The following is a 61,968-nucleotide window of genomic DNA, read 5'->3' on the forward strand; positions in this document are numbered from 1 at the left end:
TTTCTCTCTTTTCCTTTTTTTTTCTTTTTTTTTTTTTGTCACAGGGGAGGTTCGGGTGGGCATATCGTTAATAACGGAATAGTGATTCATCATTTAATTATGATTTGACAAATGCTCGCGCCTTCCCCATTCTCTGCATCCTCCTCCCTTTCAATTCTCCGCTCTGCCAAACTGTCACGCACTCCCCCCGTGGGATTAATTCGAGCTGTCTGTCTTTGTGAGGCTGCCGGCGCTCTTGGGGCGGCGGGTGCACGACACTGTCAATGAACAGAGCGCCTGACACTTCCAGGGAGCCGCACACTGACGCACGATCCCCGCTCCCCTTGTTATTGTTTTCACCTTAACCCCCTCCTGCCTGTTTCGCTACCTGAGTGTATGTGTGTGCACCTTCTTTTCCTCCTCTGTCTTTTTCTCCTTTAGCTTTCTCTACCCCTGACTCTCTCCCTGTCTGTCTGTCTGTCTGTCTGTCTTTTTCCTGTCTGTCGCTCATCCTCTTTCCTTCCTCCCACCCACCCACCCTCAACCCTTAAAGAGAGAGAGGAACAACAGCATCAAGAGGAAATATCACACAAAAGAGGCATGTATGCCGTTCCAGTGGAAAGGCTACAGGACAGAATAGCAAAAAGTCAAATCAATTAAAAAATGTGATTGTATGAAAGTTAAAAAAAAAAAAAAAAAAAAAAAAAGAAGAAGAAGAAATGGTACAAATCGTGAGGCAAACATGGCTTGTGGAAATCAAAAACCCCACAGCTCATTTATTGGATATTTCTCATCCTGACAAGTGATTCTAATGGGTGGCCATTAAACAGGGCTTGTTTGAGTTGAACTGGTGCACTTGTGTAGCCAAATCTAGCAGGCCTTAGCCCCAGCTGGGGAGATAAGGTTTAATACCAGGCACAGGACCCAGCCTTATCTCCTCTACTGATAGAGAGAGCACAGAAGGGGAGGGGAGGGCAGACTAGGAGAGAAAACAAGAGGGACAAAAACAAGTGTCTTGCAGAGACCCTGGCTGGCTGCCTATGTAAGTGCGTCCTCCCGCCGTTGGCATAGAAACTAATCCACATTCACATTTAGCACCTGACTCTTTTTTTTTCCCCTCTTTTTTTTTCCACCTCTCCATCTCCACGGCCATGATGAAGAGGGAGCAGGGGGGAGGAGCGGGTGTCTGCTGGCTTTCTCCGGCTCATAATGAGACCCATAGGAGGGAGGAGAGGGGAGCAGCAGGAGAGAACGAGAGAGAGGGGGGGGCAGCAGCAGTTTGGCTGGCTGGCTGGTGGGCTGCATGACACCCCTGGCCTTGAGAATCCAGCTGTGTCTCGACAGGACACAAACATGCTCACGCACACCTAGATCCTCATTGTGACTGTTGTTTTACAACTTAGTCACACACCTGGAGGACAGCAGATAGTATTGAAGAGTTTATTGATCAGCTGAAGTAATCACACATAAGCTATCAGCTGGTAGTCATGAATTGGTTTGCATCACATTCATTCATTTAACACACAGTTGGTGTTGCTGTGGAAAAACTTTCTCTAAACTCAACATGTACTGTCACAGAAAGAACTTTGTTTTTCTTTTAGTCCATGGCAGTGCATTACTCCTGACGACCACTTATAACTTAACATAGTGTAGACTTATATGGGGAGGTCCACAGCCTGCCTCATATTTCAGATAAAAGGCAGTGCATACTCTGTACGGGCCACAGGTCCATCACAGGGTCATCGTTAAGTTAATATATTTTACTCATAAGTTCTTATTCTGCTATTAGATTCTGATCAGTGTGCTGGGGGTCCTTTGGAAAATATCTCCATATTCAAATCAATGCTACATCCTAGAGTTACATCAAGCCAAACATTTAATACGAAAATCAAAACTCCAAACAGAATAGGAACGTGCTGAACAGTCAAGTGCTGAATTTGGACATTTACAGTATTGTTTCTCTCTTTGTTATTTTGGCTTCTAGTTAACCTGCTAGTGTCCTGCTTCATTTGTGGATTCTCTTTGATTTTGTTGGACATTGTGGACTTTGCCCACTCTAGAAAGAGGTCATACATATATGTGTGTGTATATATAGATAGATAGATAGATAGATAGATAGATAGATAGATAGACAGATAGATAGACAGATAGATAGATAGATAGATAGATAGATAGATAGATAGATAGATAGATAGATAGATAGATAGATAGACAGATAGATAGACAGATAGATAGATAGATAGATAGATAGATAGATAGATAGATAGATAGATAGATAGATAGATAGACAGACAGATAGACAGATAGACAGATAGATAGACAGATAGATAGATAGATAGATAGATAGATAGACAGATAGATAGACAGATAGATAGATAGATAGATAGATAGATAGATAGATAGATAGATAGATAGATAGATAGATAGACAGATAGATAGATAGATAGATAGATAGATAGATAGATAGATAGATAGATAGATAGACAGACAGATAGACAGATAGACAGATAGATAGACAGATAGATAGATAGATAGATAGATAGATAGATAGATAGATAGATAGATAGATAGATAGATAGATAGATAGATAGACACACATGTACATGTAACCCTGATATCAGTTTTGACTCAGAAATGAACCTTTTGCATCCAGTGGACACCAACGCAGGATTCCAAACTCTAAATGGTAAATAGTCGTAGTAATAGCTTGAGGAGGTTGTGACAAGTAATTTTTGAAGTAATTTTCTACATAAGCCCTGCCTCTTGTAGACTCTCAGCTAGGCAGAGGTTTTACTTGTAATAAAAAACCTACTTACTTCTTGCAAGAACCTACAGGCTTAAGCCTTACATCAGCACAGGGGTTACTGAACATACCATGTCTATAACTGTGACGTTACAAGGAGCACAAACCTCACTGTTGTCCTCCCCAAATGATAGGTTGCGCTACCAGTTGAGCTACTGGTTGATGGTATTCTCTTTTATTTATTGGTTTGGAAGTGTCACAATAAAATATTCTACCAAGCTATACAAGGTAGTTAGGGTGGCCAGCAAAATAATAAGTCCTCGCTGCCCGCTGTATATGAGCATATGAGTAGTGGGGAAGCCCAGATGCATTGTGGGAAACCAGAACCACCCTCTACATCAGGACTTTGAACTGAGATTAGAGCCCAAAGACTGAGGACCAACAGACTAAAAAACTCATTTGTTCCTCGTGCCATAATATTCTTAAAAAGCCTCAGATAATTTTACTCTTTTTTTATGTTTTTTTTATTGAGAACTTATCTCTTGTAGTGTTTTTTATCCCCTTCATAAAATTCTATTTGATTTATCATTCAAGATTTATTATTAAGTTTTTTTTTTTTTTTTTTCAAAATTGTTTAAATTTTGTTTGCAGTTGTTGTTCGTGACTGGATATTATGGTGTGATGTTTTGAAAAACTTGTTTGTAAATCAAGTTTCCCATTGAGGACATTAAATTGCTGAAACTGAAACTGAACTAGAATGAAATGCATTAATGATAAGTTGTAGAGAAGCCTGTAGAGGCTGAAATACTCATGTAACTCCGACTTTAGTGTTTTGTCAATGTGTCAGCTGTTTTTTGCAACCTGTTTCATCCTCAGGTTAGCTTCTCTCATTCTAGAGAGTCTTGAAATCACCCATTACTTTGAGAGGTCCTAGTTTCCCTACATAACCTTTTCTGATTTTAAGACCAGACTTTTGGCTATCTTCGAGAAGCTCTTCATGCCTTAACTCATGCAAGGCTGTCTCAAACCTTTGCATCACATTATCTGATTAAACAAATGTATAAATGGGATAATTTGTAAAACATCTTGTGGAATCTGATCCTGGAATATAAATCTAAACCTGCCACAGTATTTATGACAAAACTGCTGTTGATCCCTGAAGGTGCAAACTTAACTTGATCAGCACTTTTATATTTCTAATTTATATCAGCAGAAAAGGCCATTAGTTATTTTAGCACTGTTAGCACAGTGTTTTTGTATTCCTTTAAACAAAGATGTCTTAGTGAGGAGATACGGTCAGGCAGCAGACACTCAGAAGCACAGATTCATTTCTCATTGTATGTAATCCACACAGACATGTAAAAATGCATTGTCACAGCTTGAATCCTCTTAGCAAGATGTTTGTTTTCTCCCTTAGATGCGAGTTACAATCTCACATTTGTTTTGTTTAGATTTTCTCCCCAAATGATGCGCTTTTACCTTCTTCTTTCGCTGTGACATCAGTCAATGAGCTTGAAAAAGGAAAAGACAAGAAAAAGCAGCTGAAGCTCCATCTCGCTTCTGTCCTCTACTCCACTGCACTTCTCTTTCATTTGTGTGTGTGTGTGTGTGTGTGTGTGGGTGCACTTGTACATCCACACAATAGTCTCTCAAGGCTTTTGGAGGATGCTGTGTAAGAGTGTGAGGTGCTTTCCCATGGCTGTCCTTCAACGTCCCACTTACCTCTCAGAAGAGCTCTCTGCTTCTGCACTGTCCATGTCAAAGCCATTGTCCCTAATTAGGGATTCAGAACCCAAGCCCATTCAATTAATGTGCAGCCACAAAGCACCACAGATCCACCCTGTACTTCACCCTTTCACCTCCTCCCTCAAGCCCTATAAAGCCTTTTCAACCCCTCGCGCAGCAGTAGCAGATTAGAGGAACTGACGGAGGTTCGGCGAAGGTTAGGCGAAGAATTAGCAGTAAGTACACCCATAATGTTTCATAAATTCATGTAACCAAACTATAGTTTGTAAAGAGACATTAACATCTGTGTAATAAGTGTAGGGAAAGATATCCAGCCATAATCCAAAAAGTTTCAGTCACTATAGAAAACCATTAACACTTTTAATGGTTTGCTAATCATAAACTAATGAGGGCATGCAAGGCCATGCTGGAATGCCATTTTTAGTCAAATTCAGTCTAAGCATCTGATGAAATTTTAGATGTATGTTGAGAATGAACATTAGTCACCTTCAAATAAAACACACCCCAAGCAGTTCTGATTGACCAACAAGATGCTGTAATATATAGCAGCTTATAATACTGTTTGCTCGGGGCTTTGATTCAAATAAACTTCTGCAACGGTGAATCTTCTTTTGTTTTCCTGAAGGTTGTCCTGGAGTAAACATCAACATGTATGTTTTGTTTATTTTGTCTTTTTTTCCAGGGTTTTCAGCAAGTTCCAGGATTTTGTTTGTGTTTCTTGACCTCTTTTTCTTCAATGTAATATAGCTGTTAAAGAAATTAACTCATATGTCAGCTTTTTCTTAAAGGGGTATACAATCCAACTGTAATCCATAATTTTACTATAAATTAGTACATATAAAAACACTATAATGTTAATTCACGACTTACTGTATTGCCATTTTAACACTCTGGGGACGCCGGTATCGTCAGCGATGCCATGGACCATGTTGTGTTTAATCGAGCATAGCTTTCAAACCATAAAAGATAGAAACTTACTTTTTCTTCCCTCTTAATTGGGAGACTCTGGGCTTTCAGACGGTAGTTCCGGCATCACTGTAGCTCATTCATAGGTGACACAGTCAAAATAGGTTTTCCAATCAGAGCCTTTGTCTCTGGCGCATGACACGTATTTGTCCAATCAGAGCCGATGATGCCTCCTTATTTTTGGAATAAAGTGTGATATTCTAATTTTGCCTATTTTTTTTTATTGTATTTTTTATTATAATACTCTTTATTTCAAGCAAAGGAGCCTCATTTACATAGCAGCTTATGATATTTAAATTCAAAATAAAAATAAAACAAGGTATAGGACATTATGGGCCATTGAAAGGTGGTGTTTATTAGCATTTAAGCTAAAAAATAGTCAAGCAAGGTTTATGTCTCTAATATACACTTGGTCCCCAGAGGGTTAAACTATCTTTGGATTCAACAGTGCTAACATGAAACATAATCTAAATTAGACTAAAAGCAAAGTACAGTCAGTTAAGCAGACATTTGGACCTGATATCATTACTCTGTGCATTTTTGTTTTTTATAATGTTGATGTATTGGAGCCTTTCTGAGTATTTTTGTTATAGTATCATCTGGTACAGGACTATAATATATCTAAAATACACTGCTTTTGCATCTGGGCTGAAATGCGTGTTTACTGAAAGTAGGGTTATGATTTAGCCAGGAATGGTATACATCGTTCACATCTCCAGAATCTTACTTTTCTAGTGGGGTAGCCGATAACATGTAGTTAGTTGGAAGGGAAAACAAAACACTATTTATTTGTTTCGTCCTACCCACAGAACACCTGGTAGCAAGGAGTTAATGAAATTATCCAAAGAATATTGTATATGCACATAATTTTTATTTATTTGTGATGTGGATTTAGTGACTTACTACACCGTCTCATGTCATGCAGGAGATATTTGTGGCCATGTTGTCCCAGAGTCTGTGAGAACACCTCCAACAGAGTGATCTTTATCTTTCCTCAGTGTGAAATGATTCAATTACTGGCACGTACCCAGACAGGAAATGAGGGGGATTTATGTATTAAGTATTTTGCAGGGGTAGAAGCCGTGAACAGGCTTCTTAATGAAGCAAGCCGGAGCTCATAATGAAGATATCTGAGAAATGGGGGAATTACTGTGACTTGACCCGAAGACCCTTAGTTAGTAATTACAAACCCAAAAACATATTCTCACAACTTGCAGATGTGTGCAAATTTCTCTGAATATATTTCTGAATGTTACTTATTCCAAATAGAAGACAATTTAAGAAAAACTGGATGGATGGATGGATGAATGGATGGATGGATGGATGAATGGATGAATGGATGAATGGATGGATGGATAGATGGAGAGATAAATGGATGGATGGATGTTATGACAGGCTGTATTTCTGGGAATAGTTCTGTTTGAAAAAAGAAAAAAGAAAAAACTCTAGGTCGGTAACCCTGGAGTGCTGAAAAATTTAGATGTTCCCCTGCTCCAATACACCTGATTCTAATCAAATGGATCCAACAATCTATCAAGTTCTGCACAGGGATCATTCATTCACTCATTCATTTGAGTCAGGTGTGTTGTACTAGCAGGACAATCCAAGGCTTCCCACCGCTGCTCTAGATCAAACATTTGGTGTTTGTTACTGTGGTATCACTGCAGCTCAAATGTACAAATCAAATCAAATCAAACTTTATTTATACAGCACTTTTCAAACAAAAAGTGCTGTATATGTCCTCCCTTTAGGAAGGATTATTCAGGAGTTTGATGGTGTTTCCTACCATTTATTTGCTGATGACATTCAACTGTACTGTTCTTTTAAGGCTTCGGAGATTCAGAAACTGAACTCTTTAATAAACTGTCTAGTGCAAATTAAACAATGGCTCGGCGCAAATTCCCTTCAACTTAATTCAGAAAAAACTGAGGTGTTGGCGATCGCCCCTGATGAAGCTATTCCAGGGATCAAACAGTATTTGAGTATTCACAGCTTGTCTTGTGAGTCAAGTCTCAGAAATCTTGGAGTAATTTTTGACAAGGAAATGTCATTACAGCATCACTCAAACCAGCTCACTCGAAATTGTTTCTTTCAGCTGAGGAAAATTTCTAAACTTAGAACAATGGTATCTAAAGGTGAGCTCGAGATGATTATCCACGCCTTTGTGTCTTCTCGTTTAGACTGTTGTAACGGTTTGTTTTCTTGTCTAAACAAAAAAGAGTTGTCTCGTCTGCAGCAGGTCCAAAATTCCGCTGCGCGGTTGCTGACTCGATGCAACCGAAGGGCTCATATCACGGCAATTCTGAAAACTCTCCATTGGCTCCCTGTCTCTTTTCGTGTGAATTTCAAAATCCTGGTGCTCACTTTTAGAGCCTTGCATGGCCAGGCCCCTTCCTACTTAAGAGACTTGTTGTGTCCATATACCCCCATGCGGAGGTTGAGATCGTTGGATCAAAACTTACTCATGGTCCCTCGTTCTCGTTTTAGGACCCGAGGAGACCGATCTTTTCAGGTTGTTGCGCCGAGGCTCTGGAATGATCTTCCACCCTCTGTACGTTCGCTTGAGTCTGTTGATGTGTTTAAGTGCAATCTTAAAACCTTGTTTCGGCAGGCATACCCAGCTGTGTAGATTAGGGGTGTTATGACCAGCAGTTTCTGTGTTTATTTTTATATACAGTGTTTTGTTGTATCTTTTTATATGTATTTTATTTTTGTATTTTGCTTTTTTGTGAAGCACTTTGTGACTTCTGTCTGTGAAAGGTGCTATATAAATAAAATTTACTTACTTACTTACTTACAAAAGCAGCTCAAAGTGTTTTACATAATAAACACAAATGAAAATATATAAAAACAGAAGATTGGTCATATCGGTGGATATGAATAGCTTAGTCTATGGCTGACTCAGGAGCTTTGGAGAGGAACGTGTCGAAAACATGCAGGGCAGAGGGGCCTGAAGACTGGATTTGAAAAACATTGGTCTAAGGAAATAAACATGTCTTCTCATTTTTTTTTATGTGATTATATAGTAATTTAAATATAGTCATACATATCATACATACATATATAAGTGTAAAATAATTACAAGGTCTGTATGTTATGAATCCATTGCTAAATAGATGTGATATCTGTGTTTCTTAATCCTGGTCCTCAAGTAGGCTATTACTGCCCTGCATGTTTTAGAGGCAACCTATTTTTACACACCTGAATTAAATGAGTGTCTCATTAGTGGGCTTGCAAAGAACTTGTTGAGGAGGTACTTTAACGCGAATCAGGTGTGTTGGAGTAGGAACATGTCTATGCAAGGTAGTGGTACTCAAGCATTAAGAAACACCTGTCTGCCTAAAAAGACATGTCAATCAATCCCTTTTTCCTCAAAAATGCCTATCTTTGAGGCAAATTATCCATGTATAACACTATCTTCCAATAGAGCAGCACACTGATCAGTTAATCTAATGATCACATTATGGTCAGTTGAAAATGTGCTTTACATTTCAAGCCAGCAACTTACTCGCAACCATCACTATTATTAAACCCAAATGTATCTACACTGGCTTTAACTTCTAACTATGATGAGTGAATTCTGGGTATCTGAGGTCTCATTAAAACCAGCAGGACTGTCGGTGAACAAATATAGGCTACATAAGTTGCAAAAACACAAAAGAAATCAGACAAACTGGACTGACAGTTCAGTTGACTTCTTTCATATGTTTTGCCATCACAAAACTGATATCACTGAATAAATCAGTTTTACAACAACTATATTTTAGAAAATGAATATAAAAAGACTATTATGTGAAGATTTGAATAACTCTGAGCTAAGTGATAAAAAAAAAGACCTTTCCAGAATTATTACAGAATTACACAAGTAAGCAAATGCTTAGAAATGCCAAAAGAAATCAAAAATTTTTATAAAATACTAAGAAACAATAGGTTGTTTTTCTCATACAAAAACTTATTCCGATGAAAATATATATTCTTCTCTGTTTGTCTGAATAAACAACATTATATTTCTTTTTTAAAAAGCTACCTTTTTTTAATGAGATACTTAACGTTCCACAAGAGGCTTTTACATGTTCTCACCTTATCATTTTAGATTGACAAACAACCACTTGCCAAGTTTCTCCATTACCAGAGCCTGTAGTTTGGGGACAGCGGATGCTCAGAACTGCATTCTCATTAACCTTTTTTAAGGTGTCATTTACAGTATAAGCATTTTCAACCCTTGCTGTGTTGTTCCAGTCATGGCTAAGTTAAGGTAAAAGCACAGGGCAACACTTTCATTCTCCCACAGAGGGATTATTCTTAATAATTTATAGTAGTGTGTAAAACAGCAGCCCTACTTATCATGGTGGATGTCCTTGTTCATTAACCCTTTTGGTGCTGGTATTTTAACAATTTAAAGCCTGACCCATGAAAAATGGATTTTTTTTTCTTTTTTTTTTTCTTCTTTTTTTTTTAATGAGGTCTATAATTGACCCTTAAACAAAATGTAACAAAATATTTAACCATTTTTGGGGGGGATGATATTTACCATTTATTACTATGTAATATGTTAATTATTATAGTGCAACGTTCTGCTTCCTGGAATCTATTAGGGAGTAGAAGACAAGTATCACATTGTGGTCAACAGGATTTTGTGCAAAGTTTTGACCATACAGTGATGCAAAATGTCTTGGAAACTTTGTGTACAAAACATGATAAGTTTTGCTACATAAGGTTAAAGGCATACTGTAAACTATTAAAAAAAACTGAATATGAACCAGAGTTTGTGTATTATGGCATGACAGGATTTCAGCCATATTACATTCCATAACTTTCCCTTTAGCTAGGTGTTTCGCACAGTTTAGCTTCCTGCTCCCAAGAATCGCTCTCTGCTTCATGGTAATAATGACAAGATCAGCACATTTAATAACATCCATTATTTAAAGGGGCTCTTTTATGCTATTTCTAGTATAACAGAGGTAGTCATCAGACATATGAGTTGTGTCGTTTTTTATCATCTAAACGTATGTTTGAGTTTTCCAGAACTCTCTCCATTCGGTTTCCATGGTGATGGAAACGATTAGAGTTTTTATACTTCGAAATTTTAGTGGCGTCCTTGGGGTGAGACTCAGTGATTGGTCATCTTCTTTAGATTGTGCATGTTCACGAAAAGAAAGCCACGCCAACCTTTACTGCTCAGTATAATGACCCCTAGCAGTTGACCAATCAGACACAGCTCGCAGGCAGGACATAGGGCGGAGCTTTCTCTGTTCGCTTGTTTCTGGTAGAGGCTCGTCTGAAAGGATCAATGAATGAAGAATGAAGGCATTTATTAAAATGCGGGATTATTTCTTGGCCTTCTGGACTTGCATTAAAAAAATAGAAAATGTCCATAATAGAGCCACTTTAACAAAGAAAGGGGTGAGAAGGTATACTCTATACCCGGTTGAATGTAGATAAAAATTGAACAAACTTTTTAATACCACTATATTCTTTCTGTGTATAGACAAAAGGATATTTGTTGAATAATGTGGTCCAGGTTACATACTGTCACCTAAATTCAACAGGAGGCATGTGTTGTTTCATTTTCTTTGTTTTGTTTTGTTTTTTTTAGTTCCCCTGAAAAAAGTATTGCAGCTGACATATTGGACTGAGCTTAGAAAGTTTTACATTTATATCTTAAAGAAATGTGAATGCCAGTACTCTAGAAGTGATCAACTCATAAACCAAATGATAAAATAGACTTAAAGTAAGAAATTCCACAAATATTAAAATCTCCCTGTTTTGCTTTGCTTTGTTTTGTTAAGTTTTACAGCGAATACAGCAAAAACAGAAAATGTTATCACTGCAGCTGTTATAATTTTACTTTTCAGGTTGTTTTTTTTAATCTATTCAACTAGTGAGCAATAATATCTTCTCTCTAAGTGGAATATATTTACACAAATGTCAAATAGTTGTTGTCATAGTATTGTTGCTGCAGCCGCTATTGCATGTGGCAACCAATTGCCCCATGGGCATGTCACGCAAACACAAAAATGCACAGCACAAAAGCTAGCACACATGCCCACACACACACATATACACACCTGTAAACATATACCATGTGCTGGTATGTCAGCAACTGTCTCCTCCTCTCATCACATCCACATGCACATCTCATCCTCCTCCCTCCCCACCCACAGAGCCTCCCCCGATGTTGTGGCCTGCCCGTGACAGTAATTGAGGGAAGCTGGCCGGAACAGTGTGAAGATGGGGGTGGAGGAGGAAAGGATAGGAGAGAGAGAGAGAGAGAGAGAGAGAGATGAAAAGAGGAAGGGAGGGGGTGAGCCATTCATCTGAGACCCATGGATGTGGAATGGCATATTACAGGTCTAATGTGTAATTAGATAGATAGGGAATAAGGTCAGTGTGCTCAGAGAGGGGGTAATTGCTGTTGGAACAGTGCCATCTAGTGGTGAAGTGAAGAACAGGACGCCTCATCCTCAGGTGGACAGTTTGTGGACTGAATGGGATCCAGTTAGATGTTAACAATGATTTATGACATATTCCTCATCATCTGCAAATGGTATTTCTGTGATTGTCTATTTCTAAAGCTGTGCAATGTTGCTGTCACATTTATTTCCAGAGAATGGGGAGTTTGTTTTCATCACGTGGTGTCTGTGTTGCCAGCCAGCTGATTTACATCTGGTACACTGGTTTGTTTTGGAAATTAATTCACTTTTATCTCAGCTGAGTATCCAAGAGATGAAGATGACAGATGTAGATTGTCATTGTCATTGTGTCATTCTTCTTTTTTTATGTATTTTATGTGGTAATGTTGCATCCCAAATAAGAAACCCAGGTAACATTTCTTGACATCAGGTGTTGTGGCATAACAACGTTCTCACTCTGTGCTTAGAAATGTGTCCAAATACATGATTGTATAGCCCCTTTTTATTTTTATTTGTACAGTAATTATGATGCCCCCCTGTTTGATGTTTTGCTTGTGTTGTTCCCACTCTCAGATGCAAGTCGTTTTGGAGAAAAGCATCTGCTATATGACTGAATAACAGAATAGAAATTAAGCTTTGCATATCTGTGGAACGCTAGAAAATGTTTTCCATGCATGCAGTAACATTATGTGTAACATTTATAACATGCTTCAAAAGCTCTTAAAATAATGCAAAATTAATTTTTCCCTTTTCCCCTCACTATTTGATGTGCTTTTGTGTATATTAAAAAGTTACTTATTAAGGAAATTAATCATTTACTGTCAAACACACGAACTGCTTTTGACGTTATGGAAAGAATACAGTTACTGTGAAATCAAAAGCAGGATTCCTGGTTATCCTGGTACCTAAACATCAAGGTGTTTAGGATATTCGCCTTTTAACATACAAATGTGAGCATGTGTGTGTGTTCATGCTGGCACACCCTTCCTTCGTTCTATTACATGGACCAGTGACTGCGCCATCTCTCCAGTTTCACCCCTCTGCTCTCCCAGACGTCTCAGATAGCCCAGAGGGATGGTGTTGATGTGGGAGGCAGAGGAGGGAAGAGGGTGGGTGACTACACACATTATCTCTCTGAGAGCAGCTCAGTCCACACAGCTGCAGCCTCGCTATTTCCCCTCTGCTGGCTTCAACGTCTAACATTTGGTTCCAGTAACGTTAGATTGCTCTTGTTGACAACCAACAACTGCATCCTTCTATGTGGCAAAAAATGAGAGAGAAGCTTCACATTAGATTGCAATGCATAACCTTACATAGTTTAATTTGTTTTCTATAGGTACTTGTTTGTTTGTTTGTTTGTTTTTTATTTGTTTTTGTTGTTTTTTTGTGGAGGGAGAAAGTGCTCTGAGCTTTTAGCAAAACGTTTGGGGGTTTTTTCATAATTTTGCTTATTTTGTATTATATTATTTTATTTTATAGTTTGCAACTAATCATTTGATGAAAAAATTTCATCTTCTCTTTTTCATAGTTACTCAATTTCATATCCTTCTTTACATCTTAATCGCGACTTTGTCTGCCTGGCCAGGTGAGGAAAAATATTGTGATTCCAATATACCCAGTTTTAAATTAGAGCCATTTCTGCCCCCTAGTGGCCACATGATAAAATCTCACCAAGTCCTCTTTGGTCGAGTGTTTTATACAGTGTATGGTGGTCCAAGGTTTGCTGATTGTAAAATAATGATCATGAAGATAAGTGTAATTTGAACTATAATGACAGCTGTGAGGGGATTACACACTAATCTAAGCACTTAACTCTTATCAAGAAGCAAAGGTCTCTAATTTAGAACATAAGTCGTTGCTTTATTGGCATGAAAGTAATGAGTCATGCAAATCTTTATAAGCAGTCGCCAACTTATCATGTGAGGTTATTCTGGTGTGGTAGGTTTCTCTTTCTGTTCATCTTAAATCAGGAAATTACGAGAATGGCCAAAACCATGAATACTAACTATTTGACCTTGAATAAAGCCACTAGTTTGACAAATACACACACTTGAAGGTTTTCTTGCATTTTCTTCATGTTTGGCGTATATTTTTTAATATATTTGGGGTGGTTTTAGTTTTTAATGTTAAAGGAATTATTTAATAACGGAGTTTGTCACACACATTGCCACTTCCGCCGTGTCTAATACTGTTTTTTGGCTTGTGTTGTCAAGATGACTAAACACCCACCAGCCACTCAGGAAGTCGGCTACGGCGATGAATGCCCAATGGGATCCTTTGTGGCCAGGTTACTTTATCTGAGCATAATTTACAGAATGATTAAAACTTCACCACTGACTCCCCAGACTTCGCAGTTCACAGTTCTGACGAAAGCAAGGCAACAACAAGCCACATGAAACAGTACAGAGAAAACTCCTCTGTTGAAGCTCACCCTTTTTCAAAACTGCTTTGTATCATTTTATATACACAAATATACGTGGGATATTGTTTTATATTGCTCATGACAAGAGGAAGAATGAATATTAACAGCAAAAGATCTGTAAATCTATGTGTATTTGCATTGCTATGAATTTTCTGTTAATTTCAGTTCGAATGACACTATTCAGACAGGCTATTTTTTTTTAGGGTATTTGGCCCAGCCACACAAAGCTGAGAACAGATCTTACTCTTTATGGCGTGAACTCATCAAGGGGCTGATCAAGCTGTAAGGACCTCAAAGCAATGCTAAACTGTAGGGGAATAAATCAAGTAAAATAAAAAGTACTGATTGGACAGCTGCCATCCGAACAAGAGGCATGTTTTTAACTTTGCCATGTCATGAAAAAGTGCAGGTAGCCACCCTTATCTCTTTTATGTCTTCTTGTGCCTACCAAGAGTATACCCAAGCCTTAAAATGGCCTTTAAATGCAAGACTGCTTAAATTACATACGGTGTAAAATGAATCATTCTAATTATCTTTGTGCAAGAAAAGAAATTTAATTTAAAAAATACAAATTGAGAAGTGCTTTTTTTTCCCCCCCTGTTAATCATACAATATAAGATGTGATCCAACTATAAAGATTTCATGAAGTCAGCATTGTTGTTTGTGCAAGCAAGCATATACTAAAGTTGGTGGCAGTAATCACAGTCATCATAAGGTGGACTGATGCCATCCCTGTTAATCATTTCCCAGGCATGGAAGTACCCAAATGCTGCCTTCATCATCTTCTCTGTTGTCGTGGAAAAACACACGACTGCAAGCTCTACCACAGTAAATTTCAATAGCTCCAGGAAGAATACAAAAGCTAAACTGTGCTTATTCTTAGCATGTGGCCCAAATCTGACCCCAGGCAAACACTTCATGTCAGAATATATTGGACTCTTTGTTACAGTAGTCAAACACTTAAACATTGTACCACCTTTTTGTTATTATTGAGCTGTTCCAACAGATACTCATTCGTTCCATTTGCCTAATTCATTATTGGTTTAGAAGACAAGTCATTTGTACGTGGGTGGTGGCTGCTGCATGCACATGTGACTGACAACAAGATTATGTCAGCGGAAGCAAATCCAGAGTGCTCTCAGTTATTTCCCTCCATCCCTCCCACCACGCTGTTCTTCATCTGGGGCCGAGTCCATGAAAATCTGCGGCCTTGCACACCCTGGCGCACACACAAACATGTTTTTATAGCATGTGTACTACGAAATGAGACTTGAAGGTGACACACACACACACACACTTAACTCACCAAAAGATACCAGCTGTGTTGCACATCTGACTGTTAGAGTGAAGACTATAGGTAGTGTGAATTTTAGAGGGCAACATCATAGGTAATATAGTCTGGTTTTGATTTGTTATGACCCAACTGTGAGACTTTGCAGAAAGAAATGAGTCACTTAATCTTCCAAAGTTATTGTGATGAAGCTAAAACTGAGATCATTACAGAAATATGAAACCTGTTCAGTTATAAGAGCATGATTCAGCATTACAGAGCATTTCATTGTGCTTTGACACTTGGCGCTGAGATAAAGCCACGACTGTACAATCATCTGTAGAGCGAGAGTGCAGGCATACAAATACCTCGGCATCACAGCTGGTTACAAATTCATTTTCAATGTCATTAACTTTTCTAAACATGAGAAACAATTCCATTTTCTCCGTCAGTGATATGAACACAAGGTCCACCAGTTAGTTTCAGTAGCACACTGCACAACGACTACAGTTGTTTAGCTTTACGCCCACGTAAACATCACATCCGTTAGACTAAAAAAACCTTGAGCCAATTAGGGACTTTTTATGCATTTAAGGATACATATTCATTTATGCTTCAGTAATCTTTGTCTGTGTGTGTATGTGTGTGTTTTATTTTAAGTTATTTTATACTGCAACGTAATTGCGGTAATTCCTTTTTTTGTTTTGTTGCTTGGCTGTAAAAAGTTACAAATAAGTTTGAATTTTTTAATTTGCATTTTGAATAATAATTGCTCGTTTAATAGATTTTAATTGTGTCCTTTTCATCTACAAGCAGCAAGACAATTCAGAGGCACTGCTACCTTGAAAAACATAGTAAAGTAGTTCATTTTTTAACAGTTCACACCATGTGTGATGGACATAAATAGAAAATGAGTCATTATCTGAAGGTCAAATGTAAAAATCTATGGAATTTTATTAAGAATTTTTGGCTTACCGTTGTTCCGGGTGGTTTTTGATCTTTGAAACTCACAATGTGACAGTTTCACTAACTCAGTGACTCCAGATATTCTTTTAAGGAACTTTTGGCTCTAGTGCTTTTTTTTTTAACATTACACTGACAGGAAGAAGGGTCAGGAAGAGCAAGACATGCAGCTAGGGACCCCAGGACAGACTCCGAACCTGACAAGTCTTCATATACACATGTATGACTTTAAGTATATTATTGGAGACAAGACTACTGGACTGATGAGATTAAAAGAATATTCCTAGGTGCAAATGAGGAAATAAAAAAAACAACAAATCTGAATTTTATGGCAAAAAAAAAAAAGAACTAGCTCAACAAACATCAAGCATGTAAGTGGATTAATCGTGCTTTGGACTGTTTGCAACAAGGATCTTAGAGTTACAGGAGAGGGTTGATTTGAGCTAATACAGCTCACGGGTATGTTTTGGATAAACATGTCTTCTAATATATATAATATAAAAAAGTAGGCTGTATTGACTATTAACACCCAGTTTATTCTGTTATTTTTTCCAAATGTCTTGTAAAGAACTTGTAAACATTCTAAATAAATGTGTCATATTTTCCAAATCTCCAAGATATATAGTATGTTATTTGGAGATCAGATGATCTTTAAATTCCCACAGCTATTTACAATGTTTAAACAATATACGAGTGAGGATGTGTGTGTGAATGGTTGTTTGTCTCTCTGTGTTGGCCCTGTGATGGACTGGCGACGTGTCCAGGGTGTAACCTGCCTCTCGCCCAATAATTGCTGAGATTGGCCTCAGCTTTCTGCAACCCTGAACTGGACTAAGCGGTAAAGAAAATGACCAACTCATAATAATTAGACATTCCCAATGTTGTATGTAACTGAGTAAAAGACTTGCTTGGCAGGAAGTTTTCCAGTTTTCCAGCTGTGAAAAGGGGACATTGTTTCAAAATATAGAAATACGTTTGACAATTTTTAGAAAAAAAAGTTTGATCAGAACTGCAACGTGATTCATAAAAATCTATAAATGTTACACATATAGCAAATTATGCCCTGCAATGGACTGGCGAGCTGTTCAGGGTGTACTCTGCCTTTTGCCCACAGACTGCTGAGTTAAGCTCCAGATTCCTCGTGACCCTTCATCAGACTAAGGAGTTAGGATAATAAATGAATGAATGTAGCAAATTATTCAACAAACAGTTTCTGGTCTGGATAGTTATTGTGCAAAGAACAAGATTAGTAAAGAATAACTTGAGACTAAACAAATATCAAAACTGAATGAATGGAGCAATTAAGTAACCTCAAGAATTTAACAATAGCTTCTCTTTGTGTTGCTGTTGTCTCCATGCCGAAGGAAGGTTGCCAGGCAGGTGAATTTCAAAACACATATAATGGCAGATGAAAGACTTTATGTGCAACACAGTATGTGGTGAATAGTGAGTAATTAACTAAAGTCACGGTTTAGGATGTCTTTGATGCAATGTGCAGGCAGCAAACAGTGAAGGAAGAGCTGGATCACAATGTATGGCTTTTCAGGACATATGATGAGTCAAACTGAAACATAACAGTTTAATTCAAGATCTAATCTCAGTTTGAAGAAATAATTAAGATTACTTCACAAGAATTTGGAAGACAAAATTAAACGAAGTAATAAGCTATTACAGAAGTAGGGCGTTTCCTCCGCACACCATGGTGAAATACCACATACTGGGTAGAGTTTCTATAAAAGGCTATAGATGTAAGGTTCCAATGTGCAAAACTATTCTCGTAACATGTGGATGCAAGGCTGTGGTGACATTAATACTCCTTAATATAATTTACATGTTATTTTAATTTCTGATGAAGTGTTTAATATAAAATCTGAAACATTTTTCTGCAACAAGCAAACATCTTTAGAAGATTATGCACAGAGATTGAAAAAAACACAACATGTTGCAGAGGTTTCCACCGATTTAAACAAAAATCTATATAAAGCTTTAATAACTTCTTAGCGAGCAGCTTCAGCGATCAAATGAGACGACAGTAAATAATAAATGGGGGAATTCAAACTGAACTGTCAGGAGGAGGTGATTTCATTCAAAAGGAATAAGGTAGGTATTCCCCTTCTCTGCAGCAGGGGACCGTGGTTTGGAACACACAGCTGTGGCTTTTCAGTGCAGTGTTTGGTTTAGTATGACGAATAAGAAATAAAGGACAAAAGCAGAGCAACTAAATCAGATAAGACTATATGCTGTAACATCAGTTTGAGAGGAGCATGAGTATGCAGGAGGGGGGTCTATGGGAATTCAGAATATAACTGATATAAAATTATTTTACCAATTTCTTGGCTAAATTGAGTAATGTGTGACACTTAGCAATACGGTTGTTTTTTTTTTTTTCTTCTAGCTTTATTTTAATATTCTGATCAAAAAGACATTTCAAGCACTAATAGCAAACCCTTAAAAATAAATAAGTAAATAAATAAAAAATGGATGCTATAAAAAAAATAAGTTGCATTTTTCCTCTTCATCTGATGAGGAAAAGCCTTTTTTTTTTTACTTTCTAGACTTAAAATTGAGCAAGTAAGACATAAGCAATAACTTCAGCAGTCATTTACAAAGCACTTTTTCGAACACCCGCAGACGAATACACACACACCAGAGGGGACTTCCAGCCCTACACGCACCTCCACCCACACTTAACCTCCATTGCTAAAGGCTGAACCTCCAGACAAACACACATTCCATACAGATCTGTTCACATATACACAGGTACACAAAATATTAAGATACACGGTGACACACATGACCTCAACCAGACTTCTGTGGCAACAACAGTCAATGGCCTAAAATAACTTTTGATTAATAATAGTACACAAATCAATATGCTGATGACGAGTTTATCTGCCTCTTGTCACTGCTTTCCCACTCACATCACTATTTCCACTTCTTTTTTTGTTTAAATTTATATTTTTAATGAGAATATAACAAACACATTTCTTTGACACAATCATCCTATTAAACAAATGCATTTAGCGGTTCTTCACATGATAAGGAGGAAGTAAAACCCTGCTTGTAAGCATTTTAACTAAGATTTCATTCAAATGTTGTTGTAATGTCGCTTAGACTGTGTCCTCCCACCGCGTAGGGCAAAAGAAAATCATGCATAACTAACCTTACAGGTAAACTTTTCTGTTTATGAATCGTCAGTTCCTGACAAGCCACTGTTGATAACTACCTCTTCAAATGGGTAAGAAAAGATTAGTAATGTCTGCAAAAAAAATCCATAAAAAGCTACTGGAGAGTTCTCAGCCTACAATACCCATTGTCCAAAATGCCACTAAGAGATAGCAGATAACAGGGAAAGTAGTGAAGTTGAGACACGTTTCACATTTAAACAATGATTGTCTTTCTTTGGATGTGTAGGCCGGTTCAGTACAGTATTGCTCGACCTCTCCCACACAAAAGGCACGTATGACATAGCATACCATAAATAATGGAGCGTTTCATTGCAAGAGTCCTTTATAAAGGGGGCTGTATGAGCGAAACTGTCAGTAGTTTTCCAATCTGGTACCTGAGAGAGGTAACCACGAATGGTGACATGCTCATGGCACATTAGCTGGCTCTGCCTGGACAAAGCCTTCCTGTGTTAAGACATTCGGAAACTGCTCAGGTTTAGTGTTTAGTACCAACTTTTACTCATCAGATATTACTTTTTTTGTGCCAAGATTAATTCCATATACCTTCCAATGATTCAAAGGTGTTTTTTATGCCTTGTGTTTTAGGGAGACAGAGTGAGAATTAAAATTTTCTGTGGTGTCCAAGATATTTTTGCTATGAAACACAGTAAAACTTATCCTGATTCTGATACTTACTGGATAATTTTACATTATACATACAGCCTGTGTGTTTGGAAAGATATTATTTGTGCCAGTCATTTCAGACAGACAGCAGAAAAAAATAGGCTTTGTGATGGAAATGTTAAGTGTTATGTGTGTTGTCCAAACAAAATGTGTTCCTTCAGAAAAAAAAATCAGACATGTAAATTTTTGCCATCACACTGAATAACTTTACAGACATTGTCATATGAATGATGTCTGACTGCCTGCACAGTGACAACAACTTCAAAATATCTTCAAATTATTTTGTGTCACCCTGAGATGCACATTAGCAATAGTTTAAGTCCAAGACACACCAGCAGCAGTCATTCAGAGAATTATATCAGGAACTCTGGCTGCCCACAACCATGCTGAATAATCACAAATCCTAAAACTGTTCACAATCACACACCTACGTTAGGATATTTAATATAAGAAGCTTGTTTTGACAGAGAATGAAACAGACAGGGGAACTATGAGTTAACATAAAAGTTGCCACACACACACTTCACATGCTGTGTGAAGTTAGCCTAAGTTAGCCACATGCAAGTCAGTACAGGTTTGAATAAACATGTTTATGCCACATGAGCGTGGAGTCTTTGCCTTCTCTGGTTTTATTAAAAAAAAAAAAAATTAAATTTCTAGGTTAACTATCTGCCTTTTAATTTCAGCAATCAAACTGAATTTAAAGAAATTATTATATGTTACAAAGTTGTTTTCTCTCTCTCTCTCTCTCTTTCACACACACACACACACACACACACACACACACACACACACATCTGCTAAACCTGTTGACTGTCTACAGAGTTATTTATTAGCATTAGTTTCTTTTGCATTTACAATTAGCATTGAAATTAAATTTTAGAAAATATACTTTGTGGGCACTGTTGGCTGAAAAGTATATGCTTGGAGCCTAATTAACCATATTACATTATCTTTACCATGGTTGGTGGGAATTATGAATTTTTCTTTAATTAAACAGTTAAAAGTTATGTCTGTACGCATGACGGTGCTATTAAAGAGATCTTGTTTACTACTGATATGGCTTCAATTCATTGCAACACTTGTTGCGTAAGCTTACAAGTTTACACACAACCAGATTGTCGAGAAGTACCAGGGGTATATGAAAATGAAACAATTATTTGGAACAATTCTAAATAAATAAATCAGTAAACAAGTACTCTTTCAAATTTCATTGTGACTATATGCAGAGTAGCCAGTTACCAAATAATGCAAATCCAAAGTACAAATACTAGGCCTATGGTTGTTCACTGCATTTAACATGTAAAGAATGAGGTATTGTTTCATATGATACATATTACTCTCCAAAATCAATAAAATCTCATCTTAAAGCATCAAAAAATTGCTTTTCTATATCAGTCTAATCTGTCCATCTGTTTATTTTCAACATTTTATTTAATCCAGCAGGGTTGCTGGAAGGTTTGAGACTATTCCTGCTGATTCAAGCAAGAGGCTGAGTACATCCTGAACAGGTCTTTTAATGTGCCCCATAATAATTCACCATGAACCTAGTTTGACCTGTCATTTCTCAGTTGTCATCTTATCCTGATAAGTAACCAAGTAATGAATTAGTATTCATTTCCTGGAAGTATTAGTGAGTATCAAGATATTTGTTAAGATAAAATGTGCTTGTTTGCACTATGGCATCTTAAAGTACTGATTCAACCTCTTCAAGAAGACTGCATGTTGGAGGAAATAGCTACTTTAATGCATTGCAATCGGCATTTTTGAATGAAAACAAGAACAACCAATAAAACAGTTTAATTCCGACGGTTTTGATCACGTGTCTCAGTAAACACATCGGCACAGCAGAAGTAAAACCCGTCAGAGATCAAGTTCAACACCAATTCACGGCTGTCAAACCTAACAGCTCTTGCGCATGCGCAGGAGTCTGCCACTGCAGCACCAGACGATGACGCCACCCATTCATTACTACAGACAAGCCCAGACACACACCGACATACAGACACACACCGACTGACTACTGGACAAACGCAGTAAACTGAGCCTGCTCAGGCAACCGGCGTCCCGGGGACAAAGAGACGAGTTGAGGAACAAAACCGCGACAAGCTGTGAGTTTTTAACACACACTTGCGTTTTTGTATCTTCATTTCTAGCTGCTGTCGTTCCTCAAATAGCCTACCAACCATCACCAGGCTACCTGTCAAAACCTGCTGTCACGGATGTTGTCGCCGCAGATTTGTGGACGTGACAATGACTCTGGAGGATGATCTGACAACAGCTGCGGCGCAGGGAAACACGGCACATGTGGGGGCTCTACTGCAGGCAGGAGCCGAGGTTAACGGGGTGAATTGTTTTGGAAGAACCGCACTTCAGGTCAGTACCACGCGAACTAAGCTACATTACCCGAAAAAAAAAAATGTTGAAACTTAAATCTGCCGCATAAACGGAGTTAACAAGTGGCAAAGAAAACCCCGAGCTCCCCACGGGGCAGTGGGATTTCAACCGGGCTGTTTTGAAAACGCGTCCCACTGTTCCGTGAGTTGTGGTCAGCTCAGAAAGGTTGTGTATTAAAAATAAATAAATTAATTTTTTTTAAAAAGGCTCAACCGGAGTTGTTTACGTTGAAGAAACCAACAGAGTTGCATTCCTTTCATATTAATGTCATATCTGCGGCTGCATTGAATTAAAACGAAACTAAGTCTCGGCTATACGTAGCCTTCAGACGGCTTCATGAACACTTGTCTTATGTTGAATGTTTAGACTTTGATAAGGCAGTGCGTCACACTGCGATTGTTTTATTATTATTAGGCCCATTATAATTAGGCAATTATTAGACTAAAGCGTCATGTTACCTTTTTAAATATAATATCCAAAGAAGAAATAGTCATTTTAGTGTAGTCATATAGCCTACTTCCTAATTCCAAGACAAATATCTGTTTCACGCGAGACCTATCCCATTCTTTATCTAAAAATAGATTTTTAGACTTTTAGTCTGTATAATCAGACTCCCGTTTGATTATACAAATATTTTAACAGGTTTTAATGATGCCTTTATGCTTTCTTTTAGCTGATGATAAATAGTCAGAACGCCCCTAAATTATTATTATTATTTAACTCAATTTTGTTTAGCTGAAAATGTGCTTTTATGAAACTGCAACGAAATTACTCATGAGTCTACTGGATGAGTGGAATATGTGTTAAAGTGTATCAAAGTGTTGCTTTCAGTGCTCATTGGAGCTGAAGCAAATTGCCTAAATTCGAGTGCAGGGTCGGCCTCCAGTCCACGCAGGAAAATGCCCTCGTTTTTTTTTTTCTTTTCTTCCGTAAGTGCGCATATATATATATATATATATATATATATATATATATATATATATATATATATATATATATATATATATATATATGATAAATAGGATTATTTCCGTGTTTATAGGCCTTGCAAATAAATAAAATTGTAGGCTACATGTTGTTTAAATCTATTTTTAAAGCTGTCGGTAATGTTCTCATGAAGGTGATGATGATGGGGAGCTCACCGGTGGCTCAGGTGCTGCTGGAACACGGAGCGGATCCCAACGTGGCGGACAGAAGCACCGGGACCACCCCGCTGCACGACGCGGCCAGGCTGGGTTTTGTGGACACGGTGCGGTTGCTGTTGCAAGCCCGAGCGAACCCGCTGGCCAGGGACAAAGCAAACTTTCTGCCCATTGATCTGGCCAGACAGAACGGCCACACAGATGTCATCGCTTTGCTGGAGACTGTGTAAAACGTGGCCTGCTCTCAGACGCTGATACGTTTCTTTTTTTATTTAATGGTTCTGAATGCGGACTGCAAAGAGGCCTGAAGGGGCCTCCAGCCTAAATTATTCATTGACTGTTTGACTGTATGTTTTTTTTATATTTATTTGTTCTCTAATGCATTATGTATTTTTTATTTAACAAACAGGGGGTTTGACTGTTGCAGACAAATGACAAAATTATGCAACAGGATATTTTTATTGTAAAGGTGTATTTCATTACACTATTTGCTTCCATTGTATGAATAATCTTATATTCCCGGTGCTGTACAGATTTTCTGTAATATTTGTATAATAGCCTATTTTTTAAATATATTGTATGATTTAGTTGAAATCAATGTTATGAGATTAGGATTTGTCTTTTTTTTTTTTTTTCATACTCAACATCTAACCAAAAATACACGATAAGCCATGTAAAATGCTTTGCACACATTTGCGTTTAACTGATGCACAATTACGTAACCTTAGATGACAGATCATCTAACTTACTGTTTGCGTAAGTGACATTCAGATTTTAGATACTATGCACTTTAGAAAAATAAGTGCCTTTTTTTTTGTCGGAGCTTTGTGTGTTATGAACAGCTTGAAAGGAAATATGCCACGATAAATCAACAGATTGTTGGTTAAATAGCTGTTTATAAAATTAACAAAGAAAATGAGTAAATACTATTTGAATTTTTAACTTTGAATGCTGTATTATGAAGGATTCATTCATGCCAACGCCCACCAGGAACACGCTATCCTGGGGCTATAAATTAAACTTCAGTTAGACGAATGAACTCTCTTGTTTTCTTATTTCGCATATTTTTATTGTTTCAACAGATGCAGGTCAGATACAGCTGTTCCTTGTACTTGAAAATGCACAGCAGATCTTAGGCTGGTGTCAAGTTAATCCTGGTTCTGCGTTGCAACAAGTGGCTTCAGCTTTTACGCAACAAGATGAGGGCTGATGCTGTCCGTGGTTTTCAGTGGAAAATGGAAACCTTGTTTTGTTTTTTTTTTATAGAGAAATATCACACTGCATTTGTCAGTAAACTCAAACATGCCACATGCTTGGTTTTAAGTCTCCTGATGAATAGTTGAAAATGCTTTGAATTAGCTCAAAGATAATTGATGTTATAAACGGTAAAACACACGTTTTAGGCTTTATTTCTGTAAAAGTATTAAAATAAAAACATCCACCATACCTACCTAGTAAGTCATGTGTCAAATTGTTTAGGCCAGTTTATTTAATTCTAACTCACAACTATTCAGTTTATCAGACTAAAACCATTGAAATTTTTATTTTCAGTGAACATTTTCCATGTTGTGAAGATGTTTAGGTTTTACCAGTTTACAATTCCTTGTGTGCTGTGATTTGCTATCCATAAGAAATTTTAAAACATACAGCTATTTATGCAAAATATTAAAAACAAAATAAACAAAAAAAAAATTCAAGTGTTTAATATGCAAGCATCAACTTCAACATGGCTTACAATCCAACCAATCAAATTTCTGCATTTCTTTATTTAAACAATTAATGATGCATGCATAGCACGTTTTTATTGTGGGAGAACAGGTGACAAAGAGGAAGAAGTCAAAATATATTGCAGACATGCAGTGCTCTGAAGTTTGAGTCCAGCGAATGCAGATAGGAACAATAAAATTATTGTAGTATGTCGATCTTACACAAGTAAAGGTGCGGTGTGCTTACAAAAATGACTGTTTTCATGCTCTGTGACAAACTGATATATGAAACATTGACCACTGTTAACGTCAGTAAATACTGGCAGCATGTTTCTCAAAAATACATCAAATGGTCTCAATAGGGTGATAACTAGAAAAATGCACTGCAGAAGCTCTGATCTGACTCATGATTTATGTAACTGTAGTGGAGAACAAATGAAATGTTTTTTCAGAAAATACTTTTAAGAAAAAGTATTTTCTGAAAAAACATTAAGGACACAAAGCAGTCAAATGTTTCCAGTATTATAACACATCCCTTTTAAAAATAAATGCAGGATAGTAGCTTCTACCAACGTACTAAACATATGTAATAACTAAGGCAGTAATAAAGCATTTATAAAGCGTTTTTATGACTTGAGTGAGCAAAAATAACATCACTGACAGATATTTTTGAAATGTTTACAACATAAATCCACAAGACACCGAAAGTAACCTTAAGACTTGATCTTTTTAGAAAAAGAAATGAGACAAGATGACGGTAAGAACACATTCCAGAAAAGTGCAGTAACCCATGAACCAGTAAAAACAGGGGTATACATGTGTATTTAAAGTCAAGACAAAACACTGACACCAACTGAATACACAGCATGTGCATTATTTTTGTGAGGCACTTTCTTGTGAGTCACTGACGATGAATTTACAGGCAGAGTGGAGCCTGTTGACTGTGAACCGGTGCAGATGATACCAGGTGTTCTTATCCTTTTCCGCTTCATTGGTTTTCTTTACACTCAGTATTTTGGCAGCATCACTGAAGACTGTGCCATTGACTGCAGCAGAGAGGAAAAACAAAGACATATTCAGCCTTAAAGGTTAAACAAATTAAAATATATTTAGTGATGTGAAAGTTGCAAGGTAACTGCTTTATGTTCCTCAGGAAGTTCATGTTCTAAACAAGTAGAGAAAAACAGGGGAAGTAATGAATACGAGCTGCTGTTGATGCTACCAAACTTCAATTCGAATCAAATAAGCGAGTAAATATTAGGGAGTTTATTCTACATGTGATTATTTCAGGGATTTTAAAGCTTCTTTCCAACGGTTGTAAATAATGTAGTCAGTCTAAGGAAACTTTTATCTTGTCACTGCTTTAGTGATGCAAGGTGGTCAAACCCCCACCGCCCACCAAAACATCTCAAGTGTTTCTAATGGCTTACTTTCAAGGTCCTGATTGTCTGAGCCCAGTCCATTTGACTAATCTGGGGTATTGTCGTAAGCAGGATGCTGCTTGCTTTGTTAGCATTCTCTTTCATTGTCTTCAACACGTTGTCAACGCACACCTGAAACAAGGAGGAAAACAACAAATTGACAGTCTTGTAAATAACACTTCTTTGTAGAGCCCACTTAATTAGACTGAATAAATTGTGATTGAGTATATTTCTTATTTTCAAAGAAATGAACACATGTGAACCAAAGGCAAGAAGGTAAAGATCTTATTTGTGGGCTTTCCATCACCTTTAATGGACACTCGGGAGTTTTAAGGCAACTTGGATAGTTCTTCCTCTGTGTTAAGCTTTTTGTAGGTTGTTTTTGTGGTGTGAAAAGGCATGCTGTACAGTTTGAGAATTACTAACATTTGCACTTACATAACATTTGCATAGTTAAATATTACTAATTTAAGGCGAGTCTTGGAGGGGGAACTGAAATTAAAGTTTCATTTTGAGTTTAATCAGTCACAACAATACCTTTAGGTAACTCACACCAAGTATCTTTTTTAACAACAATCATGCATCAGCAGTTTTTCAATATACTGACATCCACCTACATACTTGACTCATTACTGATTGAGCAATTTTAACTGCACCAAAACACATATTACTCATGAATGACTTCATGACAGGCAAAGGGAAGTTGGTTTGAAAATCCAGAGCAACACAGTTCAGCAAACAACATGGCTTAACATTAACGGTTACCTGCTTCATACAAATTAAAACACACTATTTTACATCAAAAACCTGATTGTTAGCGATCTATTAGTCGTCCTGCTTTGAAGGGCCTGGATTGTTTACCAATCACAGACCACATTCATGACTCGTTAATCCAATCAGGCTGTTATCCTGTTATGAATGATGCATGAACAACCAGCAGGATTTGGATTTAAAGCAGAATCTTTGGAAATAAATAAAAATAGTAAAAAAAAAAAACAAAAAAAAAAAAAACATTATTTAAAAAAACTAAAATTCCTAAAGTTGGTTGGAATAATTTCTCTGGATCTGCTACAATCAGGAGAATATTATTACTATTATTATTCAACAGGAGTTTGTAAAAAGAAAAAAGTAGACATGTAGGTTTGAACAGAATTCAGTTATTAAACTGAGAAGTTTATACTCTGATAGAAAGTGTTTAAGATTGTCCACGGAAATAATTCTTTTATATATAGTCTATGCTACTAATGTAGACAGAAACTGACCCAAAACTAGAAGATTAAAACTGAAAAAGCCAACATTCATGAATTAGTTTCAGAAGTTTTAACATTTCAAGGCAACTTGACAGAACGGAATTGTCTACAACACAAATGACCATAATTAAACATATTCATCTGGGCTGAAAACTTCAGTGTCAGGTTATTAACTCATAATATAAACATTTTACCAACATACTTTTCTAACTGAATTTAAACAAGGTCAAAAAGGCCTCTTCATGTGGCATATTGTTCATATTGTGCAGCAACAACCAAATTGATACATTTAATTTCTTTTCTGTCAATAGCACAGATGAAAAACCAAACATAAAAATGTGAAACATTTTAACTTGTGTCATACTTGACAGATTTTATGAAAATCCAAATGTTCTCGATGATGAGCTACATCATTCTACATACTCAGCTAAGCCACTATAACTCATTGTTATATCTGTCCCGTCTTCATGTTTATCTCCTGTAACCTTCATTAACCCGGCCTGCTAGTCTTTTGTTTTCATGTCAGATTCAGTGTTTTTCTGTGGTATTTTCAGGATGGGGACAGCAGCGCTGATGACTCAGTGTGACTCAACCTCCTCTCGGAGAGCTTCCACCGGAGGCTGGCAAGCAAGCCGACTGGGGGCGCGTGGTGGTGGTGGGGGAGGAATGAGCAGGGAGACGCCAGGAGGGAGTGAATGAGGAGAGAGGGGGCGGAAGGATGTGGCAAGCAATCTGCAACAGGAGGGGGAAGAGGTCAGCTGCAGGAACTCGGAAGTGGAGTTGTAAGTTGGGCTGGATCAGTGACAAAAACGGAAAAAAAAAAAAAACCCAAAAAAAAAAAAACCAAGACAACGCGTGCGCGTGCACACGCAGACACACACACACACACACACACACACACAGACAGATACAGACAGACAGAATCACTGAAATATGCAGAGCCCAACAGAGAGTAGATTAACTAGAAGCCATAAGACGCTGCAGAAACTATGTGGATAAAAACCTCCGAGGAGACGTCTTGATAATAGACAAATATTTTCTTTGACATATTTTTCTTAACAATGATGTGTTGAACTTCACCAAGTCAGAAGTTTCTAAATTTGACCGCAAACTATGTAGACTTTCTATTGTTAAAGAAGTAGATGCATTCAAATGTGCACATGTGACTGTTATTATCTGTTCTTGGTCCTATCAAGTGTGTTGATGAACTAGCTTCCTGATTAGCTATTAGATGGCAACAAGTCAAAGTGAATAATAGGATCATTGTTCGAATGGTAAAATGTAAATAAAACTTGTTTTAGCTTATGATAACTTTTAGTTGAAACCACCTATTAACATAAGATTAATAATAATAAAGAAAGGGGTGGAAAAAAATCAAAATCCCAGCTTTGTATCATTGCAGAAAACATACTAAGTCAACAAAGCATTTAAATATACCTTTTTTTCCAGAATTTGTCTGGATCTGACACAGAAAGCAACAAACTTTGATGAACTGTGTCGTGTGTACCCTGCATCCTGCCTTCTAATTGCTGGAATACGCTCCAGCTTCCCCGTGACTCTAAACTGGACGACACGGGGGGGTGCCCAAAGTCGGTCCTCGAGGGTCGCTGTGCTGCAGTGGTTCGATGTATCCCTGTTCCAGCACACCTGGCTTCCATGAGATGGATCCAACAAGTTTTGCACAATGAGTGATTAGTTTGAGTTTGATGTGTTGGAACATGGATACATGGAAAACCTGCAAGATTGTGGCCCTCGAGGACCGGAGATGGGAGAACGGAGATGGAGATATAGAAAGAAAAAAAAAATGGGTGAATGGATGTGTTGACAAAACCATGGAAGTAAACAACCAGAAGTGTTATTTTATCAACATTATAAAAACACCCTCTGATAACCCAAAGTGATCTGAAGTGTTTTTGGTGTCTGCTGTGCCGTGGAGCAAAGGTCAGCTGGATTCATCTGCACCGTTCTTTGCAGATGACTCAGACAAAAGGAATGAAGGAAAGTCAAACGACTCAAAACAACTGTTAAAACCTCCCGCTTTCCACTCACCACCTCCTCGTGCTCCTTCCAACAGTCATAGTCTGTCGCCATGGCAATGCTGGCGTAGCATAAACCCGCCTCTTTCGCGAGGACCACCTCTGGCACGGTGGTCATATTGATGACATCAGCACCCCATTGGCGGAACATCAGGCTCTCTGCCCGCGAGGAAAAGCGAGGTCCCTCAATAGTCAGCATAGTTCCTCGGGTATGACACTTGATCCCCAGAGTCCGCGCCACCTCCACCAATACCTGTCAAAGAATAAAATGTTAGGAACAGTTTTCATTCAGAGAAAAAACAGAGGAACTAAGAGTTATAAAAGGCAATTCAGCTTGAAATAAATGATACATATGCTGACAATGTCTAACTTTCTATTCTGTGAAGTGTATGGTATTGGTTTTAATTTAAGCTGAATTTATTTTTTAGTTTGACATTTTCCAACAGCGATAACTGAGTCAAGGCGATGTTGTGTAAACTAAATCATCTACACAGACTGACCCCCTTTCATTTTTTTTTTTTTAAACTACTTTACATGACCTAAAAAGATTAAGTGTGACACTATTTGTAACCAAAATATTGATTACTTGGAATCATTTTGTGGTGCAACTGGCTGTAATTACATAAGTGACATTCAGAGATTAAACCAACATTATTTTTTATTATTTTTCCTCACAGTGGTCTGTGAGTCTTGACTTTTTATGGACATTTTCAGGCACCTATAAATACAAAGTAGGACTGGCAGGTGTGTAATTTCCTATAAGATTGACATTCTCAAACCCAAGAAGAAAGATAGGAACAAATATGCGTTTAAAAACACATTTGTGATTTACATGGAGGACTTTGGTTTAAAAAAAAACAAAACTTCTCAAGTACAACTTTAAGAACAATTTTAAGAATATTCATAATAAGATATTGATAAATGAAGTCCAATGTCATTTTATAGTTCAATTGTTTTTCAGGAGTTTTAGGTGATTCAGAAATCCGGATGCATTTTGTCTGATATGTTAAAGTGAAACAGTTTAACCGCTGCTTTGGTTAAAAAAACTAAAGAACTAAAATTACACTATCTATATGTATTGTAAATGTTTTTGGACTGACCTCTCTAGTTCTGGTGCAGAAAGGCTCAGCCATGGGGATGTGACACACACCTGGGGGACTGGTTGACTGTCCATCAAACAGTGTTTGAGCTCTCTTTGTAGTCCTGATGAGGAGAAACAGATTAGCTAAAACCAAGTCTGCGTGAAATAAATCATTCTTATAAATCTAACTAAAGTCAAAGATCACAATGAAAAAAAAATCTAAATAAAAAGAATTGGAGGGGAAAAACACTATCAACACAAACACTAATGATGTTAAGAACCAAAATAATCATTTGTGAAATACTTATAAGCGATATCTGACAGAAATCTTTGCAATCATGCACAGTTTGTATCTTTAAATTAATAAACAGAATTCTTTCACAGCTCCCTAAGACACTAGAAACATGATGGGAATATCAGCAGCCTCTTGTGTTTCACCCCAACAATTAGCCTCTGGTGTTCAGCTATGCTGAGTCAGTGGTAAAGCAACAGGGATAGCGCCATGGCAACATGGCAAAGTGCCAGCCTGTCTCCACCTAACTCATCATGCAGACAAGTCACCCTCACACAAAAGAGTGATTTACTTGTCTAACTAAGCTGAAGACAAAGGTTTCGGTTTCCCTGTAACCTCTCAGCAACATTTAGGTGTATGAGAGCTTGATTCCATAAAAGGTATACAGTATGAATAAAATGTTTGGATACAGTCATTTTTTCTCACTTTGCTACACTGTCAAAAACTACCAAGAGAATCAAATTACATTTCAGATTAGAGCTTTTTGCTTATGAAATGTAAAACTGTGACATTCACACTGTAAATAGAGATAATAATAAAAAATTCCAAACTCAGTATGTCCAAAATCAAGACTTTTAATTAACTTTACTGAAAGCACTGCTTCAGTTTACACCTTGTTTTACCAGGGATCTCAGACTCAACAAAATTATTTCAGACATCCAAAATATGAATGCCTTGATGCCCAACCCCACCTCTTACTCAGAACCTTAGCACTAGAAGATTAAAGCTGGTTTAAAGGCAACTTTCAGCAATCTCTGCCCTGCTTAAAGCCAAAAACTGCTCACGTGGGATAAACTATGAGCTGAGAACAATGCTTGATTATACCATAGAAATTGAGTTATCTTGGGCTGGCATGTTATTATCAATACCATTTCTAAATCACTGCTGCAGGGGAAGACTCTCACTCTGTAATTGTCAAATATTTTAATCATTCCTGTGCATTGCATATACTGCAGAACAGTTCCAAAAGTAACAAGAACTTCCTTTTCTGTTTGTGGAAAAACAGAAAGGTGCAAAAAGAAAGAAATTAAGCTATTTTGTTAAACGTGACAATATCAAATCAAACTTTATTTGTATCGCACTTTTTGTACTTAAAAACAATACAAAGTGCTTTACATAATAAAACAATTTACATAAAAATAGATAAAACACACACATCCATCCATAGTCCCCTTACACCCACCCACAACCACCCTCACCCATGCCTCATTAGACCCTATAACAGTTAAAAGAAGACGAATAACGAATAGTCATGTGGCACTTAAAATCAAGTTAGGTTATTATCTTTAACTTGCAAATCCAGTTCTTAAAAAGATATAATGGCATGCCTGACTTATTCTATGGAAAGTTATAGTTTTTGTTGAACAAATGTATGCAATGAAGGGATGGTTGCATTCTAATCACACAGAAAAATCTAAAAATGTCTGAAGAAAATTGAAAATGAAAAAAAAAAACAAAAAACAAATGATAACTGGTTTGTACACAAGTGAAGGCGGAAAGAAAAGGATGTCTCAAACTTGCTGTCACATGTCGTGGGACAAGTCTGAGCAAGTCCCAACAAGCAACTTCCTCATTTCGCATTAATAAGTCTTGATACTGATAGTTCATCTGGTTTATCACAGGCAACAAAGCAAATGCAATGTGGAAAGACAGGGTACTAAATATACCAGTTCAACTGTATGCCAACGTGTGGGTAATAAGGCGTCATCTTTCAATAAGTATATTGCTACCCAGTCCTGTTTGTGCACTTAGCTAACACAGACAACAATACTCCCACAGGGTCATTCTCTATGTATGCTACACAAGATTTGCCTTGCAGTCAGAAACTGCTGAGAAAGTACTCTAGCCTATGAAACAAAGATATCATTATGTTTACCAGCAAGTGGACTAATGGAGGATTCACCCAGAGTAATGTGACATTTTAAGGCCAAAAAACTGTGTGTTTAAGAGTTGTTGTTAGTAGAAAGTTTAAAATAATTTAAGCTTGCCAAAACAGCAGCAGTGGTAGAAAATATCTGTCGCCATGAGGAATAAACCTGTTTGTCCTTATAAACTCTAGATTATCCAAGGCTGAGCAGCAAATGGCTTGTACAAAATTCATGACCAGTATATGCACGTGGCTTGATGTTGTTCCTATCAGCTAACCGCTAGCTGCTCTAATTCTGCCTTGAGAGCAGCCACAATCTACCTGGCTGGGTCGGGAACAGGCTAGAATGGACAATAACTGCGTTCAGCAGCTTGGTTGCTAACCCTTGCCCAGGTGGATGGCAGTTAGCCTTAGCAGCTTGCTGCTAGCAGTCTGCTTCCTCAGCCTTGGAAGGGGCAGCGAGCTGCTGCTGTCCAACATCCGCCATCTCTTTATCGTGATCTGCATGTTCTAGTTTTGTTTTGGGCTTAGTTCCTATTTTGTTTCTGGTCTTATTCCCCATGTCTGTCCCTTCCATGTTCTAGTTAGCTTTCATTTTCTCCTCTCCGTAACACCTGATTGTCTTTTGCCATGTCTCGACTGTTGCTCATTTTTAATTTGTTCCCAACTTATAAATATTTGTGGTTTATTTTACCAATTCCAGATCCTCATAATCATGTCCCAGTTGTCCTTACATTTGCTTTTATTTATTTATTTATTTTTTTTGGCTTTTATTCAGTTCATAAAAAATACCTTACATATCTGACATTCTTAGTTTGTTCTAACTTAACATTTTATTTATTTTTATTACACACTAATAACTGTACAGTTTCATCCTCTAATCATGGGAGGTGTCTGCAGTGAAGAAGTATCCACTTTTTATGGCTGGTGAAGAGCTAGTTTAGAGGATGTCACCAGGAAATCTGGGAACTAGGGTTATGTTTAAGGTGATAATGTATTTCAACCTGCCAATAGTCTTAGAAACATGAAAAACCCTGCCATGGGCCTTTTATGTGTTTGGTCGGCAGTTTCAGTGGCTGCAACTTATTTCTGACCTCAACGCTATTTCCACCTCATCTGTGAAAGAGCAACGGCTGTCCCTTACGGCCCACTGCTTCCTGCTTCAACACATCTCATATTTCATCAAAACCACTCAGTTGTGGTATGGTGATATATTACACCAATCACTGTAACACGGTCTGGTCTCAAGACCTTCAAAGTATCTCTTAAAGTTCAGGTTCTGATGCTAACAGAATTTTTAAAAAAAAATTTTTTTGACTGAACACAGTTTGGGTTAGTTTACATTGTGACCATTATTATTACAAAAAGGAAAAACATTTAATCTATATAAAATTAAACATGGACATGAATAAATGACTGATACTTCGAATCTGGTTCATATTTGGTCTAATAATTTGAAATCAATTGTGCAGGTATAATAACATTAAAACCTGTACAACACACTGTTGTTAACAGTTAGGTCTACTAAATAACTATTCAGCTGAGTTTACATTATAATTGCCATACAAAATGGTCAACATAATAGTTGAACATTGTAGTTTTAAACCAAAAAAATCAAATGTATGACAGCTGAAATCTGAGATTCGCACAATTCAGGAAAAGGTGATTCCCCAAAATGAAACATTAGACAAACATGAGGAAACCCCGGTGTCTACATAAATATCTCTGTCGCAGTGTCTTTTTCTACTAAGTGTTGTTCTAAGTGGTGTTCTCATTTTACTGAAGCCCTTAGAAAATCGAGACACCTCAGAGCCATAGAAGACAATGGCCAGAGAATAAAAGCTATTTTTCTTACAGGATAAACTTTTCTTTTCTTACAAATTGCATCAAACAAGATCAACAAAATCCTTCCTTTTTCTCAGAAGGTAATGCGGATACCATGAGTGAGAAATACGGGAAGATATATTATCTGCTGTAGACCAAACAAAGAACAGTTGCAAACACTGACCTTTAACATGAAATAGACATTTGAAAGAGACTTTTAACAAAACCATCCACATCAATTCATGGCCATGCTTTCTTAAAACAACAGAGTGCACTGTATTTATTTTAATCACAAATCCTTCTTATCTTTTGAGACTGAATCTCAAAAAGTCCCAATTAATTCCCTGAAAGATAACCCTTATATTCTGTCTAATGAACTCTTACTTATCTTATTAACAGTACATGCTATTCTGGCACAAAGTCCATAGAAATTGAATCGGATGTGATGAGTCAGGGGTACAACTATTTTAAAACATTCACAAGGAAGTTCATGAAGCTGTCGCAAAACACATTCATTGATTCACATCCTGGGTGAAGACTGGGTTTCTTGTGTGACACAAAGTTCAGGTTGTGGCATTTTGTGAAACAATCACAAAAATGAGCATCTACTGGTTTTAAAATAGCACTGTGTAACTTTGTGACGTCACAAATACGCATTTCTGACTCATTTTGAAAGCACAGTCACTTATGTTATGTACAGTCCTGGAACACTGCGCTTCACAACTTTTGCTTCCCAGACGCACTGCATTTCAGCTCAGTTCTGCTTTAAAGGTAGAGTATGTAAGATTTTCAATATTTTCAAAATAAATTAACTATAAAAAATAACTACAATCATAATTAGATAGTTTTTTAAACATGTAGATTTCAGTCTGTCCATATTTGATGCTTTATTAAGTTACAAGTTTAATTAATGACAAAGACCCTTCTTGAATATTTTCTGACCAGTAAAAAAAAAAAAAAAGTATTTTTCCACCAGTAGGGTGAGTATAAGCCCATTCATTGCAGAGCGGCTCTGAGCTACAGCTCACAAGCGATTCCTTCTCTTTGGAGCTGGCAAGGAGGAGGGGTGAGGGGTGAGTTTTGCTCATTACTGCCAACCTGTGGTCGTTTGTGGAGGTAGCAGTTTTGTGGTTTTGCTCACGACCTGGTGTTTGCCACCTGGTGGTTGAAAGAATCGCCTTGAAATCTTACATACTCTGCCTTTAAGCACCAAGTATAGAGCTAGCAGCTGGTTACCAACCTGGCCATTTTGATTGTACTCTGTGGCAGATTCAAAGAAATGCATGTCAAATTATGTCAGAGAAAGACATAATTAGAAGAAGTAAGGAAAAGAAGATACGGGAAAGTAAAAGCAAGAGATAAAACAAGACACACTAACTGTGTAGAGAGAGCTCAGCGTCCGAGTAGGATGCCAAATGGATGCCGGATCAGAGATCATTAGGTTAGTTCAGAAGTACCTCTTCAAAAGCCTAAAATGTCTGCATTAGGAGGCTGGATAGATTAAATGGCGAAGTTAAAGACATGACCATGAGCCATGTCACCTGAGTTTCTCTGTAATACAGTTAAAACAGGAGAAGGCAACTCCAGTCAAGGAGGGCCGTGGTCCGGCAGATGTTAGGAGTTTCCCTGCTGCAACACACCTGATTCAAATCAATGGGTAATTAGCAGACCTGGCAGAGTCTGATGTCAAGTTATTCACTAGTCTGCTTATTAAGTGTATCAGGTGTGTTACAGCAGGAAAACTCCTAACATCTGCAGGACTGTGGCCCTCGAGTAACACAGTTAACCACCAATGAAATAAAACTTCCCTCGCTGTATGTTTTAAGTTGTTTATGTCTGCATTCACACTCTCTTTGGTTTGGTTTAGGCGCATGAGCCATATGGCCATGGTCAGAAATTAAAAGCAACCAGATTGGTTTTAGGAAAACATCAAAGATTTTCATACCTCAGAAACTCTTACCATATCTGCGATAACTGTGGAAATCTGTTTTTTCTGATTACTGATTGATGAGTTACACATGTTACAGACAATAAACCTTCAGTGTCTCTATGAAAGATTCTGTTGACTGGAAACTATAGAGTTGTGATGGAGCGGTAACCAACTAACCTGTCAATAAACTGATCAATGATGACAATATCTCCAGGCTGAATCTCTTCCCTGAGAGAGCCACAAGCTGTGGTGGCCAGCACATGTGTACAGCCTTCTTCTCTCAGAGCCCAGATGTTAGCCTGGTAGTTTACACTGGATGGCATTATTGTATGTTGTCTCCCATGCCTGTGAAAGACAAAACTCTTTAAATTTGATTAAAATTTAAACAATGCACAGTGCTGTTGTATTTAGCAGGTGCATGGGTTTTCCACTAGGTGGTGCCAATGAGTCATATATATCTAACTACAATCTCTTACCTTGCAAGGAGAACACATTCCACATTTTTAATCTTTCCCAGTATCAGGGCATCTGATGGCTGTTCAACAAGAGCAGAATAATTATCTTGTGAAGCACTAATCTACTGGATAAACTCCTACAAGAGCCCTTTTTTTTTTAAAACAACTCACCTTTCCATATGGTGTATCAACATAACGCTCTGTTCTTCCCTCCAAGATATCTGGGTCATCCAGACCTGAACCTCCAATTATTCCAATCTAGTAAAAATACATTGCAAGAAAAAATTGTGGTCATTGTATAACAGAATTTTTTTTAACTCTTTCCAACAGTACTTTAAAAGCTCAAATTTACTGGTGGTGAAAGGCAGTCTTAAGATAACATCAGCAAATATTACTTTTAAAAAGTAATCTTTCCCTTTATCCAAATGCACATAAGACTAAATTTGTAATATTAGGTGGCATAAACAACAACACAACAGAGCTGTGGGATAAGGACATTACACAAAGGCAATTCTGTACCCTTGAAACCTTATTATAGTTGTTATTATCAGAGGCAGCTTCTGCCTTTTTGTGGACTCTTTTTAGTTCATAAAACTCTTATCATTTTAAGATCCTGTTTCACCGTAGGAGTTGCTTTCCCAAGAATAAATCCATTTTAATGTAGCTGCATAATAATTTGGTCTAGACAATATAAGTGTAAACTGATATATAGGAATGTTAAAAAAAAGACCCCCAATCACAAAGATAGCCTGTGAAACTTGTATAATGTTGTCAACGTAAACAAAAGTTGGCAACACCAGTTTCTAAAAACTAAAAACGAAGCCAGCTCTTATTCAAGCCAATCATTGATGGAGGAATTGCAGTGTGGTTTTGCCCCTCTTGGCCAATGGGTTACTTTGACTCCTATTTGTAATACAAGTATAAATAGAGGTAAGGCCCTTAAAAGTCTGTTGTACTTTTGTAACTCTCTACGATTCTGCAGAGCTGTTTGGTACCTGTGAGAGCTTGAAAGCTCCAAAACAGAAACTGAAGCATCTATCCACAGGATCTCTCAAGGAGTTTACATTGTTGGTCCTCGAGGACCACTGTCTTGCAGGTTTTTGATGCAGACTATCCCCATTTCACACACCTGACTTCGATTATAACGATCCAACAGTCAATGAAGTTCTGCACAATGACTGATCAACTTGAATCTGGTATTTTGAAAGAGAAATATCTGGAAAATTTGCAGGATTATGGGCCTTGAGGACTGGAGCTGGACAACCCTGCTTTAAACACTCAACAACGCAAGGGTCATTTTCAAACTGTGCCATACCTTTTCATTAAGGACAAAACAATTACTGACATCTAGTGGTAAAGACTGACATAGTAAGTTGTAAGTGGTGGCTATCAGTGACCGAAACTATTTCCATATTAAAACATGTTTTCATTTGCAAGGATTCAATGGTCTCATTGTACTACAGGCAACTACTTAAAAAATGTTTACTGGCTTTTTCTATGTATGTTTTAGTGTCTTGTGTGTCACAGATTTTACTTTAGCACCTTTTAAAGAAAGTTGGTATTTCAGCATTAAAACTCAAAAGGCCCTCAGTCCACACTAAACTATTTCTCCACACACAGTGTGTTATAACATTAAATGTCAATGTCTGAAAAGGGTAGAGTTAAAATTTATCCTAATTAGTATATATTCTCTTTATTTAATCAACATTTGACATATATCATCTTAGAATTAGGCATTTTGATCTAGTTTCCATGGTATACCGTAACCTAGTTGTGCCACCATTTTTGACTATGGTGTCCCTGAATGGACAAACAACTGCACAAAACTTTTAAAAGTCAGGTTATCTGAAGTTCCTTTTCTGATCTGCTTTTGCATAGTATGCACTTTATCTTTTAACTGGACAGTTTTTAATAGTTTACATTTCCTTTAATATTATCTCATATATTTTGTTTAATTTTATTGTTTCTGAATTGAATCTCTCTCCATATATTCAATAATGTGATGTTCACTTTTGTACAAAATGCGCTTAAAAAAGGTTTTAGAGTGTAAATGTATTATGTCTGTGACCTTAGGTTATTTCAATGCATGTTTTCAACTAACTTTCTATGTCATCTTCAAGACACTTGGATACTTTTAATTGAAACCCTAACTTCTTCGGTTTTACTTGACAGTCTGCTGGCAGCTATCAGGGGGAGGCAGTACTGTCAAGCCACATGTTTCAAAATGACTTCTCTTCAAATAAATACTGTTATGGCAAACGAATACAGACATCTCCCCTCTAACACTGTAACATTTGCTTGTAGTGTTAAATCCCAGCTATTTGCACTAAACAGTGAAGATTAGTAAAGCTATGCTAATACAATGCTAACTCCGAGGAACCTTTTCCTGCACTTCCGTTTGCGACGGCAGCATAATGTCACCTAATTAGCTTAATTCTGTTTCAGCGGTGAATTTAAAACACACAAGGTGACAGTGAATAGGTTATTACCTTCATTGGCACTGTGGACGACATCGCGTTTTTGTGCTTACTAGTAAAAGTGTGGATTTGACGAAGTTGCAGGAAGATGCCCTACCCTGAACAGCATCCGTCAGCAACATGGGATGAGTATATTTCACTTCCTGTTCGGTCATTTTCAAAATAAAAGTAATGCAACACGAGACAAGATTGCACATCCAGTTTAAGATTAATACTATCGTCTATTAAACACTTAATGCACAAACCATCGCCTCCCCTCGTGTACATACTGCATGAGTTTAGTGATCAGCGTGTAACACTCTTATTAGGTTTCACTACTTTCAATATTGATTACCTTATAAATACCACTAAATCTGCTTACTTCATAACAGATTTGATATTTTACTAGACCACATATATTTGACTTTTTTGTCCATGTGATGTAAAATTTAAAAAGGCAAAAGCTAAATTAAATGCACACTCCCAACTCACTGGAGTTTTTTCTTGAACAAAACTTTATACAAAAGCACTGAAAACAGCAGGCCATGAGTAAAAGTCCACTTGTAACAATAACTGTGTTGAGAATAGCGTCAAATTTTAAGAAAAAAATTAACATCATCCCTGAGGATACCCTTGCAGATATACAATTATTTCCCAGAATATGAACTAATATTTGCAACAGATGTGTGTCTTCTGATTTTACGGTTCTGTGCAGTTTGTACTGGCATCTTTAGCACAGTACGGAAATTTGAAAATGGTGATTAACAATTTGTGACATTTCATCTAGATCAATAATGCAATCTTCGCTTGTCACATACATTAGTAACCCATGAAATGTCACAATAAAAAAAAAAAAAATAAATAAAAACATGGGTGCAGTTTAAACAGAACTGTGTATTAATAATGTCCTTTAAGGTCTAATGATCTTCAACATACTGTTTTATCTAAAATAGTCTTGGCAGGTTTTCACAACAAAGGATCCATTAAAACTTCTGTGACTTAGTCTGGAGGGAGGTGGTTAACTTGCTCATCCTTTACGTTGTTGATGACGTTCTCAGTTTCTGTGATATTGTACTGGCTGTCATTGGCTAAAGAATCATTGTCGCTATCAATTGTAATGACAGCAGGTGAGCTTCCCTCTTTGCGCTCGACACTCCTGTGACGTTTGCTTTTCTTCTTGTGTTTCTTCTTTTTTTTATGGTGACGTTTGCTTCGCTCATGTGCTTTTTCCTCTCCGATGAGCTCCACGCTGCTGCTGGCCTTTCTTGACCTCTCTCTGGATTTTTTACGGTGTTTCTCTTTACTTTTTTTCTTATGTTTTGTTACCGGCATGGAGTCACCCTCTCTGTTCGGGCTTGAGTGTACTATTTTGGATGACTCCTCCAAATGTCTTGTTTTGTATTTTCTTTTCCCACCAGGCTTGTCATGATGAGATTCCCTTCTTGTTGATGGGGAGCAACTACTGGAATAAGTCCTTGATCCAGAACGCCTCCTGTCTCGTCTCCGCGAGTCTCTGCTGCGGCTCCTGGAGCGAGATCGCAAGTACTTGTGGCTGCTGTAATAGTAGGACTGCCTCTGTGTGTAATGTGTAACACTGCCATTTTTCTCTCGCCTATAATGACTATATGACTGATAGCTATGATCACTGTCCCTTCGTTCATAACTCCGGTCACGCTTTGAGAACTCTCTGCCTCTGGAGTAAGAATAACCTCTCTCAGTGGAATGAGAGCTGACACTGCTGTGAGACATTACTGGGCTTCTGTGGTCTTCACTTTTTGACTTATTTTTCTTCCTCCGGTGGTCTCTGTCCTTTGACTTGTGCTTGGCCTGAAATTTATCTATACTGCTTGTCTTGCTGGATGACTTGTGGCTGCTGGATAATGAAGAGCACTGTTCTCTTAAATTCAACTCATCGTGACGATGATCCGTTTCTGCGTTTTCTGATCGTCCAGACCGACTGGAACTGCTGCTCTGTGAAGCTGCAGGGCTGCTACTGATGAAACGGATGTGTTGAGGTTGACGAGGAAATTCTTTTGTGTCTTCACTGGAAGATTGATCAGAATCAGAGGAGAGCTGAACTAGCTCTGGAGTCCTCTCTGCAGTCGGCTTAACAAATCCTACAATCACGCAGTCATCGTTGTCAGAAATGGTGCATTCCTTATTTTTCCTGTCAATCTGACTCATTTCTGTTTGGTTATTTAAACTCATTTGCTGCGGAGAAGAACCAAGTTCTTGCCTTTCTTCCTCTGAACTGCTATCTGAGTCTAAGTCCAGGACTGACAGATGCTCTACCCTGCTCTGCTCTGCCGTAGTAGAATATGACGGCCCCGGTGTCTCGTCATCCCAAACAGAGTGGCTCAGAGCAGAAGTGGAGTCTCCGGGAGGGTCCAACTCAGCTGAGTTTTCCTCATCTTCTGAAATAGCAATTACAGATGAGTTTGAACTGCTGTCTTCATTTGAGGAAGGGGCGGGGCAGTCATAAACAGCATGCTGGTCATAAGCCTCCATATTGAAAGGTGATTTTGCAAAACTGATGAACTCATGCAGAAAATGCTCTGTTCGACCCTGGAGGAACGGCCTGAGCTCTTCCTGAATAGCTCCATCTTCCATATCATAGCGTGTAATGCGTGACATGATGATGTGTTGAACTATGTTGACCAGAGAGCCATGAGCTCCATAAAGCACAACAAGTTCTCTTTTCAGCCATGGGACCAGTCTATGGAGACAAGCAGGATTCCTTCGATAGAACTCAGCAGATGTGTCACGGGAGCGGCCGCCGTCCCGAACATTTCTAATTCTCACTCCCCGACGGTACAGCTCTCTTCTAAAGTTAATCATCTCTTGCTCTCTAACATTAGCCACTGCTCTGCCTTCACTTGCAGCTCTTCTTTTGGCCGCCAACCTCATCATCATGCGCCGAATATAGCGATCTTGCCTCTGCTGGGTAGCATTTGTCGATCCTTCAAACATTACCCCATTGTCTGGAGGTGGAGAGGTTCTTCCACGCATCTGTCGATGGATTCCAGTAAGGGTTGTGCGGTATCTAAACCGCACTCCCTCAAAATACCCAAAAGAGGAATTTTCCACATGCTGCTTTAGTTCATACTTCTGAAAGTCTTCATCTGATTTTATACTGTGATAGATTGAATTAAATGGCTGTTTGCATAGTGGACACTCAGCTTTGTTCTTGGACCATTCAAGAATACAGCGGAAACAGAACTTGTGCAGGCAGCGGTTCACATAAGAAATATTGTGGAATATGTCCAGACAGATAGGACACTTGGAGTCTGGGGACACCTCTGCAGACATTGCCTCTGAGTTTTTTCTTTTACCACTCCTCTGGCTCTGCTGCAGGGCAATCTTGATGGCTGACATGATCTGACAAGGAGAAAAAAATTAAGTAAAATTCATTTTTACTAGGAATCTCCCACATCTACTGTAAAGACATACAGCAGTTTTGAGTCATTTTCCAACATTTCTCCTGTGTTTTTTGAAGAGCTACAAGGGAGAACAAGGAAATGTAAACATTTGCTTTGATCTTCTTGCAGAGAATTATGTTTTTTTCCCCTCAAAATAATTTCTGGTTTTAGACTGTACCACTTTTATTACTGTGTATCCTGTATTCATTTAATCCTGTATCTATGATCTCAATAGCAAAAATACCGGTATTTCCTTTTCATTCCTGGCAAATTGACCAAAGAGAAAACTTGATAAGTTAATTCATCGCAAAAATTCATGATGAATACATGCACTTACATCTAAGACTATAACTGGTGTAGCTATAAAACAAGCCCATTTCACAGGTATTGATTATGGCCTAGCAGTCTCTTGTCATTTCTAAAACGCATGTAAAATCACTTGCCTGAAACTGTTTCCCTATAAGAAATAATGCTTACCAGTCAAGTTTATCTTATTACACGTATCTCCTCAAATGTGGATAACAGCTTTCCATAATCTGAGAACACAGACGCAGGTTTGTGGTAATAACAGCATAATAATGTTGCTATAATGAAGATACAAAGAATAGAAACGTCCCAAAACAGTAGTCATCACAAAGTGCAACACTGAACAGTACTGTATATGCAAATATGGCTGTCAGACATACATAACCGTGTGCGATTATAAACGCCACAGATTTAAATATTACATTAAAACATGTATTTCCAATCTAAACATAAAACTTAAAATATAGAAATAGATATCTAAGTCAATATCCATAGATGCCTTTTAGTGACACGTTCACTGTTTAGTTGGTCTCCAGTGTAAGCTAATAAAAGTAGCTTCTGTTTCCAATAAAGACAGAAATACTATTAATTCGGTGCTTGCCACATATATAGCAGAAGATAAAATATATGTGCTTACTATCCTGCCGTATGTATATTATTGATCGCTAACTTATGACCGTAAATAGCAGTTTAAAGCAAAACAACTAGTTAAAAATGGCTAACTAGCGTTAGGTAGCTAGCAAGCAAAGTTGGCTAGCATGCTGGAGCTAAAGTTTAGCCAGGAAAAGTCGGGGCCACCTGGACACAAGCGAAAAGTTGTTAAGCGTCTACCTGTGACTTCCTTGAACACGAATGTTGCTGACAAACGTTCACATCACCCCTTCTTCTAAAATCCCACTCGACTTTGTGTCCATTTCCGTCAAAAACATCGACTTCCTCTGTACATTTCATAACGTACGCTGGTGCCTTTAAATAACTACTAACATTTTCCGCCTATGATTCCGCCCTTCAGAATAAGACTTGTAACGAAAAATACAAAACTTTCGCCCTGGGAATTTATTAAAAACAATTCATTTTCCTGTTAACATTAATCCACATTGAATTTTTTAGTATCACATACTCTAGTCCCCATAAAGCAACTACAACCCAACAAATCAAAAGGCTCCGTTTACATATTGTTACATTAATTAGTATGCATAATCTTCATTGCCATTTCAAAGATGAAGATTATGAATCTGGTTTAACGTTTGGAGCACTTCTGCAAAAAGACAACTTGAGTAAGCAATCTAAAATAATTATAAAAAGCTTTTTATTAAAAAAAAAAAAAAAAAAACAGACAAAAAAACTTTGACTTAAAAATAAAGACTCTTACTCATAATGGACTTTGTAATGTTTTAATGGAATATACAGTTTTTACAACAGAAACTTGAAAAAACAAATTGAAATATTTCAACTTCAGTGATGACCATGGGCTTCTGGGAGATCTGGAACAACCTCGCCCGTCTCCAGAATGGTGTCTCCCTAAGCACGATGAGAGAGGGGAAAAAAACTTCTCAGAGCAAGGTTAATGAGGGAGCACCATTAATAAAATCTCAACTTCAACAGTTATTAAACAAAACCAGTTATTATAGTGATTATATGAAAATTAATAGGTAAAATGTTAGAATTATAATTCAAATTAAATTTAAACTTTATTTATATAGCACTTCCCATACAGGAGCATTTCAAAGTATTGTTTAACATGAAAACAATTTCGCACACACACACCCTGCCCAAACATACAACCCCATATTTCTCTTGACCTAAAAAAACCCCCCAAACTATTAATAAAAATCAATACATGAATCATACTTACTGGGAACAGCTTGGGTTTCAGCTCCACAATGCCATATGGTCTTTGCTGTGGGGTAAAACAGTTTTTACTGGCCAATACAATTTCAGGTGATGAATTTTCCAATTCTAAACTAAAGCGACATAAGCTGAGAAATACATTGTATACGTTTGTCAAATATAGGAAAATAAACAGAAAACATCAACTAAAGTCTATGCCAGGGGTGTCAGAATCCAGTCCTCGAGGGCCGGAATCCGGCAGGTTTTTGTTGTTTCCCTCCACCAACACAGCTGATTCAAATCAATGGATCCAGCAGCTTCTTGTCAACCTGTTTGAGTGTCGGTGAGGTGTGTGTTGGAGCACAGAGACAACAAAAACCTGCAGGATACCGGCCCTCCAGGACTGCAGTTTGACACCCCTGCTCTATGCTGTCTATCCTTTCTCATGTCTCTGCATCTTTGTGGGTTATCCAACAGGGCCAAAAAACCAAAACAAACTAAATATGCAACAAGAAACTTCAATGAAAATCTTTGGGTTTTTTTTGCTACCAACATATACATAAAGTCTTTTATATGCTAACAGAAAGACAACGAGGAATTTGTGTTATGGGTGAGCATTATCACTGAAGAATAATGTTCCCAACTATCAATCTAACAGTTTTGAAATGATGGACATGGATGTGAATTCTAACTCATGCATAACAAACCATATATTTGTGAGTTGGAATAATCCGAAACAAGATTACTTTGACATTAGCCACACATTATTTACTGATGGAAAAAAACAATCAAGTCAAAGTCTCAAGATTGTTTGAAAGGGGAGTAAAGAGAAGGTGGGCAGTCACACGGAAATATCTTTTTCTCAAATAAAAAATTAATTAATTTTAACATATGGTGAAAAGAATATACTTTCTATGGTATTACTCAGTGACAGAAGTAATAAAATAGTGTCCAAACTGGAATAATATATCACAAATACTGCTAAACATGTCTGGAAACTTACAGAAACATGATATTTCACATAGTAGTGAGCGATCCAGGCAGGTATCAGCAGTCGCGTTAATGTGAACACCCCACCTCTGTATGCTTTGTAGGTCTGCAAGGAAAAAAAAAAGAAACACACACTGAATCACAATAATCTAATAGCTTCAAAACATTGACAGAAGATAACCATTTGTGCAAATATTACTCAAAACAACTTTGAGTTGAAAAGGGTATTATTTAGTTTTCTAGAAGTAACATTTTGAATTATTGGACAATTAAAAAAAAAAAAAAAAATCATGGGTCTCATATGCTTATTGTCATGAAACCATTAATACTCCTAATTATTCTATTGAAGTCATGTATCTTACTATGTTTATATAGGGATTGTCAAATATCAAAAGATATTTTTTCCCAAAAATAACAAATAAGAGTTTCTCCATTTACAGTAGTGTGATATTTTGCAAGCAGGAAAACAATATTCACTACATCAGACACTTTGTTGTCAACATTATTAATGTAGTACAGGACACAGTTAACAGTAAAAGCATGGAAGTTAGCTAATTTTAGACATAGCCAGTTGCTGATGTCGTTATAAATTTGATTTGAGACGGGGCAAGTAAAAAAAAAAAAAAAAAAAAAAAAAAAAAAAAAAAGAGGAGTTATAATGACAAAAATGACAGCCTGCCAGGTCAAATTTAAGTCGATTATTAAGAAAAACCGCCACTGGATATATTTTATGACAAATTTTAAAATGAGTCTCCTTGTCCTTAGATTAAACTGGCCATTTAATGCATTTAGAATAAGCTTTTTCTTAGTTTTGCTGCATAGCTGTGGCTAATGGAGAAGCGACACTCACGTAAAGCCTCCACAGGCTTTTCGGCTCCAGAAAGCCAGCCCAAAACTTAGCAACGGGGCCTGGAGGTTTAGCTTGGACCACGGGCTCCCTCGGACTAAGCTCCTGGTCCTTCAGCCACTGCCTCCGGAGTTTTACTAGCTGCTCGAAACGGAGCTTCTCGTCTGGTGTGTAGCCAGACATAGCTTATTTCTTGACGCTCAACCTCAGCAGATCTACAATGACACCATGGAGGACACTTCCCTTTGCAGGCCAAGTGCACCAACGAAGAAGGGAAAAAGGGGAAAACGTGATCCGTTTGAACAGTTCGACAATTTATAGTGCGCCATCTACTGGTCAACAGTTGACATTTATTTATTTATTTATTTATTTATTTATTTATTTATTTATTTATTTATTTATTTATTTATTTATTTCAACTAAATTTATACGTATTTACATTTAGTAAGTTATCGGATAACAAGTAATTTAATAAATACAGCCTTTGCTTTGAAAGGATTACCGGAAGTAATATTTTCCGACGAGCACTCGGACAAACAGCTGTCGTGTGTCCTGTCAGTTTTAACAATATGTCTTTAATTAGCTAACGTTAGTTAATTTGTGGGCTTGAGGCTCGACTATATATTACTAAACGGATATTTGGCATCTTAACATTTCATTAAGGGTGTTTACAGGTAAGGCTTCACAAGATCGCGTGAATTTTTTGTTACTATTATCTTGGCGTTAACACTAGCCGAGCTAAACTAAACTTTATTAACCTTGCTCACAACAGGTTTATGGTAAGGATCCTAAACTGATAGTTATAAAGGTTAGTAATAAGTAATAAACTAACCTTTACAATTATTAGGGACGTAAGATACAAACTGATGTTTGACTGACCAAAGTGTCATATACAGGAGTAGTTAGCCTTATTAGCTGTCCAATGAGCTAGTTTTAATAGCATTCAGAGTTAAGGACAAGTTATTTGGTGACTTTTTAAATTACTCTCTATGAACTAGTTTGTATGTATGTATGTATGTATGTATGTATGTATGTATGTATGTATATATATATATATACATATATATATATATATATATATATATATATATATATATATATATATATATATATATATATGAGAGAGAGAGAGAGAGTAGTAGTGGTAGTTGTTGGAGATGTAGTGAGGATTTTAAATAGAAGACTTAATGCTGTCCAAAGGATTTTCATAGTTTGTATAGTTTGAGTACACAGATCACATCATGAACATGTACATATTTAAGTAGATATATTATTTTAAAAGCTTTTTTACATAGAATAAAGTTAACCTCACTGCCTAAGCACTGTCTTGATGATCATTTTTTAAAACATGATAATCGAAAAATGTAAAGAAAGACAGATACAGCACAACAGATTAAAAAAAAACAAAAAAAAAACACCCTTTTTTTTAAAAATACAAAACAGTCTGAGAGACTTCTAAAAAATAAAAAATAAAACGCTAAATCAGATGTCAAGGTCATATGTCTTGCGTACAAACCACATTACCATTATAATTTATTATTACTATTAGATTATGTTTTGGTGTTTGTTTATGTTTTGGACATTTGTGCTTTTGCTGCTGATGTTGATGATTCCATTCATTTTTTTCAGGACTATCCCAGATTTTGGATGGAGTCAGCACCCAAGATTTCATCGTTTTATGCAGTCACACCAAGGAACCTGAGGTTTCAGGATTTAGGTCGTCGTGCACATTGGTGCAAGAAAAATGGTCAAGTATTTCTGTAGTAACGCAGAAATCAAGAGTACATGGGACCATGTTGTGTCTGCTTTCTGGCAGAGATACCCTAACCCATTCAGGTACAAAGATGCTTATTTTAATACTTTTAGTGGTTGTCAAAAGTCTGCACAGTCTAAAAGTAATATGAATTATTTCTAGGCCGATTAGAACCTTGGATCAATTGTTATACTATAAAATATAGTTAAATGTCCAGATAAAAAGAATCCTCCTGATTTTTAGGTTACACTGAACCTGCTCTGGTATCATGCTGAGGCTAACAGTTGTGTTTATAGTAATGTATAGTGTTGTACTGATAATTACAATAACTACTTTAGCAAAACCTGAAATACTGATTTCTGTAATGATTTATTTTGAATTAGGTGGCAAGTATGGTCTTGTTTATCTTTTGCTTATGTATTTATTTTAATTTCTTTCACTATCTATTAAATGCAGCAGTTTTTTGTAGTCATGATTACAGACCCTCTCCACTTCCCTGTACTTATAATCTGTAGAAAAAGGCAGAAGTGAGAAAGAACATCAGAGAAGTAAAACTAAGTAAATCTTGGCCAAGTGGTTTATTTGTTTAATTTCTTTAGGAATGCTGATTTGCAAAATGAGAAAGTTGAGTGTTACAGGGTTTGGGCTGATGTGTAAAGCGATTTCAGGATACGTGTGTTTCTTATTTAATAAATTATTTCCCTGTGGATCTCAGCTGAAGCACACACGACATTGTCTGAAACAGATCTGAAAACAAACTGTTTAGCTAACCTGCATCTGTGTGTCTACTAGCACCCATGTTCTCACAGAGGACGTTGTGTACCGAGAGGTGACGTCGGACCACCGGCTCCTCTCCAGACGCCTCCTGATGAAGACCAACCGGTTGCCTCGCTGGGCAGAGCGGTTCTTTCCTGCTGGCATGTCACGCTCCGTTTACATCATCGAAGACTCCATCGTGGACCCCGTCAACAGGAGCTTGACCACCTACACCTGGAATCTGAACCACACAACACTCATGGTGAGGGCTCACGTTCTCTCAGCCCTACTGTGTTTCATCCAGTTCCAACTGCATTACAATTAAACATGAAGTCTGTGTATGATTAATTATCTGCAGGGGTTTAATTTATTTGACTTTGTGGAATATTTTAATCGAAAGATCCTTCTCCATGATCCTTCTCCATGACAAGTGAAAATGTTCCCTCAGGCCAGCTATTGAAGTTGTCATCTTGCTGTAGTTATATAGGAAAGAAAAGAATCGGTTTGCTTCTGCTTTTATCATGATTTATCCTTGTATTTGTGCTTGATATTCTATGCTGCGCTGACAGACGGAGCTCAGGGCCATCCAAGCATAGTGCGGTCAGGTGGAGCATTGAAGCATTTATTCATGGAAGTATTAAGTCAGCCTGATCTTCAAAGGAAGCAAATGCTTCAGGGCTGCTCAAATGGAATAATCCTCCAGGGAAGGAGGACCTTGAAGCCCATGACTTACATGTCATGCAGTTTTTAGGTGTTGTGAAATTCAAACGCTGGCTGCTGAAGGCTGCATATTGCTTTAGGATGGATTGTGAGTCTGTTTTCAGTCTGCAGTTTGAAACACAATGCAGACAAGCCAACAATGCCAATGAGAGGGAAGGGGATGGTAGATACATTTAGGGCAGTTTTATCAAGCAGTAATCAGCAATAAATCCTGAGAATAAGCATTTTTTATTTCTTTGTAGAATAATGGCTCTGGTTTTAATGCAATCGTGGCCACATGAATCTAGTAGCCAAATTATTAAGTTAAATTTAATCTGATCCGGAAACAAAAAACAAAACAGTGGAGTAATTTAACCTTTAATGCAGGAGTTGGTTGACATTAAACATTTAAAACTCTTTTTGTCCATATGAGAGTTTGGATGCCTACTTGGGTAAGAATTGTCTCAAATTGTATCTTTATACCACCAAGAGAGACCAAATCTGCATTAAATACTGTACTTTCCTGAAAAAATATCCGTTCCACTTGAAAGTGCTTTACTACCACCTGCTATAATTTTTCTTTCTGTGATTAGTCTGTCGAAGAGCGTTGTGTTTTCCAAGATTCAGCGGAGCAGCCAGGAACTACACAACTGAAACGGGAGGCGTGGATATCCTCAAGCATATACGGCTTTTCCAAACCTATTCAGGTACACTTATCCTCTGAACTGTTGCAAGAAAATGTACTTTAACCAGTTTTCAAGGGTGGGATATGCATTACGGTAGCTTGATAAGGATCTTTATTTTATTCTTTTTTTATTTTAAATTTTGAGAGTCAAATGTAAGTGAATCAGCAAAGGGTTGAGGCTATTTTTTGGATGGCCAAGTCGTCAGTCACCTTTGAAAACACCACATGCTCTTCTGAATATGACCAGCAGGGCTCACTTGTGAGCGCTGTAGAAGCAGTTTGATTGCCATGACACGAACATGGACCTGATTGCAGAACACATTGCAATTAAAATATTGCTTTTCATATAATTTTTAATTTGGATGTTGTATTTCATGGATAGTATTTGGGACAGACCAGATAGAGAATGTGAGAAGTGACTGTAACCATCTTTTTTTTTTATTAGGCCCGAGCACCTTGGCGGTGCGAAGGCCTATTGTAATTGCAGCGTTTATTATTATTATTATTATTATTATTATTATTATTATTATTCTCCTAATAAATGAATTGCTTTTTTGGAGGCCTGAACATGCTCAAAAACTCACCAAATTTTGCGTACCCCCCCAAGGGAATGCGAAAAATTTGATATTTTGAGGTGCTCCAGAATGTTTGAGCGAAACTGAATGAGAGCACCACCTATTTTAGGTGCCCCGCCACTGCATGTCGTTAATCTTTATGAAAATTCATACACATGATCTACATGCAAGGGCGAACAAAAAATCCTCTTAATGTCATGGTGAAATGTCGACAGGAAGGCGGCCATTTTAGGTCAAAGTCAATATTTTGGCGTTTTAGCACCTCGCATTTTAACGAACTCGTCCTAGAGCTTTTATCCCACTGAGCCACAAATTGCTCAGGATGTTCAGGAGGCATGTGTGATTAAATGTTGTGTTATTTCTTCTAATAGGAGACTTAGTTTACGAGGGGCGGGGCCTCAAAGTTTGATGTCTCGCCAGGAAAAATTTAACGGATATAACTCCCACATAAAGCAACATTTCTGCACCAAATTTGCTAGATATGATGGCAGTCCCCTCCTACAGAGTTCTATATGTCAATATTTTGATTATGAAATAGCCACGCCCCCTGGAGGTCAAAAGTGTTGTTTTTTGCTCACACACCCATAACTGTGGCTTGGTAGACACCACATGGCCCAAATTCACTCAGGCATCACAAAACATGTTGGTGAAGAGATCTGGTAAAGGACGTTGCTCTACGCTGCACGGCGTGCCCGTGACGCCATGGCGAAGTTCCATGCGGCGGCGTGACATCATAAATCACTATAAAATTGTCAATTTTGATCTGATCACCCTAAAACTTATAGGGATTAATAAGGGATCAGTCCTGAACAGATTAATGTGACCATTGCTGGTGTCGACCCAAGCCCCGCCCACTTACAATAGGAAGTGGTTTTTTCCACGTTTGAGGGTCATGCTTCTAAGCAAATGGTCCAAAACACTTGAGCCTCCTCCAAAACATGTCAAACCCTTTCATGATGCCACAATAAAAACCTCAAGTCGCTACGCTAAACGGGACATGGCGAATGGCGGTCCAACGCCATGAAACAGGAAGTACCTGTGACCAAGCCATGGAACCTTGGACCACCACCAAACTTGTCATGACTGATGACAGTAAGGCCCTGAACTAAGCCCCATTGAAACATTATGGAATAAATGGAGCATGTCTCCATAGCGCCCCCTACAAAATTTCAATCAATCAGCCCCGCCCACTACATTGACTGACATGGATATGATTCGGGAAACTAGTAGACCCTCCCAGTACCTTCAAAAAAGTCTCTTGGACATATGGGCTAAATCAAACAGGAAGTCGGCCATTTTGAAAAAGGTGTCATTTTTTGGGCAATTTCTGTCATTTTCTTTGTCATGCATTTCTAGAAGTTCCTTCTAAGAATTTTGTCCAACTTTAACCCAAATGAGTCAGGATGCTCAAGAGACATGTGTGATTAAAAGTTGTGCTATTTCTTTTAATAGGGGGTATCGTTTAGGAGAGGCGGGGCAGCAAAGCAGATCGTGATGCAATGAAAAAGAAAACTGACATAACTCCCACAAAAAACAACCAACCTGCACCAAATTTGCTACAGATGATGCCAGTCATATCCTTCACATTTCTGTATGTCAATAATTAGATTATAAATTAGCCCCGCCCCTTGGTGACAGGAAGTGACCGTTCATAAGGCCTAAATGGCCTGAAGAGCAGTCTGGCTGCACTTTAGGTTGAGAGAGGCATGAGAAGGATGTTGCCAGGGGAGGCGGTGGCATTATGCCGAGCGGCGCCATGGTGCGAGGGCCTATATCACCGCTTGCGGTTTTAATTATTATTATTTTAGAAATTTATTTCGAACTAATAAAAACAAACTTTAAAACAGAACAAATAGTTATTACAACAAACAAAACAAGCTTCTTAAGTTCAAAAACTGTCTTGGAAGAAGTTGAACACCTATCTGGTCCAAAACCCCTTTATAAATAATACCCTAACATTATACAGGATCTCTGAAAAGTAACAGACATTATATTACATTACAATAAAACTTAAACAATAAATAGTGGTAGTACACACAGTAAATCATAATATACAATATACATTACTTTCAATCCATATTTGCCTCATAACTTTTAATTATCTTATAATTAAATAATAATTATCTCAACATCCCCCCTCACAGTGGCTTAAGAAGGGCTGTTGAAATGCCCCTACCTGCCATTGTCATTTTTGTAATTTTGAAGCCAATCATTACCATATATAGACAAGAAGGCGGAGCTTGGCAGGGATACTGACAACAGTGAACAAACAAACCTCCCTTTGTGCATCATTTCTGTTAAATTATGGGATTATGTTCCAAAGGAAAATGCCGATTTTGGTACCAACAGGGATACTCTGAGAGCAGTCCTTTTGAGTCTCTCAGTCATAGTTGACCTCTTGGCACAAGTATGATGTGACGGTTGGTTGGTGTTGTAATTGTACAGCCATTTTTCCACTGTGACAAAAAGCTGCAGAATTTTACCCAAAGCTTTTTTTGTATCGTTCTCTGTGAAAATAAAAGCATCAAGTGTCATTCAGAAGAGATGGATGCTTCGCCAGCATTTATGCTGTGTTGACGAAGTGGCCTGATCTCAGGAAGGAGGAAATAACACCCTAATGAACAATACTGTCAATTATTTATAATGTCCTGCTTTTATTTGACGCAGTACTTAAATATGTGCTCCTGATCTAATATATACATTTATTGTTGACTTGTGAAGGAAATGCAGTGAGTTTTTCTAAGTTTAGTATGTCATGTTAGGCAGTAGTGGAGTGGGAGCCTGCATGCAAATGCAGAAAATAAAGAAATGGGAAATCTGAGTGGTGAAGTGAAATTATTGCCCAAAATATGTCAGATGAACCTGCCGTTTTTATATATAGGATATTCCAGGCTTGATTTTATATCCACACATCAGTGGGAGGCTTGACTTTCAGTTGGTTTTGTTTTCCAGAGATCCTTTTCATGAAAGATTTTTTTTTTTTACTTCCCAGGAGTTTGGACTGGCCCGCTTCAAGAGCAACCAGACAAAGGCCATGAAGGGGCTGGAATATGCACTGTCCAACCTACAGGGTATGTTTACATCATCTACAAGTGTGTTTCAGAGCAGAGAGAAACAAAACAATAGTTCAAGGTTGGAACGGAAAAAGGTTAACAGCAGCCAGTTTTCAGAAAGTTATAAGAAATACAAAGAAATCAAAGTTGACATACTGAAACTTACCAGCAGTTCAGTATTATCATTTCAGCAGCGGGAAGTAGTGGTTATAAAAATAACTAAAATCCAGCCCTGATAAGATGATTCATCTGTCATAAATCTGCCAAGGTTGTTTTTTTACAGTCATGTGTGGAAGAAAGTGCATCCTTTTTCTTTTCTGAGGTTTTAGATATTAGAACAGAATAAGACCTCATCTGGTTTCTAGCCAGGTCCTAATATGTAAGAAATACAGCTTAAATTTAAGGAACACTAAACCTAAATGCAGAATCTGTGTCTAAAAAACTAAGTGTAGTCTCAGTGACATGCCTCCTATGGACAGCTAATTCAGCATCCATCTTACATCCTACCTGTACTGCAAGCTCTCTGAGTCTTATCTTGACTTGCATCTTTTTCTCTTCCTCTGATAATGTCCTCTTGCTGCTTCTCCAGAAATGCACGTAATAGATGCCACCGTGCCATCATATGAGTCAACACAGAGTTTTGAAGTCAGAAAGTTGTGCATCTTGAACAGCTTGTGGAACCACATTTAACAACAGAAACCTGAAGCTCCTCTTTTCTGCATGATTTTATCAGTTCTTTACATTGCTTTGACAAAATTTGGCCTACTCGTCTTTATGTTAGTTTAGTTCGTAGAAGTTTATGGGTTAAAGCAGTTTGATTGCTTTGAAGCCTGTGCTTTGAGTGGCCCATTGCAACAACCTGATTCTTTTCTTTTTCAGTCATTCTCATGAATATTCGGACCGACTGCCTCATTTTATTCTGGAATATTTACAGAGGAGTTCATAGTGACAGGCATTGTGCATTATGGCAATACATCTTCACTAAAATCAAGAGACTTTCTCCTTCTTAATAACCTTATATGTCCAGTAGTTTTCAGATTGTATTTTCACAAACTTTATGATATGATCAAAGTTTCATTTCAAAGTGTGCACCTTCTTCTTTTTTTTTTTTAACATAACTGTGATTGTTTTCTGGGTTTTTTTTCCCCAAAGTTAATTAAAATCAATAGGAAGCCACAAATCTAAAAGGTAGTGCACTTTTTGATAGTTTTGTGTTAGAAACTGTGCGATGTGCTGATGCAGCATACTCTTGTCTAAAAGGGTGTTCTCATATTGTTGTGGTTCTGTCCTGTTGCCCCTTTGTTGATGGCACTGCAGGAATTGGCATCAGGCTGAGCGTTGTGGTAAGTATGTTAGGAGGCGGGGGGGGGGGGCATTTATCTGATGCCCAGGCCTTTGCCCAGGGATGTCACATGATGCCCCTCACACAGTAGGCTGTAGCTGACGTAGTGTAATTTCCTAATTTTGCGTCATGTAATTAGCGGTAGTGTTGCTAGGAGTAGAAATATTTAGGAATAGATGAAATCTGTTTTGATCACATGTTTATTTTTCTTATCTGCACACAATTTTTCTGAACACCTTTACTATTCATCCATTTGTTCATACTCAGAACCTCTTATTCCGATCAAGGTACGCGGGGGGAGCTGGAGCCTTTCCCAGCAGCCTTAGGGTGAGAGGCGGGGCACACCCTGGACAAGTCACCAGTCCATCACAGCATCTGTACTATTGTCTTACTGAATATAAACCATCTCTGCAGCTGTCATTAAGATTTAGAAAAGACATAGAGCAAGAATAATGCAACCACCATGAAACAGGCAATGATCTGGGCAGTCAGCCACAGCCTGCTGCATTTTGGACCCGGTCATAACTTTACAGCTTTCTTTAACTCGCATTCATTGTTAATTATTGCTCCATTTAGAGGAAAAATGGGTCGTAAAGCATGGTTTAGTTGAAGGTGTGGCTACCTTGTGTTTGGCAAATAACAGATCAGGGTGTCACTGGGATTTCAGAAAGTCCTTTCTTTTATCATGTTTGGATAAAAGGAAAAAAAAACACAAAGGAAACCAAAGATTAAGCATAAACACTAAACTCAAGTCCACAAGTTACTGAGCTTTCTCAGCTCACCCCCTCATAGTAAATTTTTAGGCTACAGGTGATGGAGGTAACCAGCTGAATGAGGAGATGCAGTATGGTAGGATGAGTCAACCTAATGGTGCGTTAGACTTTTCTCTTCAGTTTTCATATTCAGCAAAAATGATTGGATTGCACCACCCGATTACATTCACCAGACTGGAAAGTCAAAAGAAAGAACAGTTTCAAGTGGCATCAACAGACTACTGTACTGGCAGGATCTCCCACCACTTTGCCAGTTTAAATAACAGCTTGGTTACATTTCTAGGTAGTGAAGCCACACTTGTAGTTATACTAGTTTAATGCTCATAGATGAGACGATGCAAGAAAAATTATGTTCTCTTTGTGTGAAAATACGATAAAGATGATTTTAGAATAAATGTTTCAAAATAAGAGTTGGAAACTTAATAGTAGCTTAAGTGTATCATGTAAAATGTTTTAGTATTGAGTTTGCTATAATGCAACATAGATTTTTATAGTAAAAGCACCATAACCCTATAAAGCCAACACATTTGCTATTTGTAGTTTCAGAGACCTTGTGTATCACTTTATGATAGGAACTTTGCTCAAAACCCCGTTGCACACAATTCCATACTTATTTTCTGCCCCCTAATGGACACCAGGAAGCAGAAGATTACAAAACAAAGATTTTGATTTATCACACAGTAAAAAAAAAAAAAAAAAAAAAAAAAAGATAAAAATACAAAAAATAGATCTTTTAAAAGTTTTGTTAAAGTGCCAAATAAAAAAATTTAGATTAAAAAAAAAACTTGGACAATTTTTCTGAAGTCAGGTGTTAAAGGGTTGAAGTTCCTCCGTGTTTAAAGCAGAACAGCTTTAAATGAGCTTCACAACTTTATCAGAGAGCTGACATTTAATTCTATGGAGAATGACATTGTTTTAAGTAGTAATAATACTAGTATATTGTTGTCAATTAAAAATTATTAATCAGGTATTTATGCCTCTGATCCTTATAGAGCATTTCATCAGATTGTTATGGGACCGAAAAATTTCCATCTATTTTGTGATCCTTCTTGTGACCAAGTTTACCCCATCACCAAGAGAAGCGTCAGTCTTTGACGTTACCGCCTTTACTGGACCTTTACTGGCAGGCCGGTCTCACCAAAATCCTCCCACATTTGATCTTTTGGGCTTAACTTTGGATTTGTCTGAAAACAACACCTACCTCGTAGAGAAAGCTTGATGAATGAGAAATCCACTTTTTGTTTTTAACCTTTTACAAATTCCCTAAAGCCACTGCCTGCTGGCATTGTCAGCCTTTAAACACGTGAATATGTTGCTCCCTCCCAGGAAAATACCCAGCTCAACACTCTATCTTGATTCCACATGTTGTTCTCACTTGAAGTTGAGGGTTCACCGTCAGGGCGAACACAAATAGACTTTGTGTCTGTATCCATTGCGCTGAATCCAGCGTGAGGCAGTTTGTAACAACATACAAATGAGGGTGTTCTCTAAGGCATGCTTTTTTCCCGATTCGATTCCAATTTTTTGGGTGCCGATTTGATTTAAATTGCTATTCTCACAACGCTTCGATATTACTGATTTTTGTAGGTTAAAAACAAAATAAAAATGTACAAAACTTTTTTTTGCTAGTCATTTTTTAGTGATTTTAGGTTGGAAAAAGCAACACAGTAGCCAGACCATTATTCTGCTGCTACAATGCCCATGATGACAAGTAAAAAGATCAATAAAAACAATAAAAATGACAAAAAAAATTATAATGGATTATTTTTATTGATTTGAAAAAAAAAAACTTTTTTTTAACAAAAAAAAAAAAAAATCAATTTTAAAATTGTGAAGCAAAAAATCCAGATATTCGATTTTTTAATTCAATTTTCCCACACCTAGTGTTCTCACATACTGAAACACTTTAATTTCTTCAAGTTTTTCCCTGGTTTAACTTATTCCACCTTTCCATTTGGCACGCCTGATGCAAGCTGCAGAAATTCCATGACAGCTGTACTAAACACCAGCTGAAAGATGTCAGGTTCATAGAAAAGAACCCAGCATTCATTCACAAGGATTCAGCCGTGCCTCTGACGTTCAGTCAGCTCTCCAGCACTGCAATCAGTTCAGAGTGGTTTACACAGTGCAATGATCACCCTGTTTCCCTTAGATTTTCATCTTGGATTCATCCCTGCAGCATTATTGCATAAATCCATCAAGCCCACTCTCTTGTTGTCAGACTGTAAAAAGTATCTAATATGCCAGCGAGAAGTGTAACAGAAGATTCTCTGAATGCACAACTAGGCATCATCACAGTTTGAAGAAGCTGAAAGTATTTACGTATGTGTGCCACGTCTGAAAAGTTAGCTGGAAAAGTTTTCATTCTGTCTTCTCTTTCTCTCGCTGCACCCTTTGGACTATCAGGAGAGACGCCCCAGCGGCTGCTCAGGGACACAGTGAAGGACGCATCAGAGAAGGCCAAAGAGGCGGCCAAGACCATCGCCTCTGCTGCCGCTGCCCCACAGAAACCTCAGCAGTATGTGTGACAGAGAAGTACACGAGGCTTTTTGATCATCTTGAAATGCTGCTGGGGTCCGTCAGATTACCTCTGCTGTTAAGACTTTTACCTCTTCCTGTCCAAAGTTTCTACTTAACTCTCAGGACCTGAGCCTTTGTATGAAACCTTCTGCCTTTTACACAAGCAGCACCTCATTCTGCTTTAATTGTATCAGCTCTAATTGTCGTATCTAAGCTATTTATTTACTATTTTAAATAAGATAAATAAGAATGTGATTTTTTTTTTTCTCGTGTATTTTGGGAGTTAAACATATCTCCCATTGATCTGCAATGACAGCTGTCGTGCTTAGGGCATCTGCACAGCCGCAAAGCGACATTAGACCAAATCATGTTAAATTGAAATTTGGTGGTGTTAATGGGGAAATTTTAAGCAACAAATGTAAGGGTTTCTTATAATTTCCCCCTAGTTTCAGTTTTTCGGCTGTGAAAGTCATAAGCTTCCATGTCTGAAACGCTGCAGCTCACGCAGCAGGTCCCACCGTTCTGTTATGTCTCACACATAATTAGAAAGCATAAAAGCTACTGCCAGCAAGCCTGTACTGACACAACAAAGTGACTTATACCAAACAATTCACTTCTCTGTGCTCTGATTTACTATTTAATGTAATTAGCCTTTAACTGTATGACTGTAACTGAGGTGCAATAGTTAGTTTCATTCTGCTTGTTGAAACGTATCTGTTGATGTAAACATTTTATCCACTGCATTCCCTTTAAGATGGAAGTGAAGTGACTGGATTTTTATTCTTTTTTTTTCTGTGACACTTGAAGTTTAGCAGGAGGATAGTTAAGCGTGATTTTAATGATTGTTTAGGGTTAGACATTTGCATTATTATAATGTAGGTTTATTGAAAAAAAGGAATGACATGCAAAGTGAAGAAAATGCTTTAGATGCTTAGAAAAGCTCTTTGTTTTTGACTTTAAATCCTTTTCAAAACAAGCTTTATTAAAATGTTATAACTGAATAAATAAGCTTATTTTTTCTCATGTCATTATCTAACGTCTCTTTAATGTTACAGTTACAAAAGATGAACCCTCGACCTTTAAAAAATGAATATTCCAAGCGGCAAATTACAGCTTCACCGCTGCATAAACCAAACAGGAAGCCCTATAACATTTGAACATCTCTATCTGCACTTTGCTGCTGCTTTGTTCAGTTGAAGACTGTCACGGTTTTCTTTGTGCATGCAGAGATAAATCACAAGGCTGCAACAGGTTTATGTATAAAACATTTTAATTATATTACAATGAGAGAATACACAATACCTTCAAGTGTTTGCTAAACTGTAGCCAGCACCAGGTAGTCGTGTACACGCACTCACACACACACATCCACTAAAAAGGACATATTCACAGGTCTCTGGCACAGAACTCTCCCTACTCTGCGCAGCAAGTCAAGCCCCGTCAAACTCCTTATCGTGCTCCTCTTGACTAAATCCAAATCAGGTCACCCTCCACAGCCTTCTATGGATGTGACACCCATTACGGAGTCATCTACTCAGCTGACTCTAAAGCGTCACCCCAACGCGCAATGATGCAAAATAAAAAGAGAAAAAAAAAAATGCAAAGACTAAAGTTTGTAAAGTGAGAAGCGGATCTAAAGCCTACAGGTAGTTAAAGCTAATCATTTTGAATTACATACAGGAACTCAAATCAATCAAGGAAGGATTAAAAGTGTCTATTTGTTTGGCAGGAATAATATTTCATGGAAGTTGTGTGGATTTTAAAAGCACCACGAAAACAGCAGTCCTGACACGTTTCATCTCTCTGTCTAAAGGCTCATCGCCTTCTCTCTCAGCCTGCCGACATTCAAAACTTCTGTGCTAGTAAAAAATGCCCACCGCACCGAGGGAAATCTCAACAGCAACATGAAAGCAAACGACAAATCTCGCCTGCACTTGGCTCTGAAGTTTCAGTCTCTGATGACTTTTGATGTCAGCAGGGCTTCACCTGGGAACCCCATTAGCGTCTCTGCGCTAACATTCTGGTGGAGACATCTTTTGCCTCTCTGAGGGTTAAAAGTAAGAGCAACTGTGACCGACGCAACAGTTGTCGTTAACTGGTACAATCTCTGCTTTTTTTTAAAGAAAATAACTTTTTCCAAGGCACATCATTAAAAGAATTTCCATACACACCTTTCCCCTCCAAACATTCAACCTAAATGTTAACACGCC

The 61,968-nt window shown here is 37.7% G+C and overlaps 5 protein-coding genes across 6 annotated transcripts; 2 read left to right on the plus strand and 3 right to left on the minus strand.

The window, feature by feature from the left end:
• Positions 1-22,606: 22,606 nt before the first annotated feature.
• cdkn2a/b (cyclin-dependent kinase inhibitor 2A/B (p15, inhibits CDK4)) lies at positions 22,607-24,122 on the plus strand (the record flags this gene model as incomplete). The annotated part of the gene is made up of 2 exons (XM_079263696.1): positions 22,607-22,729; positions 23,871-24,122. The coding sequence occupies 2 exons, from the start codon at positions 22,607-22,609 to the stop codon at positions 24,120-24,122; spliced, it is 375 nt and encodes a 124-aa protein (XP_079119822.1).
• A 1,904-nt stretch (positions 24,123-26,026) lies between these two features.
• On the minus strand, positions 26,027-40,340 carry mtap (methylthioadenosine phosphorylase). 2 transcript variants are annotated; one of them, XM_079264503.1, is made up of 8 exons: positions 40,244-40,340; positions 37,926-38,012; positions 37,776-37,834; positions 37,477-37,644; positions 31,406-31,508; positions 30,319-30,558; positions 27,029-27,151; positions 26,027-26,644 (listed from the first exon to the last, which is right to left on the minus strand). In XM_079264503.1, the coding sequence occupies exons 1-8, from the start codon at positions 40,265-40,267 to the stop codon at positions 26,606-26,608; spliced, it is 843 nt and encodes a 280-aa protein (XP_079120629.1). In that variant the 5' UTR covers positions 40,268-40,340; the 3' UTR covers positions 26,027-26,605. The 2 variants fall into 2 exon arrangements, with proteins under 2 accessions (XP_079120629.1, XP_079120630.1); XM_079264504.1 differs by lacking the exons at positions 26,027-26,644; positions 27,029-27,151 and adding an exon at positions 28,750-29,001.
• Positions 40,341-40,757: 417 nt separating this feature from the next.
• On the minus strand, positions 40,758-44,879 carry toporsa (topoisomerase I binding, arginine/serine-rich a). The gene is made up of 3 exons (XM_079264502.1): positions 44,767-44,879; positions 44,107-44,165; positions 40,758-43,588 (listed from the first exon to the last, which is right to left on the minus strand). Exon 3 carries the CDS (start codon positions 43,583-43,585, stop codon positions 41,210-41,212), a length of 2,376 nt encoding a protein of 791 aa, XP_079120628.1. The 5' UTR covers positions 43,586-43,588; positions 44,107-44,165; positions 44,767-44,879; the 3' UTR covers positions 40,758-41,209.
• Positions 44,880-45,315: 436 nt separating this feature from the next.
• Positions 45,316-47,870, minus strand: ndufb6 (NADH:ubiquinone oxidoreductase subunit B). Its single transcript, XM_079264944.1, has 4 exons — positions 47,606-47,870; positions 46,769-46,861; positions 45,791-45,835; positions 45,316-45,456 (listed from the first exon to the last, which is right to left on the minus strand). Exons 1-4 carry the CDS (start codon positions 47,783-47,785, stop codon positions 45,391-45,393), a joined length of 384 nt encoding a protein of 127 aa, XP_079121070.1. The 5' UTR covers positions 47,786-47,870; the 3' UTR covers positions 45,316-45,390.
• A 286-nt stretch (positions 47,871-48,156) lies between these two features.
• Positions 48,157-60,686, plus strand: LOC306774758 (PRELI domain-containing protein 1, mitochondrial-like). Its single transcript, XM_079264922.1, has 6 exons — positions 48,157-48,276; positions 49,232-49,438; positions 50,148-50,373; positions 51,404-51,517; positions 55,063-55,141; positions 59,645-60,686. The coding sequence occupies exons 2-6, from the start codon at positions 49,347-49,349 to the stop codon at positions 59,764-59,766; spliced, it is 633 nt and encodes a 210-aa protein (XP_079121048.1). The 5' UTR covers positions 48,157-48,276; positions 49,232-49,346; the 3' UTR covers positions 59,767-60,686.
• Positions 60,687-61,968: the final 1,282 nt, after the last annotated feature.

The sequence above is a fragment of the Telmatherina bonti genome, assembly GCF_933228915.1.
Source record: "Telmatherina bonti genome assembly, chromosome: 3".
In the NCBI taxonomy this organism is placed as follows: Eukaryota; Metazoa; Chordata; class Actinopteri; order Atheriniformes; family Telmatherinidae; genus Telmatherina; species Telmatherina bonti.

Bases quoted from the DNA above. Each gene is read 5' to 3' on its own strand.
- LOC306774758 (XM_079264922.1), top strand. From the start codon at position 49,347: ATGGTCAAGTATTTCTGTAGTAACGCAGAAATCAAGAGTACATGGGAC. The intron at 51,518-55,062 runs GTACACTTATCC...TTTACTTCCCAG, and splicing joins GCTTTTCCAAACCTATTCAG to GAGTTTGGACTGGCCCGCTT. The intron at 55,142-59,644 runs GTATGTTTACAT...TTGGACTATCAG, and splicing joins TGCACTGTCCAACCTACAGG to GAGAGACGCCCCAGCGGCTG.
- toporsa (XM_079264502.1), bottom strand. From the start codon at position 43,585: ATGTCAGCCATCAAGATTGCCCTGCAGCAGAGCCAGAGGAGTGGTAAA.
- ndufb6 (XM_079264944.1), bottom strand. From the start codon at position 47,785: ATGTCTGGCTACACACCAGACGAGAAGCTCCGTTTCGAGCAGCTAGTA. The intron at 46,862-47,605 runs GTGAGTGTCGCT...TTTTCCTTGCAG, and splicing joins AAAGCCTGTGGAGGCTTTAC to ACCTACAAAGCATACAGAGG. The intron at 45,836-46,768 runs GTAAGTTTCCAG...TTTACCCCACAG, and splicing joins ATGTGAAATATCATGTTTCT to CAAAGACCATATGGCATTGT.
- mtap (XM_079264503.1), bottom strand. From the start codon at position 40,267: ATGTCGTCCACAGTGCCAATGAAG. The intron at 31,509-37,476 runs GTTAGTTGGTTA...TCTCCTCATCAG, and splicing joins ATTGATCAGTTTATTGACAG to GACTACAAAGAGAGCTCAAA. The intron at 30,559-31,405 runs GTCAGTCCAAAA...ATTCTTTGACAG, and splicing joins TCTGCACCAGAACTAGAGAG to GTATTGGTGGAGGTGGCGCG.